The 72,089-nt window shown below is 43.1% G+C and overlaps 1 protein-coding gene across 4 annotated transcripts; it reads left to right on the top strand.

Annotated features, from left to right (window-relative positions):
- Window positions 1–25,563: 25,563 nt before the first annotated feature.
- LOC123370212 (chondroitin proteoglycan 3-like) lies at window positions 25,564–67,490 on the top strand. 4 transcript variants are annotated; one of them, XM_045016552.1, is made up of 7 exons: window positions 25,564–25,765; window positions 26,175–26,262; window positions 64,559–64,646; window positions 65,177–65,200; window positions 65,651–65,770; window positions 66,371–66,418; window positions 66,698–67,490. In XM_045016552.1, exons 3-7 carry the CDS (start codon window positions 64,580–64,582, stop codon window positions 66,712–66,714), a joined length of 276 nt encoding a protein of 91 aa, XP_044872487.1. In that variant the 5' UTR covers window positions 25,564–25,765; window positions 26,175–26,262; window positions 64,559–64,579; the 3' UTR covers window positions 66,715–67,490. The 4 variants fall into 4 exon arrangements, with proteins under 4 accessions (XP_044872487.1, XP_044872514.1, XP_044872507.1 ...); XM_045016579.1 differs by lacking the exon at window positions 26,175–26,262; XM_045016572.1 differs by lacking the exon at window positions 26,175–26,262 and having other exon boundaries at window positions 64,458–64,646.
- Window positions 67,491–72,089: the final 4,599 nt, after the last annotated feature.

The raw sequence follows: 72,089 nt of genomic DNA, 5'->3' as shown, positions 1-72,089 counted from the left end.
GGCACAGGCCAGCTGCAGGTTTTTCTTTGCAGTTGTGTAGACATACTCTTTGTCTGCTAGCTTTCTCTCGGCTTTCTCTCACTGAAACACACCACACACACACACAGCTGCAACCGATCAATATTTGCAGCCTATGTTTGCAATCAGTTCCTAGGGAAATCCCTTGGGTCACATGGATTTATCTTCTGCTCAGGTCTTGCCATGGTGGCCATTGCCTTGGACAGTAGCTTTTTTGTTTCCTCTATCGCTACACAAAGGCCTGTGGTTGTGCCTTTATTTAGAGTTTGTCTACACTTACATTCTATAGCTCTCTAACTTGCTGGCTCAGGGGGGTGAAAAATCACCCCCCTGAGCGCAACAAGTCTGAGCGCTTTAAAGCACTAGTGTAAACAGGCTCCAAGCGCTGGGAGCAGCACTCCCAGTGCTTGGAGCTAATCCCCTCACATTTCAAAGCGCTGCTGCGGGCTCCCGTGACAACGCTTTGAAGTTTCCAGTGTAGCCATGCCCTTAGTCTGAATATAGAGTGATTAGTACATGCATCATCTTTAGACAGATCTGTGATCAATGGTAGCCATTAACACCTTCATTGAGGGTTGTCTCCGAAGCCTAATTACAATTCCTCAACACTGCTGACTCTTTCACTGCTGATCAGTTCAGCAGAAATCTTCAGCAAATCGGCCTTTCCCACAATCCCAAACTGCCCCCCCCCCCCAGGATAATTTAATAACATAACAGAGAGCAGAGGGGACTGCTGTAGTGATTGTATTAGCCATGATTACACTGAATTCCTCAGCTTCTTTTTCCATTTAAATGCATTTCCCATCGACAGTATGAGCGGCTGGGGCTAATATCAGACTGTGGAGGTGGCACTATCCTCTTTCAAGAGATGGCACCACTGCCTTACACAGAATGCCAGTGCACCAAAGAGACTGTAGCGAGCATGTGTATGAAAGGCAGGGCCGGCTCCAGCTTTTTTGCCACCCCAAGCGGCGAAGTGGGGGGAAAAATTAATAAATAAAGCCGCGATCGGTGGCACTTCAGTGGCAGCTCTACCGTGCCGCTTCATTCTTCGGCAGCAATTCGTCGGCGGGTCCTTCGCTCCAAGAGGGACTGAGGGACCTGCCACCGAATTGCCACCGAATACGTGGATGTGCCGCCCCTTTCCGTTGGCCGCCCCAAGCACCTGCGTCCTGTGACGGTGCCTGGAGCTGAGCCGGCCCTGATGAAAGGGCCACCTCTTGCATTGCTAGCGCTCAGACTCTTCTATAGCAGAAGTGAGAGCAGCTTCCTGTTGCACACACTGCATGTGAAAATGCCCCTCACTGTCTCTAGAGGTAGAGAGAAGAAACAGGACACAGAAGGGCTAAGGGGTGAACTTGTTATTAATGACTCTGCACCCGTCAGGCACAGTGTGAAGTTGTGAGACACATCTGTTGACTTCAGCTCTTCTCCTTTCTATTACACATGCTAAATGTTTCTTAATGCTTTGCTGACAGTTAATCTAACTATACTTTTTACTTCTTGCTCAACACGTGGTAGCATGGTGCGGTGCAGTGCAGTGACAAGGTCAACAGAGGGCAGAGGGTTTAATCTGTAAATGGAAAATGTCACATAACAAATACCAACCATTCACACTCCCAGTTTAAATGATCACAGGAGGCAGTTAGTAGGGCTGTCGATTAATCCCAGTTAACTGACATGATTAACTCAAAAAAATTAATTGCAGTTTTAATCGCACTGTTAAACAATAGAATACCAATTGAAATGTATTAAATATTTTGGATGTCTTTCTACATTTTCATATATATTATATTCTGTGTTGTAATTGAAATCAAAGTGTATATTATTTTTATATTTATTTGCACTGTAAAATGATAAACAAATAAATAGTATTTTTCAATTCACCTCATACAAGTACTGTAGTGCAATCTCTTTGTCGTGAAAGTGCAATTTACAAATGTAGATTTTATTTTTTACATAACTCCACTCCAAAACAAAAAAATGTAAAACTTCAGAGCCTACAGGTCCTCTCAATCCTACTTCTTGTTCTGCCAATCGCTAAGACAAACAAGTTTGTTTACATTTACAGGAGATAATGCTGCCCTCTTCTTCTTGACAATATCACTGGGAAGTGAGAATAGGCATTGCAGGGCACTTTTGTAGCTGGCATTGCAAGGTATTTATCTGCCAGGTGTGCTAAACATTTGTATTCCGCTTCATGCTTCGGCCACCATTCCAGAGGACATGCTTCCATGCTGAAGATGCTCATTAAAAAAATAATGTGTTAATTAAATTTGTGGCTGAACTCCTTTGGGGGGGGGGGGAATTGTATGTCCCCTGCTCTGTTTTACCCAGGGTTATGGAGCTGTGCTCTGGCTCTGCTCCAGCTCCAGGCAAAAACCTGCAGCTCCACTGCTCCATAGCTTCTCCGCACTCCAGCTCCGGGCTCCGGGCTCCGGTCCAAAGCCCTGGACCTGAATCCTTGTGGGACCAACCTTCTGCACTCTGGCTGGGGGTGTGGGCTCTGGGGTGGGGCTGGGGATGATGGGTTTGGGGTTTGGGAGGGGACTCCAGCCTGGGGAATGGGTTGAGATGTGGGAAGGGGTGTGGGGTACCAGCGCTGCTTACTGCAGCTCCGAGGAAGCGGCTCCCAGGTCCTTCTGGCCTTTTGGTCAGGGACCAGCGGACCCTCCGCAGGCACGTCTGCATGAGGTCCACCGGAGCCGCGGGATCGGCAACCGCCAGAGCGCCCCCCGCTGCGTGCCACCGTGCTTGGGGCGGCGCAATTGCTAGAGCCGCCCCTGGTCGCGGTTCCCAGCCAATGGGAGCTGCGGAGCCAGCACTTGGGGCAGGGGCAGTGTGTGGAACCTCCCAGTCCCTGGCTGCTGATGTGCCTAGGGGCCACAGGGACCTGGCAGCCACTTCCGGGAGCCACACGGAGCTAGGGTAGGTAGGGAGCCTGCCTTAGCCCTGCCCCCTGCTGTGCCACCAGTTAGACTTTTAACGGCCTGGTCGGCGGTGCTGACCGGAGCTGCCAGGGTCCCTTTTCAACCAGGCATTCCAGTCGAAAACCAGACACCTGGCAAGCCTAGCCATAGCCCTCCCACTTTTCCCCATGGGCTCAGCCCCCTGCCTCTCTGCCTCACCCTGAGGCCCTGCCCCCTAGTCAAGCCAGAAGCTGGCACCTGCCTCGGGGAGCCTGGGGAGGCCAGGGGCAGTGGGAGGGATAGCTTGGTGGTTTGAGTATTGGCCTACTAAACCCAGGGTTGTGAGTTCAATCCTTGAGGGGACCATTTAGGGATCTGGGGCAAAAAAAAAAAAAGTTGGGGATTAGTCCTGCTTTGAGCAGGAGGTTGGACTAGATGATCTCCTAAGGTCCCTTCCAACCCTGATATTTTATGAGCCTATGACCCTCCACCTACCTGGCATCAGGGGCCTGTGAGTAGCCTCCAGCCCATGTCCTCATCCCCTGGGTCTCCCACATAGGGACTATGGAGGGCCCACAGCACCTCAAAGCTTCTCTGGCAGCTCTTACCCCAACCCAGCTGTGACACTTTGGCCTCCAAGGCCCTGCCCCCAGGCCAGAAGCAGGAGCTGGGTCAGGGTAAGAGCCACACAGACAGCTGTGGGGTGCCCCAGACCCACCATCTTCCCTGGCCAGGGGTGAGGCCTCAGGGAGGAAGAGAGGAGACAGGGGCAGGGCCTTGTCCCCCCCCCCCACACTTTTAGGAAGAATCTGTCACCCCTGCTAAGACTTCTGCATGGCAGCTTTGCCTGCAGTTCACCCCCATATCAGAATGACTCCCACCCAAAAGGGCAACATAGTTCACTGGCATATTGACTTTTGAGGCTTCTTCATGTATTCATTTCTTCACTTCTCCAATACCTAATTTGTGCCCAGTACAAGTGAAGGGGAACTTATAGGGCTGTATTCAGGTTGGTGCTGTTCACCCATCTCCTGTGCCCTGAGCGGCCCTCCTCTCCTGTGCAAGGCTGGCCTGAGTAGCTTGGTGTTGCTGCCCCCTCGAACATTCCTCCACATCCCACTAGGGGGCGCTCCCCACTTTTTTTGGCAAAACTGGGCATTTGTCCCGTTTGCTGTTTCCAACTGATTATCATAATTCAGGATGTTTGGTACAGGATTAAAAAGGGAGTTGTTCCGGCCAAAGCGGGACATATGGTCACCCTATTGAGAGCACTCAGTGCTTCTGCAAGTCTGGCTCTATGTCTCAGGTTGCCCAGGCAACCTTAATTTGGCCCCTTGAGTCTGCTTTATGTTACAGTTTTTAATTAGATGATCACAGACTATTTTTTCCACAGGACCCCTGCCTCATTCAGTGCAGAGGGTGGATGATGCTCACTGAATTGGTAGCTCTTCAATGTGTCTTTTTATTTTATTCATCCACTTTGTGGCCCCAGGACTTATTTACAGCACACCATCTTTCCTTCCTTGGGTTTTACCACTGACTCCAATGGGAACAGAGGCCAATGCACTTTTGAAAATCCTACCCAGAGATTTGCGGCCCCCAAGTTCTATTACCTCTCCATTAGAGGAAGGACGGTTTGTGATTAAAGGACTGAACAGTGACTCAGGAGATCTTGGTTCAAAGTCTGGCTCTGCCACTGACACACCAGCTGACTTTCAACAAGTCAATCTCTCTGTGTGCCTCAACTGCAAAATGGGGATAATAATATTCACCAACTGGACAGAGTAGTTGTGAGTATAAACCAATTAATGCTTGTGAGGCCGTCAGATACCAGTGATGGGGGCCTGTCACAGGCTAGCTGGAACTGTAAAGCAAGCCAGGCTCAGACTGGCCTGTGTCCTACCAGCTAGCCCCTGCTGATGGTGATACAGCAACTGACTGATAACTAGTGACCCCAGCTGCAGAGAATCTTTAAATGACTTTACTTTAAATGACTGCTTCATGGAGCAGCTGGTACGGGAACCCACAAGGGGAGAGGCAACTCTAGATTTAATCCTGAGTGGAGCGCAGGAGCTGGTCCAAGAGGTAACTGTAGCAGGACCGCTTGGAAATAGAGACCATAATACAATAGCATTCAACATCCCTGTGGTGGGAAGAACATCTCAACTGCACAACACTGTGGCCTTTAATTTCAAAAGGGGGAACTATACAAAAATGAGGGGGTTAGTTAGACAAAAGTTAAAAGGTACAGTGACTAAAGTGAAATCCCTGCAAGTTGCGTGGGCCCTTTTTAAAGACACCATAATAGAGGCCCAACTTCAATGTATACCCCAAATTAAGAAAAACAGTAAAAGAACTAAAAAAGAGCCACCGTGGCTTAACAACCATGTAAAAGAAGCAGTAAGAGATAAAAAGACTTCCTTTAAAAAGTGGAAGTCAAATCCTAGTGAGGCAAATAGAAAGGAGCACAAACACTGCCAACTTAAGTGCAAGAGTGTAATAAGAAAAGCCAAAGAGGAGTTTGAAGAACGGCTAGCCAAAAACTCCAAAGGTAATAACAAAATGTTTTTTAAGTACATCAGAAGCAGGAAGCCTGCTAAACAACCAGTGGGGCCCCTTGACGATCAAAATTCAAAAGGAGCGCTTAAAGATGATAAAGTCATTGCGGAGAAACTAAATGGATTCTTTGCTTCAGTCTTCACAGCTGAGGATGTTAGGGAGATTCCCAAACCTGAGCTGGCTTTTGTAGGTGAAAAATCTGAGGAACTGTCACAGATTGAAGTGTCACTAGAGGAGGTTTTGGAATTAATTGATAAACTCAACATTAACAAGTCACCGGGACCAGATGGCATTCACCCAAGAGTTCTGAAAGAACTCAAATGTGAAGTTGCGGAACTATTAACTACGGTTTGTAACCTGTCCTTTAAATCGGCTTCGGTACCCAATGACTGGAAGTTAGCTAATGTAATGCCAATATTTAAAAAGGGCTCTAGGGGTGATCCCGGCAATTACAGACCGGTAAGTCTAACGTCGGTACCGGGCAAATTAGTTGAAACAATAGTAAAGAATAAAATTGTCAGACACATAGAAAAACAAACTCTTGAGCAATAGTCAACATGGTTTCTGTAAAGGGAAATCGTGTCTTACTAATCTATTAGAGTTCTTTGAAGGGGTCAACAAACATGTGGACAAGGGGGATCCGGTGGACATAGTGTACTTAGATTTCCAGAAAGCCTTTGACAAGGTCCCTCACCAAAGGCTCTTACGTAAATTAAGCTGTCATGGGCTAAAAGGAAAGGTCCTTTCATGGATTGAGAACTGGTTAAAGGACAGGGAACAAAGGGGAGGAATTAATGGTAAATTCTCAGAATGGAGAGGGGTAACTAGTGGTGTTCCCCAAGGGTCAGTCCTAGGACCAATCCTATTCAATTTATTCATAAATGATCTGGAGAAAGGGGTAAACAGTGAGGTGGCAAAGTTTGCAGATGATACTAAACTACTCAAGATAGTTAAGACCAAAGCAGATTGTGAAGAACTTCAAAAAGATCTCACAAAACTAAGTGATTGGGCAACAAAATGGCAAATGAAATTTAATGTGGATAAATGTAAAGTAATGCACATTGGAAAAAATAACCCCAACTATACATACAACATGATGGGGGCTAATTTAGCTACAACGAGTCAGGAAAAAGATCTTGGAGTTATCGTGGATAGTTCTCTGAAGATGTCCACGCAGTGTGCAGAGGCGGTCAAAAAAGCAAACAGGATGTTAGGAATCATTAAAAAGGGGATAGAGAATAAGACTGAGAATATATTATTGCCCTTATATAAATCCATGGTACGCCCACATCTCGAATACTGTGTACAGATGTGGTCTCCTCACCTCAAAAAAGATATTCTAGCACTAGAAAAGGTTCAGAAAAGAGCAACTAAAATGATTAGGGGTTTAGAGAGGGTCCCATATGAGGAAAGATTAAAGAGGCTAGGACTCTTCAGTTTGGAAAAGAGAAGACTAAGAGGGGACATGATAGAGGTATATAAAATCATGAGTGATGTTGAGAAAGTGGATAAGGAAAAGTTATTTACTTATTCCCATAATACAAGAACTAGGGGTCACCAAATGAAATTAATAGGCAGCAGGTTTAAAACAAATAAAAGGAAGTTCTTCTTCACGCAGTGCACAGTCAACTTGTGGAACTCCTTACCTGAGGAGGTTGTGAAGGCTAGGACTATAACAATGTTTAAAAGGGGACTGGATAAATTCATGGTGGCTAAGTCCATAAATGGCTATTAGCCAGGATGGGTAAGAATGGTGTCCCTAGCCTCTGTTCGTCAGAGGATGGAGATGGATGGCAGGAGAGAGATCACTTGATCATTGCCTGTTAGGTTCACTCCCTCAGGGGCACCTGGCATTGGCCACTGTCGGTAGACAGATACTGGGATAGATGGACCTTTGGTCTGACCCGGTACGGCCTTTCTTATGTTCTTATGTTCTTATGTTCTTAATCAGGAAGGACTATTTAACTAGAGCTGGGCATTCAGTCTTGGGGAGAGATTGTAGGACCCTCCCATAGGCAGGTGAACTCACAGGAGGCAGGTCTGGCTTCTGTGGGGGAGTCTCTCAGGTAGGGTCAGTAAAGGCACTTCAGTGGCCCCTGTGGGGGTTGGCAGATTTAGTAGTTCAGCAGGTGCCTGAGAAACAAAGGGAGGTTGTGTTAAGCACAGGCTGTGGGGAAGCAGCATAAGGGAGCTTAGACGTAGGAAGTGGCCCAGGGAAACAGCAGTGTGTTTGAAGAAGCTGACTAGGCTGCTTAATACAGAGTCCCTGGGCTACAACCCGGAGTTGAGGGTGGGCCTGGGTTCCCCCACCAGTCCCTAAGGAAAGGGAATACAAGCCCAACTGTCTGAGCCAATTAGGCTCTTGGGAGGGAGGCTCTCAGGGAGGGCCAGTAAGAACAATTCAGTGGTGCCTGAGAGGTAGGGAAGAATTGTTATTTGGATGCTTAGCTTGGCCTTTCAGTTGGACCTTTTGTTATCCTGGAAGAGGACTGAACTTTATGTGATTTGGCTGGAGGACTGAACCATGGAAGACCTGGTGAGAAGCAGATGGCCTACAAAAGGTGCTGGAGACAAACCCTTGCAGCATTGCACCTGACACAGGGGGCTCTATGGGTGATGAGTACACTACCTTACAGGGCTATATAAGACCATAGGAAATGGGAGGAAGAACATAACTGGTGATTTTGTAGATTTTTACTGATTGTGGTGGCACTAGAGCAGTCTTACATCTAAACACTGAACAGCAATCCACTTATACCCCTTTTGGCCCCACTGGGCTGCAGTGTCCCCTATGCCACCTGCTGAGTCCTGCTTTCCCCCATTGAACCCCCTCTACAGCTTCACTCCTCCCTCATGGCTACTGTGGAGCCTGCATTCCTCCATGTCCTTTGAGCACTGCCTAGAGTGGTGTGCTACGCCCCCTATGCAGCCCTGCTCTCCCGGATGGCCCTCAGAGCTTCTCATCATGCTCTTCTCCTATTCCCACTGCTGACCGTGCCCACCTTTGACCTTAGCACTTCAGTATTGAAAAAATAAATGTAGTAGGGAAGTGGGGAGCAAGGGGAGGAGGGTGTCTCTTTAGATTGCAGAGTCTGGAAAAACAGGACTCGGAGGGGCGTGGGGGGAGGAATCAAACAGGGCTAATGTTTATCCATTTTCTCTGCCAAAGTTAGTAAATATATCAATAAACAATATGGAAAATGCAATTGGCCTATGAAGGATAAATGTGTTTAAATTTGAAAATCAAATATTAAGAGTGAAACAGTGGGATCTAATGTTGCTTTGAATGCAATGCTCAATGCAACCTGAACTATGGAGTTGCCAGGGTATAGCCATAAAAGTGTGTAACATGATCCAAGTGCCAGTGGCAGGGCAGGGTGCTAGTCAGAGAAGCTGTAGAGCCACTCTATAGACCACTGGTTTTTAAACTTTTTTTCTAGCAACTCAGTTGGAGAAAATTGTTGCTGCCCGTGATCCACCGGAGCTGGAGATGAGGGGTTTGGGAGGGGCTCAGGACTGGGGCAGAGGGTTGGGGTGTAGGGGTGAGGGCTGCAGGGTGGGGCCGGGAATGAGGGGTTCAGGATATGGAAGGGGGCTCTGGGCTGGGGCAAGGGGTTGTGGTGCAGGAGGGGGCCTGGGCTCTGGGTTGGGGGTACAGGCTCTGGAGTGGGGCCAGGGATGAGAGCTTTGGGGTGCAGAAGAGGGTTCCGGGTTTGAGTGGGGCTCCGGGCAGGGGATTGGGATGTGGGCTTACCTCTAGCGGCTCCCAGCCAGCAGTGCAGCTGGGGTGCAGAGGCAGGTTTCCTGTCTGTCCTGGCACGGTGGACCATGCTGTGCCCTGGACCTCGCTGTGCCCTAGCAGCAGGTCCGGCTCCTGGGCGGAGGTGTGCAAGCAGCTCTGCGTGGCTCTCGCCTGCAGGCACCACCCTCCCATTTCCCATTGGCCAGTTCCCCACCCAGGAGCCGGACCTTCTGCTGGCTGCATCCGGGGCGCAGCATCGTGTCGGAACGGGTAGGGACTAGCCTGCCTTAGTCAGGCAGCACCGCCAATGGGACTTTTAACAGCCTGGTCAGCAGTGCTGACCAGAGCCACCGTGACACAGTGCCTTACATTCCACGACCCACAGTTTGAAAAAAAGCTAAAAATAAATATTTTCCTTAGTGGTGCAATCCTGAATGGGCATCTACTGGAAAACCCTGACCAGTGTGACCTAGCACATCTGGTGCGTGTGAGGTTATGCTTTGTGGAGGACTCCATTTTGGGAACAAAATGACAGTTCTGCTGCTGATGCACAATGTGGAACAGAACCATCTCATTGTCCCATTGTGGTCTATCTCTGTAGTGCCACTAGGAGTAAAGCAACTAAAAAAACATTGTACTGTTGTCTCTGATGTGAGAGGATACCAATGTTAATACAAATAGGGGCCTGATTCTCCTGTCACTCACACAGGAGGGGGAAGAAAATTCTGTTTTATTTATTTCTATTTAATACACGGTGAGTATTGGTTTGTTCTCTATTTAACTCAAACTCCTATGAAACAGTTGAGAGGGAAGATATCTTTGTTAAACATTCAACACCTCCCCTGCCCCTTCAGCTGAGGGCTGAGCAATCACCCTCTCCAGTTTTCTGGTATTCCTAGAAAAACAACTGCAGCTGTATTTCATCCTCTATACTTCAGCAACAGCACCCCACTCTTAGACTTCGGGCTTCTCTGGCCATCACCTCTCTTGCATGGAGACATACATATCACTCCATGCTGACCAGGATAGTTCCAAGCTGCACTGCTCCCTGTTTATACTGTGAATTCACAAGCAAAGTCAGCCTGCCTCAGCAGGTCTGCTTTGCCTTTCTCCCCAGAGACAGTTAACAGTGCAGTTACCACAGTTATGAGTTACCACACAGCACTTCCTATGCACGCCTATTTTTCTTAGGGCCTAAGCATTACAGAGAAAACATATTAAAAACTATAATAGAACTTACACACACACTAAAGCTTACCACAAATCCCCCCAACTGTCACCAATATGGGATCTGGCAGGTGAGTCCTTCAAACTGCCAAAATGGTCTTTTTTTTATAGTCACAAGTTCATATCAGCTTCAGCTCATAAGTAACACACTCATGAAAAGTTTAGTCCCTCCTTTATACAGTTTGGCAATCTTTGAACTGGCATTTTGGAGGGCAGGCAATCTGTTTCTCTCCTCAGGGCAAGGAGGACTAGCTCAGTAGTTTGACCATTCACCTGCTAAACCCAGGGTTGTGAGCTCAATCCTTGAGGGATCTGGGGCAAAAATCTGTCTGGGGATTAGCCCTCCTTTGAGCAGGGGGTTGGACTAAATGACCTTCTGAGGTCCCTTCCAGCCTTAATATTCTCACTGTTCAGCTTCAAAAAGATGGATTCAAAGTGGGTTACTTGCATTCTACTCACCCCCAAGTATTTTCTAGGAAATCCACTTCACATGTAGTGTTCCCCAAAAGTCCTTTGACATTCCTAAAATTACATTAATCCTTCCTTCTCCTAAAGAAATTCCACACAATAGTACACAAACATTTGCATTTTCAATACAATGAACCCCAAAGCTGGTAAACATACTTCCATAAGGTTTGCCGAGGATATTGCAGAACACTGTCATATCTATCACAAACAGCAAAAACAGAAGACAAGTCTTGACATTTTTAAGGTTAAAGAAAAATCCTCTCAGGCATTATATATGGAGATATAGCTATCTCACAGAGCTGGAAGGGACCCTGAAAGGTCATAAAGTCCAGCCCCCTGCCTTCACTAGCAGGACCAAGTACTGATTTTGCCCCAGATCCCTAAGTGGCTCCCTCCAGGGATTGAACTCACAACCCTGGGTTTAGCAGGCCAATGCTTTTCTTTTCCTCATAGAATATCAGGGTTGGAAGGGACCTCAGAAGGTCATCTAGTCCAACCCCCTGCTCAGAGCAGGGCCAATCCCCAGACAGATTTGTACCCCAGTTCCCTAAATGGCCCCCTGAAGGATTGAGCTCACAATTCTGGGTTTAGCAGGCCAATGCTCAAACCACTGAGCTATCCCACAAGCCCAGTTTTGTTTTCTGTTGCAGGTGCCCCTTAAGTTAGTGCATTTCAGATTTCTCCTTCCCAGGTAATATTCCTCCCTGTTATTTTATCCCAAAAACTTCAGGTGCATCTGGTAGCACAGTTTCCCCCTCTTCCCATGTTTTTAAAGGTCCCCTTTCCCCTGGCTAAGATAGATTCCCCCCACCCTGGGACATGTTACAGTTTCTTGCTGCATATGCTATTTAAAAGGGCTTCAATCAGAATGTAGATATTTTGAATGTGCTATTTTGACAAGTTGACAGTGTCCCTTTGAGCAGAACAAATGTTAGAGCAAATGATTCTGGGAGAGGCTAGGTCTGCCCTCTCCAGCCCGGATCCATGTCCCTCATAGCTCATGAAATCAAGCAGGGTGGTCTTAGGCTCCTGTGTAGTTGACATATTGATTCTTTCCTTTGCAAGAAATGGGGATTATCTCTGGGATTTCCCTTCTGTTGTGACTCTGCAGCAATAATGCTGCTTATCTCTGCATAGGGAGTCTCCTGCTCTGATTTTCAGTCACACTCCAACTGCTACCAACTGCTGCCACCCTGATGGGATATTTAGCCCAGGTGTTCCTTTATGGGCTTTAGATTGTACACTTTGGCCCCATCTGTACTACAACTCATTGTAACCAGCTCATGAGACCTAGCTACTGCACACATGTCTATAATACAAAATCCAATTGTGCTCCTATAACCAGATTGGTTAGGACAGCCTACAGGTTTAGCCCATTAAGGGGACACAGTTAGAGTCCATCTTCTCTACAACTGTTAACATTGTGGTAATTGGATTGGGCTGGTTTGCACCGTGATTTTCCTGCTCATTTCTGGATTCCCCTGCCCTCCATGAACCCCCTTGTCTGGAATTTGCAGCCAGTAACAACTCATCCTGCTTCTTCTTTTTTCTATGTCTCTTGCATTTTCTCATTCATGGCTTTAGAAGCTAGTTTTGAACAGCTTCATTTGTTTTGAAAAGTATTTTTATGAGGGCACATAAAACTTCAGTCTGATTAAGGATATTTTCAGTTGTAGTTGGTGATGTAACAGGGACACCTGCTGGCTAACTTGGGCCATGACAAGGTAGCATATAAAATCTAAAGACAAATGCTCCAAAAATTGAATGTGCAGCTTTAGCTGTGTCTCTCGTCTCACCAATCTACACAAATAAAACAAAATTATTAAAACATATTGTAATTAACTATGACACTGAAGGAAATAAAATAAGCAGGCTGGAAAAATTATTGCTATGGATCTCCTGAGAAATTATTCAAATAAAGTGCACAATTTCTTTGCAGTCATTACTGATCCTTTAGGATAAGTTTTGTGTTGCAAAGGAATTTTCTATCTAGTGTAACTAGTAGTTTACAACTAGAGTCTTTTGCCTCTTTTTAGGATTGCAACTACTAAACTGAATTTTCTTCAGTGGAATCGCAGTAATTGACCATCCAAAAGACACAACTTCCTCTAGCTTTGCACAAGTAACCCATAGATCAGATATGCAAAAACCAATGTCCTTCAGTGGTAGACATGGACCAGTCACAGCTGCCTGCCTCCTACCAAAATCACTTATGCAGCCTGCTGGATGGAGAATGCTGCCAAGCAATTGCTTGACTAGGGACCGAATGGCTAGGCAGCAGTTCTGCAGAAAAGGACCTAGGGGTTACAGTGAACAAGAAGCTGGATATGAGTCAAGAGTGTGCTCTTGTTGCCAAGAAGGCTAACAGCATTTTGGGACGTATAAGTAGGGACTGCCAGCAGATCGCGGGACATGATCATTCCCCTCTATTCGACATTGATGAGGCCTCATCTGGAGTACTGTGTCCAGTTTTGGGCCCCATACTACAAGAAGGATGTGGAAAAATTGGAAAGAGTCCAGCAGAGAGCAACAAAAATGATTAAGGATCTGGAGCACATGATTTATGAGGAGAGGCGGAGGGAACTTGTATTGGTTATTCTGCAGAAGAGAAGAATGAGTGGGGAATTGATAGCTGCTTTCAACTATCTGAAAGGGGATTCCAAAGAGGATGGAACTAGACTGTTCTCAGTGGAGGCAGATGACAGAACAAGGAGTAATGGTCTCAAGTTGCAGTGGGAGAGGTTTAGGTTGGATATTAGGAAAAGCTTTTTCACTAGGAGGGTGGTGAAGCACTGGAATGGGTTATCTAGGGAGGTGGTAGAATCTCCTTCCTTAGAGGTTTTTAAGGTCAGGCTTGACAAAGCCCTGACTGGGATGATTTAGTTGGGAATTGGTCCTGCTTTGAGGACTAGATGACCTGCTGAGGTCCCTTCCAACCCTGATATTCTATGATTCTATGATTGTTGTCCCTTCTGCTGAGTGGTAAGTGGTCTTTGGGACCTTACAGTGGATACCTCATTGGGAGAGAAACTGGTGATACGAAGGCCTGGTCTACACCAGGAAATTAGTTCAGTATAACTACATTGCTCAGGGTGAGAACAGAGCTAGGTTGATGGGAGAATTCTCTCACTGACCTATCTACCGCCTCCCAGGGAGGTGGAGTACCTATGCCAATGGGATACTCTCTTCCATCGGCATAGGTAGTGTCTTCATTGAAGCGCTAGAGTGGCACAGCTGCAGTGTTTTACGTATAAACAAGCTCTCAGACTCACTGGATGTTTCCTCTTGGTCTATTTCCTCTTAGATTTTGTCTATATCAAGATCATTTGAACTAGTGTAACTACAATGATTTTAGTTACACCACGGCAAATTTTATTAATATAGACAATATAGGGTTGCCAACTTTCTAATTCCAGAAAAACAAATGCCCTTGCCCCCCACTACCCCTCCCCTCCCTGAGGCCACGCCTCTGCCCCACCCCTTCCTGAGGGTCCCCTGCTCACTCGATCACCCCTTCCCCCATTTCTTGCTCTCCCCGACCTTCTCTCACATGCTCATTTTCACTGCAAGGCCCAAACAGGCATATTTATAGTTTTGACAGATGTACTATGCTAAGTTCAGGTTTTATTTGTTACAAGACGCTAGAGCTGGCAAAAAAATAGTCAAAAAGGGTAATTTAAAAAAAAATTAAATTTCACAAAGGTTTTCATGATTCCCCTCTTCCCATTTTTCGTAACCACACATTATCACAGCTGCAATGGGTCCACTCCTGAAGCCCAAATACAAAGCCATAGAGCGCAACCACAGAAATGCACACCTGTCCAGATACCTATATATATATATGTATGTATATATCTGTAGAAACTGACTCCCATACCTACATGCAGATACACACGTATTCATGTGTACACATCTAGCATGCACTGAGAGAGAGTCTGACTGCAACAAACAGTTTATAATGTAGCTAGACAAAGGTGGGGAGAAATGTATGATACGTTGGCTCTTCTGCAATTACTAGTCAACAACATTCACTTTTTAAGATATAATACATTTCTTTTAGAGTTCCCTTCTCTTTTAAAAACTTACGAAATGAATACACATAGATTTTATGTCATCAAATTTTTTGTGTGCAAGACAGCAAAAGGAATAAAAATCAAAGAGTTAGGCTGCAATTTTTATTCACACAGGTATGCACACATGCGGCAATACACACACCTCCCTACACAAAGACACACATACAGTAAGATGGGTAGAAACCTGGCTAGATTATCAGGCTCAACGGGTAGTGATCAGCGGCTCAATATCAGCCGGTATCAAGGGGAGTACCCCAGGGCTCGGTCCTGGGGCCGGTTTATTCAACATCTTTATTAATGATCTGGATGATGGGATTAATTGCACCCTCAGGAAGTTCGCAGATGACACTAAGATGGAGGGTAGGGATAGGATCCAGATTGACCTAGACAAATTGGAGGATTGAGCCAAAAGAAATCTGATGAAGTTCAATAAGGACAAGTGCAGAGTCCTGCACTTAGGAAGGCAGAATCCCATGCACCGCTACAGGCTGGGGACCCACTGGCTAAACAGCAGTTCTGCAGAAAAGGATCTGGGGATTACAGTGGATGAGAAACTGGATATGAGTCAGCAGTGTGCCCTCGTTGCCAAGAAGGCCAATAGCATATTGGGCTGTATTAGTAGGAGCATTACCAGCAGATCGAAGGAAGTGATTATTCCCCTCTATTCGACACTGGTGAGGCCACATCTAGAGTATTGCATCCAGTTTTGGTCTCCCCACTACAGAAGGGATGTGAACAAATTGGAGAGAGTCCAGCAGAGGGCAATGAAAATGATTAGGGAGCTGGGGCACATGACTTATGAGGAGAGGCTGAGGGAACTGGGGTTATTTAGTCTGCAGAAGAGTGAGGATGGAGCTAGGCTGTTCTCAGTGGTAGCAGATGACAGAACAAGAAGCAATGGTCTCAAGTTGCAGTGGGAGAGGTCTAGGCTAGATATTAGGAAACATTATTTCACTAGGAGGGTGGTGAAGCACTGGAATAGGTTACCTGGGGAGGGGGTGGAATCTCCATCTTTAGAGGTTTTTAGGGCTCGGCTTGACAAAGCTTTGGCTGGGATGATTTAGTTGGTGTTGGTCCTGCTTTGAGCAGGGGATTGGACTAGATGACCTCCTGAGGTCTCTTCCAACCCTAATATTCTATGATTCTATGAATGCATGCATGCACACACTTACCTACACAGAGATACTTTTCATACTCTTTTCCAGGGGTTGCCTAAATCACCCAGCCAGGAATGGAGAAGGATGGGCTGGAGGGGAAAAGATGGGTGGGGGTAGAGGAGAAAGGATGAGGAGGGAAAGAAGCCAAGGACAAGAGTAGGGTGGGGATGAGAGGGGGAAGTGAAGGAGAGAGGAGGGGGCATGGGGGGTATGTGGGGTGGATGGGGATGCAGAGGGAAGCAGAAGGCTATGGGTGCATGAGGATTTGGGGGGCACAGGAGTGTATAGGGACAAAATGGGAGTGCACAATGTATGGAGGTGAATGGGATGCAGGGCTGTGGAGGGTGAGGGACATGGGGTGGCAGCTCTGGAAGGTGGAGAGGATGGGTGGGAGAGTGCTGTAAGGGGTACAGGACTGGGATGGGTAGATGTGCAGGGCAGGACAGGATGGGGAAAGGATGCGGGACGGGGGATGGGGTGCAGCCCCATTCCCAGCTCTCCAAGACGGGGATACACATACCTGGAATTCCTGGGTGCTGGCAATGGGGCGACAGACAGACTGCGGTTTGCCACAGGACACGTGTCACAGCTCGAACCCAGCCACATGAGGAGCATGAGGAGAAGAGGGCCAGGCAGCAGCGGGAGAGGTGTGCACCACTCAACCTCTCAACAGCTGCCTGCTGAGCACTCACGAGTCATGCTCACGCTAGTTACTCCCCTGCCCTGACCCAGCCAATGGGAGCTGCGCCTGCAGGAGGGGAGTGGGGCAACACATGGACCCCCCTGGCTGCCCCTAAGCCTAGGAGCCAGACATGCCAGCTGCTTCCAGACACCGCCAACTGGACAGTCAACAGCCTGGTCAGTGGTGCTGACCGGAGCCACCAGGATCCCTTTTTGACCGGGTGTTCTCGTCCAACCTGGAAACCTGGTCACCCTAAGAGAAGGTCTTACTCTGTTTTATGCACAGTGATCCTGATACTCCTTTTATGCCAGTCAACATCAAAAATCTAATTGTTGCTAAAGCTGGTTGACATTTTTTGAGCAAAAAAAAGTTTAAATAAATGCCAGTTTTTCATTTTTTTTAAAATTAAACTATGTTGGGCTTTTGTAAGTTTTTGATCAAACCTTTAGAGAACAAAAGTTAGCCTGTTGTTTGTTCTTCAGCATAGCTTTCATTATTTTCATTTGCAGGATTTTGTTTTTCAGGTTTTGGTGTGGCTTTTCTGTTTCAGTTTTGATTGCTAGTAAAGTCACATAGTGGTATTTTTTTTCAAAACTGAACATTTTTGTTTTCAACGATTATGATTCTCAACAATGGGGAGAAAGTAAAAAATAGTTCTATGGAAAAAAATTTAAAATGAAAAATTGGTTAGTTTTGCAAATCATTAGAACAAAAATATTTTCAAAATCTGTGCATATTTATTTTATTTTTCCAGTCACCTCTAATTGTTACTAACTTTACCATTCTCAGTACAGGAGATTCTAGCTACATATATTGTTCTCATATGGGCCATTCCCTGAAGTCCTTACTCAGGCAAAACTTCCAGTGTGTAACTGATCTGGCCCTTTTTGTCTGAATTATTACATTATCCTGTAATTTTTCCTTTGAAAAGTGGTTCTTACTTCTAAGATGATGGCTCTGATTTCTGCTCTGATGACTTTCAGGGATGAAACCCTGGCTCCATTGAAATCAATGATAGTACATGGGGCCAGGATTTATATCATCCTTTTTGCATACTTTTCCAAAGTTTAGAGTGTATTCATCCTGTCTAATCAGTGCTTGTACCGTGGAACATGGTAATGAACAGGACTGAAAACAGAGGTCAAATGCGCATGGTTCTTATGCCTCCGCAGGCTCTTTACTGCTTTTACCCAGAGCACCCCACAAAGCCTTGAATTTTGTTCTCAGTTGCACTAGTGTGAATCTGGAGCAACTCCATTGACATTAATGAAGTTACTCTAAATTTTGGTCACTGGAAATGAGAGCAGAATTTGGACCCAATTGCCTAATATAAACTCGTTTCTTGATGCAGTTGTGCAGAATGGGAATCTACTTGAACACCCCATGGATACAAAATAATGTCACTGTCCATTGGGATTACAGAGGGGTTTTCAATCAGATATTCTCATGTTCTGGAAATGGGAAGTCATCCCTTGGGTGTAAATTCTCTAATTCTGCCACTTTGTGTTCTTTAAAGGATAGATTATGGTATGTATTGGAGATAACTATAAAACCAGAGGCTTAAAATCTATACTGGTTAATTCCGCAGAGAGCAGATTCTGTGGGAATCATTACTTCTGCCCTGGCACAGGGAACCCTGCGTATTACCAGCAAGCACAGTACAGACATTCACTATATGCAACAATTTCCAGAGTCCAACAGTAAGAAAGATCCTGGGGTGGATTGCAGCAAAGACCATTTCCTGAGACAGTGACTGTGATAGCATCCCAGCAGACTGCCTGGTATAGAGTGAAATACACAGGAGCTCACTTTTAACACCTGTTTGGAAAACAACATGGTGCCCATTTCAGACACCTCTGAAGAGCAGGGGACTATATCTTCCATGTTAGGCATTGAGCTTTATGTTCCAGGAAGTCTATTGTAGGTTTTCCAAACACAGGGCCCAATTCTGTGAGATGCTGAGCACCCTCATCTCCCACTGAAGTATTAGGAGATGCATGCTCTCAGATCACCTTGCAGGATCTTTAGATTGCTAATCCATTGCCTCAGAAGAGGTTAAGTAAAATCATACTGGCCAATCATTAAATTAAATCCAAAGAGCTACAACATGTACAGCAATTTCCTAATAACCCATTAGCTTTTACCTGTCAGCTTTTTAGCTACCCACGCTGATAATGAATTCTGAAAAATTGGGTCAAACATCCAGCACACTTTGGAGCATCTTGTATTCATTGCTGTGTACTATTGCCCTTTCTGGGACCGCCATTCCACTGGTGCTAACCTGTAACTTCCCACTGCTCCCTTTCATCATGGTTCTCTCTCAGTACTGAGGCCAGGTAGACACTACACAATTTTACCAGCATAGTTATGTTTGTCAGGAGTGTGGAAAAACCACACCCACTAGCTCACATAGTTATGGCAGTAAAGTCCCCAGTGTAGATGCAGCTATGCCAACAGAAGAATGCTTCTAGCAGAATAATGTCATTTGGGGAGGTAGTACTCTTGTTCCAGCAGAAAAACTCCTTGTGACGAAGGGGGACTGTTCTTACTGTGGTCTGTGAATGCTGTGTTGGTGCCTCAGTGTCCCCTATGCAGTTCTTAAGTATCTAGCAAAGCAAAAGGCCAGTGCACCTAAATGCCTGACACTCTGTCTCCTAGCAACTGATGGCCTGGGCCCCTCCTCTGCAAAGGTGCCGGCTGAAGGTGTTGGAGACAAAGGGATCAGGTGACCTCCTGGCCCGGGAAAGGGGCTGAGCAGAGAGGAGGGACTGGAGGGTCTTGGGGAGTCTGGAGCTGGCTGGGGGAGGAAGGGAAGGACAGACAGGGCTCTGATCCCCCAATGGGGCTGTGGGGCTCCTGGGGCCCCAAGATGGTCCTAACAGGGGGGATCCTGTTGTCTGTGCCTGCAAGACCTGTGTTGGACTGTGTTCCTGGCATCTAAATAAACCTTCTGCTTTACTGGCTGGCTGAGAGTCCTGGTGAATCGCAGGAAGCCGGGGGTGCAGGACCCTGACTCCCCCACACTCCGTGACACTCCTTCTGTCAGAATATACTATGTCTACACTAGGGGGCTCTGCTGATATATCAGCAAAGCATTTATAATGTAGATGCCAACTAATCTCTTTTTCAGAAAGGTTTCAGAGGCAGAGCTGCAAATTAATTTTGAATTAAGAGCTGAACGAATAATTGATTGTTCCATTCAAAGGTCGAACCAAAATATCTGAGAAAAAAATGTTTCTGATCAAATAAAACATTTCATTTGATTAAAAAAAAATTAGATTTTCATTTCGTTAAATTTTTGGCTGTTTTTTTACCTTTTTTGTTTGTTTAAATAAATTTAGCACCATTCTAAATGAATCATTGTTTCCAGATCAAAAGTTGAAATGTTTCATTTTCAAATGAATCATTTTGACTTTTCAAAAATATTTTTTCATTTTTTTTGGCCAAAATTATTCATCAAAATTACAAATTGTTTTGGTGCCTTGAAAAATGTATGTTTTGATAAGTTTATTTATTTTTTAAAAGTTCACCCTTTTCTAGTTTAAATACAGTGTAAAGGATATATGGGAATGATATGCCTTGAAAAATTAATAACTCATGATTCCTTCTGGCCCTCAAAAATTAGAAAAGCTATCCCATCTCTGTTTATCCCAAGATAAGATCCACCTATGAAGACAACAAGAAAATGCTTCACATGATGTGAGACATTTTGTCTAAGGACTCACATCAGCCAAGGTCAGGAATTCCTTTCCCCAACTGCAGTAATTAAAATGGCTAAATGGAGAGTATTGTTAATCACCTAGGCAAGAATATCTCATTATTTGCACATATATACATCTTTCTCCCTCCCAATCTAGCAAAAAATTTCCAAGTTACCAAAAAGAGTTACACCCTGCTTTTCTTTGCAAAGTGGTTCATTGCATGTTGAGTGGATCAAGAAGAGATGGGTAGGGAAGCTGCAAGTATAAAAAAACAAGAAATGTGACTGTACGATTGAAGATCAAACTGGACAGACTTACTCCAAGAAATTCAAGCCACTTGTTTTCACCCCAAATTATAAAGTATACATTGTTTCCTTGTAAATCAAATATACCATGAATAATCTGTATATTACCCCAAATTAAAATCTACACATTCATTTGCCTTGTGAGCTAGATCTATATCCCTTCTATATGTCGAAAAGTGTCTTGTTCTAAGTCCTAAGTAATGTGAAATACTTAGTATAATCAAAGAATGTATGGCGAATGTCCTCCAAATTTAAACTATACGGATTTTGTCGGTTTTCATTGTAAATAATTGTTGCACTCTAAAAGCAATAGGAATTGTCCAGCACAAGGAAGGAGAAATGTTGAAAGATATATACTGTGATTGGGTATAACTTTGGGATATTAAGAGAAATTGGTTAAAAGAGGAATCCCAATTGACAGTAGGGCTAAATAATTAAATACAATCCTTCAAATGAATCAAACTTTAAAAGCTTCTGAGAAGAAAAAGTTTAAGGAAGTTTGTTATATGCCAAGGCTATTTACTGGATAGCAATGGAAGCAGCAGAGTAACTAAGAGAGCTGAAAGTTGAGGACCCACTTTACACACGTGTGTTCAATAGCCCTGAAACTCGCATACATAAACTATGCTCTCCATGCGCTCAGCAGAGTTGAGTGAACTCAACAAAAAAAGCTGTAGAATCCCAAATATGACCAACACCCAGACCAGCTATGTGGAAGGATTCTTCCCCGTCCCAGGGTTTAGAGGATAAGAAGTGATGAGATTTCATCTCAAAGATTGTATTTCCCCTTCTATTCTTTAATAGCTGTAGTTTATCTTCCAGAGTCTACACTCTCTAGTGAGAGTTCAAATAACCATATTTTAAATTTTAACTCTTTTATAAATCCAAGCAAATTGGCCAAGTAAGAGATTGAAAGGAATTGTTTTAAGCAATTGCTTTTAATATTCTAAACGTGTCCCTTTTGGACTAATCTAGTCAAAGAGAAATAACCACACTCTTCAAAGTGCCTAAAAGACAAGTGTACCCTTGGAAGTGCAATAAATGTGTTAGATACTAAAGAACTGAGAATTGGTGGTAAAAAGAAATCTTGGTAATTTGCATTGTTCTTTGACATAACTGATGACCCTCAACTGGCTGTGTTTACATTTGAGAGGTGAACTGTTGATTATATATTAATGTGGTTCTAGGTGAATTAACAAATTGTTGACTGGTTAAGAAAAAGCAAGTGTCCTCATCTGAGAAATACTGTTCGGGTTAAAAGTTGACCTGAAAAAAACCCAGCATTCAATTACTAAGCTAACATTTCCTGGACTCAATACAAAGGGGTTATCCCACTGAATTCTATTATATATGGCCAAGTCTAGTTTGTTAGATTTCAGCTTTAAAATCTCATTGGCACCTTGGCAAATTCAAAAAAATTGACTGCCTTTCATGCTTACAACAGCCACAGCTCCTCTCAGCTGGACCTTCCCTCTTTTCCCCTCCTGACACTTGGACTTCATACAACATGTTGGATATGCTGAAGAAGACACTGGTCTTCTCAGCCTTGCTGGCTCAGTTTGTGCCTGCTTCATTACAAGGCGATTCAACCTCATTGTGAACATGGTCCAATTTGTTTTTTTAGTACGATCTCTTTCTTGCTCTCGCTGAAGAGTCTCATTCTCTCATTACTGTTTCCTCAGAAACTTTGCACAATAGACCCAGCCACTGGTGAAGATCGGTCAAGTTTGCAGACAGAAACTGTGGGTTTTACAACAGCTTTTGTTGTTCTTTATTAAAGTGATATTTATTACTATTACTATTATTCAGAATTTGCACTTAGCAGCCTAGTTGTGCATGGCACTACACTGGATGGATTCAGAACTGCTCACCTATTTGTCAGAAGCCATGTACTGCTAATGGTGATTCTACTTCAGCTCTGCAATTGGGGCCTAGATTGTTGGAGCAGGAAGATGTGCAGCCTTGCTGTTGCTTTGAATTTCCAAGTGAGCATGGAGTGCAGCATGGTGACAACCATGACAGTCTAGGGGATCACATATTTATTACAGTATTTTATTTTTACTATAATTTCCCCCTTCTTTCTGGTTAGTTATAAAGCTATTTTTGTTTGTTAACAATTCCCATGGCCCATCTTCTCCTCCTGCAATGGAATGCAACATTTCTATTGCAACAGACAGCAATGTAAACAGGATCATAGCAACATCATAATTTTCCAGGATTGATCTGAAGAGAAAATGGGCTGGGAGGGTATAGTGTTACTAGACCTAGTATTGCATGCTGAGAGTTGTAGTCTTTGTGTTTAGAAAACTAAGAGGCAGAAGTGTGTATACTGTCAGCAGGTACTGAGATAGGCAGGACTAGGTCCACCCAACACTAAAGGCCTGCCCCTTCAACTAAGGGGAAGGATCCACAGGCCACAGGCCACAACTGAATACTTGGGACAACAAATGAAAACAGGAACAAGAGTGAGGGTCAAAGGTTGAAAGTTAGTGAACCAGAAGGGGACACCAAGCAGAGAACCCTGGCAGTGCCCACCACTCCCTAAAGATGTTTTAGGAGTCAATTAACACCACCCAGAGAAACACTGCTTGGAGATGTGATCGGACAAGAGACCAGAAATAGGCCCCACAGTCGCAAAGCATCTCTGTCCAGCTTCCTCCTCTTGAAGTGATGGATGGCCATCTTGAACAGTTGCAGGAGGAAGTTGATAAGGAGGTCCCATGGCTTTGTGGGGCCAAGAATGGGATGTGCATGAATAAAGTGTGTAGAAAAGTGAAACTGGAGCTTCAGTGAAAGGTTCAGGAGGATCTGGAAGAGGGGCTGCAACCTGAATCACTCTACATGGAGATGTGCCTGCCAGGGTCTCCCTCACACCCCAAAAGAGGAGTTTGTGAACCACACCAGAACATCCTTGTGCTTACTACTTCATGGAGAAACCACTAGCTAATATCCCCAGCAGGCCATCAGAAGCGTGTGCCACAGCTGGGGTCCAGGGCCACTGCTGCAGCAGCTGCTTCTGATGTTATTTGATTGTTGGATTTCACCCTTTCAGTTTTGGCCTCCAGTACTCAACGGAGGGATGGAGGGGGAAAGCTCTGAGTAAGACTGAAGCATCTTTAGCAAGTAGCATCTTAGAGACTGATGTGCAAAGTGAATAGGATTATATACAAATATTTCCTTCATTATCATCATCATCACTCCAGATAAATTGATCCCACAAAACTGGCATGGGATCTCAGTCGTAGTGCTGACCATGGAAATTGCATTATTGGGAAGTAAAATTATTTTTCTCATATTTTCTATTCTTTTCTTTCTCCAGGAGAAACCAATGTCCCTGAATCTGGGGAACTGAGAGTGGAAGCTTGTGGGGAATTAAGCACGGAAGCAAGATGAGAACACAGTAGAGAAGTTAGTGGAGAAGAAAGAGAGCAAACTGGTGGGGCTCAGAGTGGGGAAGTAGGTAGGGACTGGAAGATGGAAGGAGGTTGGGGACAGGGTGTGGAAGCTAGTGGGAAAGCTAGCAGGGATCTAAGTATAGAAGCCAGTGAGGAAACTATTGGGGAACAAAGTATGGAAAAATTTGGGGAAACAAATAGAGAAAGCAAATGGAAAAGCACAAGTGGAAAAAAATAGGGAAGCTAGTAAGGATCAAAGTGGGCAAAGAGGTGAAGTTAATGGGGATTGAAGTAGACAAAAGTGAAGCTAGTGGGGATCAAAGTGGGCAAGTTAAACTGGATCAGCCTGGGGAAGCTAGGGAAGAATATTGTTGGGAAACAAGTGAACCTAACCTGGGGCAAAAAGGGCAAGCACTTGGTGAACAAAGCCCTGGAGTTAATGGGGCACACACTGAGGAAGCCTGTGGAGAACAAAGAGGGGAACCAGCTGGTGCATTAAATCTGCATCTATCTCCCTTTTCCCCTCCTTCCAAACATTTCCCCTTAGCTCTTGGTAATTCACAGCCCCTGCTTTCTTGCACTGAGTTGGAACGACATGCAAAAAACACCTTTTTCCTCTCTCTTGCATCTTCTCTTCACCCCTTATCCCTCTCTTTCACATGTTCTCTCACGAGAAACGTGTGTGACACATCACCTCCACATTGGTGCACATAACAAAATTCACGTGGTGGGGGTGGGGTTGAGGGTTTTGGAGTCTGGGAGGGGGCTCAGGGCTCCGGCTGGGGGGGCAGGCTCTGGGATGGGGCGGAGGGTTGGGATGCAGGGGTGTGAGAGCTATGGGGTGCAGGCTCTGGGGTGGGACCGGGGATGAGGGGCTCCTGCTTCCTCACACCGCCGTGAGAGGCCCCGAGAGCGTGGAGCAGCAGCACCCTGGTTACCATGGCGCCCAGCCCAGTCCAGTCCCAGAAAACACCTACCCCCACTCCCCACAGGCTCGGCCAGCCCCTGGGGCGGGTAGACCGACAGCCACCGCAATCCCCAGGATATGATACACTGTACCATGGCCCTGATACATTGTATCCCCACCACCGCAATCGGAGACAAAAAACAATGCTCCAGACCAGCTCTCTCATCCTCTGCCCGCAGGGATCCAGCCTGGGAGCTGAGCCCCCAAGGTACCTTGGGAGCTGTAGTTCTTTGGACAGCTCCCTGCCTGGAAAACTGGCCCTGGAGCAGGAAAGGAACTACATCTCCCAGCATTCCTTTGGCTGCTATCAACTGGAAAGGGAAGGGGAGGGAGTGGGGAAGCTGCCAGGGCTGGCGAGACCCGATGCATGGAGCTTGCTGTGAATGGGGAGCTGGCTGCTTGAAGAGAGTAGTGCTGTGAATGGGGAACATGCACAAGGAGTAAAAGGCTTCCCCAGATTGGATTAAGGATGGTAGTGGCCTTGGCTGGCAGCCCCCAAAGAAGGAATTGCATGGAATGAATGGACATTGTGCCTCTATCTGAAGCCTAGCAAGGGTCAGAGGTATGTGGACTCCACTGGGAGAAGTTAAAATTATAAGTAAGGAAGGAAAGGCTCTAGTAGAAGACCTGGACAGCTTTAGATAACAGACATGCAGGAGGCTGTGATTCAATTTCCATTTCTGAGCCATGGAAGCACAAATTGGCTTTTCCTTTCCAGATTTATCTAATATTCAGAAAGGGAATCTAGCACCTGCCTTCCAGATTTGAACACCCTCAAAGTTCAGGAGTGCTCAAGTTCACTCTCTGTTACTTCATTTCTCCCAAGTCAAATACTGATCCACTGTAATTTTCTGTAGAAAAAGTAGGATAAAATTGAGCTACAAATGCTGGCATCTTCCCAATTCTAACTAGGACCTTAATTGCTATTTTCAACAACCCTTACCATTTTTTTTGTTTTGTTTTGTTTTTAGTTTTGTTTCCCATAAAAAGAAGATGACAGTAATATTGCATTGACAAGTTCTCCACAGAAACTAAGAGTGGAACAGAAGAATAGCAAAGGTACCTTAACTTTTCCTCATTATGTGGGACAGGCCTACAGTATGGATCCAGATATCCTCCAATCACACAAACTGAAAATTGTTCCACTTTATTGCAGTTCTGTAGCCATGCAGGAACCAGTCCTGTGTTATGTGCACATCCAAAATTCCTACTGAATTCAGAAGTGCCTTGCTTTTGTAAACATACCACCTGATATTTTCTGACCTTGTAAGCTAAGCAGGGTTACATTTAGTAATTGGGTGGGAGACCTCTCAGAAAAACTTGCATGTTGCAGGAGGTGTTGATTATTCGCTAGTAATGTGAGACCCTCCTATTTACAATAGTAAACCACTGCAGCATAGCTTTAGAATGCACGGTGACAATGCAAAGACTGCCACTGATTTCAACAGGCTTTGGGTGGAACTGGTTATACACTGAGGTAACTCCACTGTCTTTATAGGCCCTGAAGCTTTGGAGTTATTTGAATGCAGGGCTTTGGTTCAACAATACAGGTCCATCGCTACTCTTAATAACTGAGTTGAACTCTCTTCTCTTTCCCCTAGTCCATACTTGCCTTTCCTTTTAGAATGTGAAGCACAAGTAAATCCAGGTGGAAGGAAATGACCTGTTTCCAAGACTTCAGATTCAGTGATGGAAAATTAACCTTATAGAAAAGAGCATAAGTTCTCTCCCATCCCAGAACGGTTTGTAAAATGTCAGCAATAGCTGATGGTTGGATTCTATTATATTTCCAATAGTGTTATTTCCCTTTATAATGTATCAGACTGCAATGAGCTGGATGGATCTGTTCAGAGACAATGTGTATTAGTATTTATTATTTGTATTATCGGAGCACCTGGGTTCTCTAGTCATGAACCAGGACTCCACTGTTGTAGGTGCTGTATGAACACAGAACAAAAAGTCAATGATAACTGGGTCTTCAGCTCTCATATGAAAATAAACAGGTGATGCTATTCACTCTGTCACTGATGTTGCAATATTCTCAGTTCACAGGAGATTCAGATTCATTAGGGATTGAAATGCACTTCTCCCACTTAAAGCCTAAATAAAATACTCTTATTTCAACTAGCATGGCAACAGCTGAAAAGAAGTGGTTGAATTGCTCCACCATACTGGTCTAATAGGCTCATATCTTTCTCTCTTAAGGTCTTCTGGTTGCTCTTTTTTGACCCTGAACTCCCTCTTCCCACATCTCCAATGTTTGGAAAACTATCTAGCACCAACTCTGTACTATTGTATAACGAGATTACTGTTCCCCATAATTTACCTGGTTCCTGTTCTCAGTTTATCCCTATTGTATTAATGGACTTAGGTTACTGAGTGACCGAAAGCCAGGGGGAAACAAACTCGCTCTGAGCCATTGGGGACCTTTTCCCTGCCCAGCCCAACTGGTGCAGCTGTCCACCCATTGAGAGCAATTGTCAGCATTGGGGCCCTAGTTACAACTATTACTACACAAGCCAGTAATGGCCAGTGCAAAGGCAAGAAAGTCTTGAGGTGCTGTTGGGACTGTAATGCTGGTAGACCAGGTGCCAGCTTGTGCCAACAAATTCATACCTGGAAACCAGACCAGCTCACCTGTGTGTTAATATTGTTCCAGATAGGTGTTCTGCTTGTAAGGATATGTTTATAGTCTATAAAATGCTTGTAAGTTGCTGCATGCATTAACATTACTTGTAATATCTGTATCTCATACTAGAAGATAATTGTCAGGGTTCCCTCCCCACTCTGAACTCTAGGGTACAGATGTGAGGACCAGCATGAAAGATCCCTTAATCTTATATTCCACCAGCTTAGGTTAAAAACTTTCCCAAGGCACAAATCCCTTGCCCTGGGATGGTATTGCTGCCACCACCAAGTGAGTTAGACAAAGATTCAGGAAACGGACCACTTGGAGTTCCTGTTTCACCAAAATATCCCCCCAAGCCCCTTCACCCCCTTTCCTGGGGAGGCTTGAGAATAATATACCAACCAAATAGGTAACCAAGGTGAGCACAGACCAGACCCTTGGGTTTTTAGGACACTAAAACCCCAATCAGATTCTTAAAAACAGAACTTTATTATAAAGAAAAAAAGTAAAAGAAGCACCTCTGTAAAATCAGGATGGAAGGTAATTTTACAGGGTAATAAGATTTAAAACACAGAGGATTCCCCTCTAGGCAAAACTTTAAAATTACAAACAAACAAACAAACAAACAAACAAAAAACCCCACAGAAATAAACTGCCCTTCACAAGCTAAAACAAAAGATAATCTAACACATTTTCTTGCTATTACTTACTATTCTGTAATATTAGATGTATCATTTCAGTAGGAACTGGATTACTTGCTTTGTCTCTCTCTTTGTCTCAGCCCTGGTCTACACACACCCCCTAATTCGAACTAGGGTACGCGAATTCAGCTACGTGAATAACGTAGCTGAATTCGAACTACCCTAGTTCGAAAACTTACCCGTCCAGACGGCGGGGAAGCAAAGTCCGCGGCTCGCAGGTCGACTCCGGCAACTCCTCCTGATGCGGTGGAGTACCGGAGTTCGACCTAGCGCTTCCGGAGTTCGAACTATCGCGTCTAGATCAGACGCGATAGTTCGAACTCCGAGAAGTCGAACTCCCCGCGTCGGACTGCAAGGTAAGTGTAGACCAGTCTTCAGAGAGAACAACACACAGAGCACAAAACAAAAACCTTTCCCCACAGATTTGAAAGTATCTTCTCCCTTTATTGGTCCTTTTGGTCAGTGCCAACTGGTTATTTGAACTTCTTAACCCTTTACAGGTAAAGGAGGGATTTTATGCTACCCTTAGCTGTATGTTCATGACAGTAATATGTAAGTGTGATGTTCCCCTGGTGTTGTCTGGACCGGTGATTTGCTAGGTCACTCCAATTCTCGACTCTGGGAGCCAGCCTTACCCTGCTCTGCTGTGAGAACCCCCACTCTTGGGCTGTTCACGCACAGCCTACATGTAAGCTGCTCATTGGATTGTGCAGCCGACTGACACTAGCCAATATCTCCGGTCCCAGACACAATCCTACGAATCTCTGTCTTGCAGTGTCCAGTTATGCCCGCTGGACACTGCAAGCTTATATGAGTTCGTCAATTTAACAAAGAAATTGATATGTACCAGGCTTGTTATCCCAAGGGGAGTCTCTGACATGCTTCTAACCAAATGCACTGTTTCAGGTACAATAAACAAACAAATTTATTAACTATAAAGATAGATTTTAAGTGATTATAAGTCAAAGCATAACAAGTCAGATTTGGTCAAATTAAATAAAAGCAAAATGCTTTCTAAGCTGATCTTAACACTTTCAGTGCCCTTACAAATTTAGATGCTTCTCAGCACAGGCTGGCTGTTGACCTTCAGCCAGGCTTTCCTCTTTGATCAGCGCCTCAGTCTCGTGGTGGTGTCTGTAGATGGAGGTGGAAGAGAGAGGAAGAGCATGGCAAACGTCTCTCCCTTTTATCATGTTCTTTCTTCCCCTTTGGCTTTGCCCCCCCCCCGCCTTCAGAGTCAGCTGAGCATTACCTCATTGTAGTCCCAAGCTGACCAAAGGAAGGGGGGTGACTCACTCTAGAGTCCAACAGATCCTTTGTTGCTGCCTAGACCAGTGTCCTTTGTTCCTGTGAGGCTGGGCTGGGTTTGTCCCATACATGCCCTGATGAGGTGTGAACTGCCCCTCTGCTCTTGGAAAGTTTTGCCTGGGCCTGTTTTAAGTCATGAGGACACATTTGCAGCCTCATAACTATATGCATGAAATTACAACCTATAACATTACTGTAACAACAATTACTATAACATCACTATAACCATAGACGCTGACTCTGTGGGTGCTCTGGAGCTCAGGGAAGAGGAGGGGCCGGGGTGGGGATTTGGGGAAGGGGTCCAATAGGGGCAGTGAGGGGGCAGAGTTGGGGCGGGGACTTTGGGGAAGGGGTTGGAATGGGGGTGGGGTGGGGAAAGGGTGGGGGTGGGGTGGGGTGGGGGGGTGCGAGCACCCACCGGCGCCGAGGAAAGTTGGCACCTATGACTATAACAACAATGCTCAGTGCATCATGAGCCTTCCGAAGACACCTGACATGACAAACTTTGTATTGGATACCACACCAGCATTTTATAAAGATGAACATGGGGTGCTGGGTGTTCCCACGAGGTACAGGATGTCACAGTAAGTTTTGCTTTAACACTGTAAAAATGCCTGCTCTGAACTTGTAAACTAGGCAGGAGGAGTGATTCCCTCACCCATTAAGATGGACTGTCAAAAGTGGGTGGTTGTGAAGCATCATGACAGAAAGACTGGACTAAGGGCCCTCACACCCATAAAGGTTCTGTGTGCAAGGAAGCTGGAATTCTGGAAGAAGGAAATAAAGATAGCTGCCATGAAAATTCTTCATCTCTTTGCTGTTTGGACTGTCACAGGGCTGGCGGTAGAAACAAAAGCGAAGATCCCCAGGGTCAATGCAAAAGGCAGTCAGAGCTGACAGGTTACTACAACTCTGTCACCTTTTGGAACCATAGATTAACTCATCTGTGTATATGTTGCTTTATTGTGTAAATGACTCTCATTTCTTTTTCCTAGTTAATAAATCCTTAGTTAGTTGACTATAGGATTGGCTACGAGTTGTCCTTGGTGTGAGATCTGAGGTGCAAATTGATCTGGGGTAAGTGACTGGTGTCTTGAGACTGGGAGCAATCTGAATAGTTTATGATTTTTGGAATAAGTGACCATTTATAACTAAATCCAGTTTGCCTGGATGGCGAGAAAGACGAATGCCCAAGGGGACAGTCTGTGACTGCATGGTAAGATTGTTAATACTTCAGGAGTTCACTGTGTTACCAGGTTGGTGAAACCTAATCACAAAACATACCACCAGTTTGGGGTCTCTGCCCTGCTTTTTGACAGTCTGCCCTGTGTTTGGCACTCATAGTCATTAGCCATTCCAGACAGCATGACGGGGATTTTTTGTATTCTTGTTGCTGTTTGAAGGAGACCAGGAATGTACTCTGTTGAATCTTAGAAGGAAAAGCATTTCAGTGCTATGAGCAAAGAAGTTTCTGACTCCTATCCTTCTAAACTAGTGGACATTAGCTGATGCTAAACTAGGCCAACAGGTCATCCCCACATAATTCCAGCCTTTAAATACTTCTTGAACAAGAAACAAATACAAGTCATACAGCAGGCAATAGAACCCCTGGCTGTGATCAGTAAACCAGAGTACTTTGCATAAGGCTAAATCGTGCAGTCCTTTCTCAGACAAAACCCGTATTGGAATCAATGGGAATTTTAACTTAAGAAATACCTCACAGTTTGACCCCTAGCCACTGAAGAATGAACTATTAGGGTAGATCATTTTACCCATCATCTTATCTCCATTGCCAGTCCCAGAATTGTAGACTGTCCATGGAAGAGAAATGGGACTATTTGACTTTCTCAGAAATTTTTTTCCCAATCTTTTTCCTACAAAAATTCTCAGTGAAGTCAACACAATTTCATGAAGCATTTCTATTTTGACAGAATTGCATTTTCTGATTCATCAAAGATTTTCTGACCAGCTGTCAGGAACCAGGGCCTGCAGCAGAACTAGTGTACAGGCAGCCTCATCAGTAAGAACATACGAACATAAGAACAGCCGTACCGGGTCAGACCAAAGGTCCATCTAGCCCAGTATCTGTCTACCGACAGTGGCCAATGCCAGGTGCCCCAGAGGGAGTCAACCTAACAGGCAATGATCAAGTGATCTCTCTCCTGCCATCCATCTCCATCTTCTGACAAACAGAGGCTAGGGACACCATTCTTACCCATCCTGGCTAATAGCCATTTATGGACTTAACCACCATGAAATTATCCAGTTCTCTTTTAAACGCTGTTATAGTCCTAGCCTTCACAACCTCCTCAGGTAAGGAGTTCCACAAGTTGACTGTGTGCTGCGTGAAGAAGAACTTCCTTTTATTTGTTTTAAACCTGCTGCCTATTAATTTCATTTGGTGACCCCTAGTTCTTGTATTATGGGAATAAGTAAATAACTTTTCCTTATTCACTTTCTCCACATCACTCATGATTTTATATACCTCTATCATATCCCCCCTTAGTCTCCTCTTTTCCAAGCTGAAGAGTCCTAGCCTCTTTAATCTTTCCTCATATGGGACCCTCTCCAAACCCCTAATCATTTTAGTTGCCCTTTTCTGAACCTTTTCTAGTGCCAGTATATCTTTTTTGAGGTGAGGATATCACAGCTGTACACAGTATTCGAGATGTTGGCGTACCATGGATTTATATAAGAGCAATAATATATTCTCAGTCTTATTCTCTATCCCCTTTTTAATTATTACTAACATCCTGTTTGCTTTTTTGACTGCCGCTGCACACTGCGTGGACATCTTCAGAGAACTGTCCACGATGACTCCAAGATCTTTTTCCTGACTCTTTGTAGCTAAATTAGCCCCCATCATATTGTATGTATAGTTGGGGTTATTTTTTCCAATGTGCATTACTTTACATTTATCCACATTAAATTTCATTTGCCATTTTGTTGCCCAATCACTTAGTTTTGTGAGATCTTTTTGAAGTTCTTCTCAGTCTGCTTTGGTCTTAACTATCTTGAGCAGTTTAGTATCATCTGCAAACTTTGCCACCTCACTGTTTATACCTTTCTCCAGATCATTTATGAATAAATTGAATAGGATTGGTCCTAGGACTGACCCTTGGGGAACACCCCTCTCCATTCTGAGAATTTACTATTAATTCCTACCTTTTGTTCCCTGTCTTTTAACCAGTTCTAAATCCATGAAAGGACCTTCCCTTTTATCCCATGACAGCTTAATTTACATAAGAGCCTTTGGTGAGGGACCTTGTCAAAGGCTTTCTGGAAATCTAAGTACACTATGTCCACCGGATCCCCCTTGTCCACATGTTTGTTGACCCCTTCAAAGAACTCTAATAGATTAGTAAGACACGTTTTCCCTTTACAGAAACCATGTTGACTATTGCTCAACAGTTTATGTTTTTCTATGTGTCAGACAATTTTATTCTTAACTATTGTTTCGACTAATTTGCCCGGTACTGACGTTAGACTTACCGATCTGTAATTGCCGGGATCACCTCTAGAGCCCTTTTTAAATATTGGTGTTACATTAGCTAACTTCCAGTCATTGGGTACCGAAGCCGATTTAAAGGACAGGTTACAAATCTTAGTTAATAGTTCCGCAACTTCACATTTGAGTCCTTTCAGAACCCTTGGGTGAATGCCATCTGGTCCCGGTGACTTGTTAATGTTGAGTTTATCAATTAATTCCAAAACCTCCTCTAGTGACACTTCAATCTGTGACAGTTCCTCAGATTTGTCACCTACAAAAGCCAGCTCAGGTTTGGGAATCTCCCTAACATCCTCAGCCGTGAAGACTGAAGCAAGGAATCCATTTAGTTTCTCCGCAATGACTTTATCATCTTTAAGCGCTCCTTTTGTATCTCGATCATCAAGGGGCCCCACTGGTTGTTTAGCAGGCTTCCTGCTTCTGATGTACTTAAAAAACATTTTGTTATTACCTTTGGAGTTTTTGGCTAGCCGTTCTTCAAACTCCTCTTTGGCTTTTCTTATTATACTCTTGCACTTAATTTGGCAGTATTTATGCTCCTTTCTATTTGCCTCACTAGGATTTGACTTCCACTTTTTAAAGGAAGTCTTTTTATCTCTCACTGTTTCTTTTACATGGTTATTAAGCCACGGTGGCTCTTTTTTAGTTCTTTTACTGTGTTTCTTAATTTGGGGTATACATTGAAGTTGGGCCTCTATTATGGTGTCTTTAAAAAGTGCCCATGCAGCTTGCAGGGATTTCACTTTAGCCACTGTACCTTTTAACTTCTGTTTAACTAACCCCCACATTTTTGCATAGTTCCCCCTTTTGAAATTAAATGCCACAGTGTTGCGCTGTTGAGATGTTCTTCCCACCACAGGGATGTTGAATGCTATTGTACTATGGTCACTATTTCCAAGCGGTCCTGTTATAGTTACTTCTTGGACCAGCTCCTGCGCTCCACTCAGGATTAAATCTAGAGTTGCCTCTCCCCTTGTGGGTTCCCGTACCAGCTGCTCCATGAAGCAGTCATTTAAAGTATTGAGAAATTTTATCTCTGCATTTCGTCCTGAAGTGAAATGTTCCCAGTCAATATGGGGATAATTGAAATCTCTCACTATTATTGGGTTCTTAATTTTGATAGCATCTCTAATTTCTCTTAGCATTTCATCATCACTATTACTGTCCTGGTCAGGTGGTCGATAATAGATCCCTAATGTTATATTTTTATTAGAGCATGAAATTTCTATCCATAGAGACTCTATGGAACATGTGGATTCGCTTAAGATTTTTACTTCATTTGAATCTACATTTTCTTTCACATATAGTGCCACTCCCCCCCCCCCCCGCACGACCTGTTCTGTCCTTCCAATATATTTTGTACCCCGGAATGATTGTGTCCCATTGATTGCTCTCAGTCCACCAAGTTTCTGTGATGCCTATTATATCAATATCCTCCTTTATCACAAGGCACTCTAGTTCACCCATCTTATTATTTAGACTTCTAGCATTTGTGTACAAGCACTTTAAAAACTTGTCCCTGTTTATTTGTCTGACATTTTCTGATGTGTCAGATTCTTTTTTATGTGACTGTTTATCATCTGATCTGACCCTTACATTATCCTCTTCCACCCTCTGCTCCTGACTATAACCTGGAGATTCTCTATCATTAGACTCTCCCCTAAGAGAAGTCTGTGTCCGATCCACATGCTCCTCTGCAGCAGTTGACTTCCCCCCATCTCCTAGTTTAAAAACTGCTCTACAACCTTTTTAATGTTTAGTACATCTGGCCTGCAGCAGCAGACTACCTGATTGGCTGCAGGCCAGCTTGCTGGCTGCTCAGTGCTCATACCCGCCACTATACCTGCTCCTGTGTTACCTAATTCCTGTTGCTACTACCTTGCACCCAGCCTTGCCTGCTACCCTGCTTGCTCCAGTTCCTGCCCTCCGGTTTGACCCTTGCTCTGGATTCTAACTACTGACTACAGCTCTGACCCTAGACCTTGGTCCTGATTCCTGCTCCGACCACTAAGTTACACCATCCTCAACCCGGTCAGCTGACACCAGCTCTACTAAATTCCCATTGGCTTCAGTAGGAGGTGATAGTACTTAGAACTTTGCAAATCAGGCCCTAATAAATAAAGTAAGTTAAGCAGGATATGGGCCACAAGTTGTAAACAAGATAGTAAAAATAATAGTTGTATTGTGTATGTACAGTATACAGAGACAAAACACTGATAAAATACATTATCATTGGGAGACTGAAGAATAATTTTTAAGAGGGCTAAAAACTGTGAAATTGCATTTGAAAGAAATACAGTAGCTTGTTTCCTTCCTTTTTAAATGCCTCTAGTCCTTCTCTTGACCCAAAGCAGTAAGATGGGTGTGGTAAGGAGTGGAAAGGATGTAATGCAGAATGCGTATCTTCTATGTAACCAGTTTACTTTCAAATCTCAAGACACTTTGTCAAAATGGCGAGTGAAGTCTCTTATGCAGATATACAGATACTACCAGAAGAAAGAGTGTGTTTTACTCCACAAACTTTGGATCCAGGTAAAAAAAAGAAAGCTTATTTTATTAATTTTTTTTGCATTTTAAATTACAATCTTAAAACTTTCAAATAATAAATATTTAAATAAATATTTTAAATAAAAATTTGGTAGGAAGAAGTATTAAATTCTGACCAAAATCACTTTTAGAGCACTAGGACTAGAATGATAGCTAACTTATTAATATGAGGACACTGAATTATGAATTCTAGGAAAAGTAAACTATGGTCTTCTGATTCCCAATAGTGTATCTGAAACATGCTATGTTTGCAAATGGTTAAAATTTAACAGAAGTCACTAAAAAGAACTATTAGAAATCTGTGGTTACCTTCATTGTAAAGACAGCCCTAACTGGAAGCCCTTTACTTTTAGTTCTTTTACATTTTAAAGCAGTGAATTTCTGTAGTCACCATAAAATATTTTCAGGTCTGTCTACATTTCATTCGCCTTTTAAATTAAAGACAACATTCATTCTTTGGCAGAGAGTGACTGATGCTGATAAAACTTTTCTAAGAATAGTAATCACAGTACTTTTAAAAATACAAAATATACTTATAAATAACCCCATCTTTTGCAAAATGTATTAATTTTAATCTTTCCTTTTTCAACTAACAGTTATAGGGCTGACATGTTGAAAAGAGAAAAATAGCAGTCCAGAATCAATGGACATGTTTGTGATCATTCTAAAAATGTTTAACTGTATGATTTGTATATGATCTATTGATAAGACCTCAATATAAAGCTATTTCTTGAAAAACAGGTTTTTTATGTAAAGTGCATCAGATATAAATTAGAAGGTATAACTAGGAAATAGCTCATGTTTTTAATTAATTGCTTACAACAATGCCTCACATCTGTATTATATCAACAAAAGCATCGAGTAACCGTGCATGTTTTTTTCATTCATATCACAGAATAGTTTCTGCTGGTTATAGGACAATTGTGTGCGAGATATGTCGAAATAATACTATTTATCAAAGTAAAATATGTCCTTCTGAATGTGCCGTCAGAACAGTGTTTTCTCTATGAAAACAACTTCTACAAACCCCCACTGGGACACAGAGACTGAACAAGATGACTGTACAAAATGTTTTTGTTCTTTAATCCACTGTGTGTGGTTTGGTACTGATACTGAAATTGGATCAGCACAGAAGGACTTTTGTGTCTCCATGTAGCCCCACTAAAGTCAGTGGGGATGCCAGGATCAGCTGGGCAGATGCAATGCTCTCATGTGCACACAATGAGTGAATTAGTAGAACCTAGTGTTGTGATATCTGAATGCGTGAAACTCTGTTTTTATTTGAAATGCCTCTGTGTCCTGTTATGTCTGATAGACTATTCTTCAATGAATAACCCAACATTGTCATATTATAATGGTAATATTAGTTTTTAGAGTTTAATTGCTTTTAAGATTCTCTTTAATTTGAATGAACTGAACTCAGAATTGCCATTCTGGATTAGATCAATAGTCCATCTAATCCAGTGCCCTGACCCTGCCCATTGCCAGCACCAGATATTTTAGATGAAAGTGCAAGAAAACAGTCGTGGAATAACCAAACTCCAGGCAAAATTCCCACCTAAATCCCAATAGTTAGAGTTTGGCTTATACTCTGAAGCATGAGAGTTCATATTCCTTCCAAAACTCTTTAAAAAAATATATTACTATAACTGTGACTGTTCTGCCATCCATATAAATGTCTAATCCCTTTCTGAATTTTGCTAAACTCTCTTGTGGCAATTAATTCTACAGTCTACTAGAGCATTGTATGAACAAGTATTTCCTTTTTATCTTTATTTTGAATTTGCATTGAATGGACTCTAGTTTTAGAGTGAAAAGAAGTTCCTAATCTATGTGATCATCCCTCTAATTATTCTTGTCACCTGTTTCTTAACTTTAAACATGGGCATAGGTGCTTTGCTAAATTGGAACTCTGCTCCACCACCTGGTGACATAACAATGTTAATATTTTTGCTGGCATGAAAATTGACCCTTTATTCTGACTCCTTGTTTTCTGGGTGAGGATAACAGTACAAAATATAGATATTTGCAATAACATATGGATTTGATTAATATTGTTATGAGCTGGGTGAAATCTTGTTATGGGTTGGGTTAAACCTCATTGAGATTGATGGGTGTGACCTCACTGTAAGCACAAGACCCCAGCTAAGACAAAAGTGTATGTGAATCCTCCAAGTATCTTATGAATGAGTATTGTTTTGGTGGCAGGGGTGTGTTTTTGTGTGTTGAACGAGAGTTCACACAGAAACTGAACAGACAAGAACAGAGGCAGAGGCAAGAAAGCCAAGCAGGAGCCTATACGCATAGTGTGACTATGTAAGAAGCTAAAGCAGTGGTTTTCAAACTTTTTAGGCTGCATACCCCTTTCCAAATAATGTAGTTACTACATACCCCCACCTGAGATAGGGTCACAATATATCTTTGAAAACAGGGGTCTGTGGGGAGGTCTGGAAGGAATAACATGATATGTTGTCCACCATTACAGGATTTTTCTCACGTGTCCCCTGATCCCAGCTCAGGGTATGCCTACCCCATCTTGAAAACCACTGAGATAGAGGGAGACCTTTTGGGTCTGATTTTGGCTAGAGAGGCTTGGAGATGTAAGCTAAGAAACTGCTCCTTTTGTTTTTGGTTCCTCCTGCATTTGGAGAAGCAGGACTTTGTACATTCCTTGTAAATAAAGAAGATTACACCAAAGAAAATATCAGACTCCATCAATTTATACTTCCAATTGGAACATTCCCACAGTCCCAAACTTTATCTAGCCACTTAGATCAAAAAGGGACAACAGTACTGATACCTAAACTTATTAACTCCTGTTAATTTACTAATGTTGTTGTTTAGGCATAACTTTCTGCACAGGCCTGAGAAATCATACAGGATTTCTGTGGTAGTTAATACAAACTGTTTTTCTTTCAGCAAAAGCTGGTGACAGTTACACTACAATACATTTTAAGTTAAAAGTAAATACATTTCTTAACATACCTGCTCGACAAAGGTCAAATGAGGAAGTTACTGTTTTATGCTATGTATGTTTTAAATAGATCACTGATATAAAAAGACATAGACCAGCTTCATGTGATTAAACAGCCAAATGTCTCTTTGGATGAAATAAGAAGAATGGGTAATAAAATGGACAAATCGTTAGAGAGTAGAGATATTAAAATGAGTGAAACCTGACATATAACTGAGAAGTTGAAAAGCCAAGTGAAAGTCCTAAGACAGATGCTATTGATGCATGTAATAAGGACTAGCTGTTTGCCCACAAGGCTGCTAACTGCTTGAGTAGTCACGCAGATCTGTTACATTGTTGAAAATGTAACACAGAGCAGAGGAGCTCAAAAATGTAGCACCATTCATGATTTTAACTGAATTACAGAAGAGAAAAGTCAGAGATGTTAAAGATAAAGAGTAAAGGTAAAGAGTTATAGCGGGATTACGTTCTACCATTTCTTTAGCTGTCTCCTGCTGGTACTGTCCCCAATTAAGAAAAAATTATTACACTCAGTCCCTATAAACTATACCAATGACTTAAAGTCAGCAAGGAATATGGAAAGACTATAAAGTTCAGAGAGTGGAGACTGGCCATGTCTGTAAGGGGACAAGTAGCCGACAGAGCCTTTACCATGATAGTTGGCCAAAGACAGAGTGATGCGGGAGGGGGGGTAAGGGAATCCCTCAAGGGGCTTTTTACAAAAAACACATACAGAAAAACCGGATGCTTTTGGCAGGTGCTCATCCTGGCCTCAACTACTAAGTTCTGAAAATAATATCTCGGGAAAGTCATGTTTGCATGTAAAAGATGCATGGGCTCTCATGCTCTGAAAATTAGCCCAAAAGCAACAGATACCCGTAGATATGAACATGGAGACAGTGAGACGCACACAAGAGTGTGGTTAAATGTTGAGGCTACAACTTTGTTAACTGAAGTTAACAGCACTGCTCAGCTACCTGCCAGCTACCTGTGGTTTGAGAACTGCCCACAATAATTGGGATGTATCACACCAGAAGCTGTGGGGAGATCAATCATCTGCCTATCACTTACATTCAGCTAGCCTGGACACCTGAATGCCAGCCTTCTTCTCTCCACACAGAAGGGTGGAGAACTGAGATGAGGGAAGCCTCAAGTTGGGCCAGACATGGAAATTTTTCTCCTACATGCTGTGCCAATGCCTAGCTCTAGTTCCTAAGCAGTGCACCAACTGGGGATATAATAGCCTTTGACTGACCATTGCTAACCTGCATTCCACACTGGAAACCCATTCAAAGTTGTGACAATTTAGCTCTCTCATCAAGGAATCTCCAAACCAGACCTCCTGAATGCAAAAAGTAAAGTGAAAAATGCTAAAAGTGGTGCACCAATTCTCCTTTGGTTGGGAAATACCTTTCAGGCCTCATAGAAGATGATTGCCTGAGTCCCTGGCATACCTGAGGATCCCACATATATTAAAAAATGGGGGAGGAGTGACAAAATGAACCCCCTGAAAGGACCAGAAAAACGGGGAGGGGCTAGAGGAAAACCTCGGCTTCTTGCTGTATCACCACCCCGGGTAACAAGTAAAGATGATGCTTCAGTTATTCCCAGCTCTGTTCCCTGTGTTAATGGTAAACAATTATAAAACATAAAACTACAAGAAAGACACATTCCTTTGTTTCTTTGGAGTGTGGATAATGACTTCCAAGTCAAAGGAGACTCTGGTTGGACAATCACAATTTCTCATCAGAGATGAATGCTGCATCTTGAATGATCAGGCCAGTTTTGCAAATATGAAAAAATTCCATTAGAAATGCCTTCAAAGACTTGATAAAAGAAGCTGTAATCCTTCCTCTACAGCTGTGCTCATTATCAATTAACAAAAGGCATCTGCTATGCATATATTTCCCTTCTGTCCCAGGGTTGTGAGTTCAGTCCTTGAGGGGGCCATTTGGGGATTGGTCCTGCTTTGAGCAGGGGGTTGGACTAGATGATCTCTTGAGGTCCTTTCCAACCCTAATAATCAATCAATGATTCAATGACTGTATTAAATGAAATATTTGAAAAGTATGTACTTGAGTTATAAAGTCTGTTGATGACTTAAAATATACTACTGTGTTTGTATTTTGCTAGCAATGTTTTATCTTGAATGTCTAGAAAAGACCAAGTCAATAAGGCACCTAACTCCCATTGATTCAAGAGGAGGTAGGTCCTAAATACCTTTGAAGATCTGAGTCTAAGTGAACAAAGAATACTGAGATTGGATAGCATGTTACACAAGTCCTGCATAGCATTACATTATTCCAATAGGAATTGTGTTTACATTCTTTCAGTTACCTTTATATTGTAAGTATCTGTCATAAACAGATAATTAAGGGTTAATGCCTCTTTTACCTGTAAAGGGTTAAAAAGTTCACCTAGCCTAGCTGACACCTGACCAGAGGAACCAATGGGGAAACAAGATGTTTCAAAAGGAAGGAGGGAAGTTTCCTTTGTTTAGAGTCAGTTTCAGTTTTGGCCGGATTGGAAAAGATCAAGGAATCAGCCTCTTATCAGAGTAGTGAGTATTAAGGAAGGAAATAAATAGGTTTATGTTTATTTTCTTTTTGTAACTTGTCTTGGCATTAGAGGAATAATCAGATTGGGAATTCTTTTGTGTACTAAGTTTTGCCCAGGAGAACATCCTCTGTGTTTTGATCTGTTGTCCGTGAGATCAGCTTGTATGCTATCTTGCAGAGGGTTTTTCTTTCTTTTACCTTTCTTTTCTTTAATTAAAAGCCTTCTTTTTAAAGAACCTGATTGATTTTTCCTTGTTTTTAGATCCAAGGGGATTGGATCTGGACTCACCAGGGATTGGTGGGGGGAAAAAGAGGGGGGGAGGAGTAATTCTTTCTTGTGTTAAGATCCAAGGAGTTTGGATCGGTGTTCACCAGGGAACTGGTGGAGGAGTCTCTCAAGGCTACCCAGGGAGAGGAAGGTTTTTTGGGGAAGACAGAGTTTTCCAAATGACTCAAATATTTGGATGGTGGCAGCATATTGATCTAAGCTGGTAATTAAGCTTAGGGCTTCTCATGCAGGTCCTCACATCTATACTCTAAGGTTCAGAGTGGGGGTGAAACCTATGACAGTGTCCATGTCTGTCCTGGAGCAATCAGAGCCTAGACACAATAAGTCACCAGAAACAGACAAGTTTCTTAAACAAAATACAGAGATCTTATGTGATTTTTAAAGCAACAGAGTTACTATTGCTTAACCTTTACTTAGAGTAATGTAAGAAAATTGAGGTAATAAACATTAAGATTGCAGGATGTCCTTACACTTTTCTATCTAAATGTGGAATGTAGGCCTTGCTGGACCATAGGCATAACTAACAGTGTGAACCAAAGGCTGTGACCCAGATTAGGCCTGGCCTTCGCAGAACAGTAACACACTCGGTAAGTAAGCACATTCCCAATGAGAGAAGATGGTACAAAACCATACAGATCTCTCAAGTACTTATGTAAAAGCATTCCTAAGAGATGGTACAGGAACATACTGAGCCCTTGTAAAGATAGAGGGAATGACAGGATAATAGATGAGGATGTTTTGTTTGAACTAGCAAGTACAAGGATAAGGGTGGTAACTAACAACATGTGTAGTACAAGAGTTCAGATTTCTTTGGAATGTATAAGGTTTATTGATCAAAATAGAGTTTAAATGGGAAATTATATAAAAAAATCAAACATGGCTATAATATAGTTACAAAGTTTGAAAGAATGAATTTAACATAGACTGTTGAAACTTATCAAGAAGTAAAGATCCAAGATATAATCACATAGTGGTAAACTTATCACAAAGCATAATGATATTGTTAGTAACTTATCCTAAGTATATATCCTCTTGGTATGTGATTTTGGTACCAACAGGACATTATGGATCTTTGATATAGATCTTTTAAATTGACAGTCAAGTAAACACAGGTTCAGTTAAAAACCAATAAATATATGCATACACCAGTCAAGGATTGTTCATGCTAGTACAATCAACAGTAATTCTAAAATTACAATTTGGAAATTTAGACAATTAATTACAGAAAAATGACAATTTAATTCAAATTGCCTTCCTAGGTCATATGAGTCATAGCCAGAATCTTCATCCTAAATATACTAATATCACACTCTCATATCACACATTTAACTTACTCTATGCAGGTAATAGTTTAAAATTATTTCTAATTTCTCTTGATATTCCCCGTTGTTAGTGCTACAGAGTTGTTAATGCTGCTAATGCTACTGCTCTGGGAGCTCTCGCAAAGGTTTGACTCTGCAAGGTGTTGGAGTAAAAAGGAAATGCAGGAGTTCAGCACTGTCATAAACAGATAGTTAAGGGTTAAGGTCTCTTTTACCTGTAAAGGGTTAACATGCAGTACCTGATGACCACCTGACCAGAGGACCAATCAGAGACAAGATAATTTCAAATCTCTGTGGAGGGAAGCCTTTGTCTGTGTTCTTTGTTAGAGCGTTCTCTTTTTGGATCTAAGAGAGGCCAGTCAAGTCTCCAAGTTCTCCTAGAGTAGTTTCTACTATTCAATAGTGAGTATTAATTAGAAAGGCGGATTAGTCTTATAATTTGATTTCTACATTTGCAATTGTGTGTTGCTGAAGGAATTTCTTTAATTCTGTACTGTTATTGCTTTTACTGAAAAAGAAAGGAGGGGGGATTCTCTCCAGAGATTGATAAGTTTAGACCTGTATATTGTTCCATCTTGGTTACAGAGACAGTGACTTTCTTTTTTATTCTTTAATAAATTCTTTTCTATTAAGGACTTGGTTGGTCTTTCCTTGGGTGGATTCTCAGGGAAAGAGGAGGTGGGAGGTATCCCTCTGTAGTTAGATCCCGGTGTCTCTCCTAGGAAAAGGGAGGGGGAAGGAAACAGGGGGGAATGGTTTATTTCTCCTGGGTGTAAGAACTCCATGGATTTGGGGCTCTTGGGATCCCCAAGGATTTTGGGGAAGGACTGTGTCCCAATCCACGTTCCTGATTGGGTGGTGGCAGCTTTTACTAGATCTAAACTAGGATTTTAGTTTAGAAGAAGGATTCATGCAGGTCCCCATATTGGAACCCAACAGCTCTAAGTGGGGGTGAGACCTATGACATGGTGGGCAGCGGTGACGGATTTTTCTGAACCAGACAGCCATTGCTATTCTCTTCTCCTAAAGCAGGACTGCAGGTTAGGAGGGAGAGATACCCCGAAGGCAAACAGATAAGGTTTTCTAACTGGCTTTGTTAGAAGGAGTTTTTTTTCAGCTGGGCTAAGCTGAAGGGAGCTATTCTCTTCTTCTAGAGCAGGAAAGCAACCTGAGAGAAGGGCGGGGGGTTACAAGTATTCAGTTTCTAACTGGTATTGTTAGAAGGAAACTTCAGCAAGGTTGGCTGGAGGGAATTAAGTTTTCCAGCAGGCTTTGTTGGAAGCAGTTTTTCTTTCTGGTTGCTTGGACAGGCAGCTTGAGGAAAAGGGAGTTTTAAAGCAGTTTTTCAGGGTTAGAAGAAATCTTCAGCAAGGTTGGCTGGAGGGAATTAGGTTTTCTAACAAGGCTTTTGTTAGAAGGGACACCTACTGAGAGGGTACTTAGCAATTTGCAAGACACAGTTGCAAAACCGGTTTGTTTAGTGCTGAAAGGAGGAGGGGGACATTTTTTTTTCTCTTTCTCAGTCTAAAGCACAGTTGGTATCTGTGAACCAGCTACATCAGCATAACACCAAATGCAAATACAAAGTTTTTGTTTCTTTTCTATTCAGTCTCTCCGGGAATAGAAAGGGGTAGGAATTGGGGTAAACAGTTCACTGACTGCAGAGGGGTGTGGCCAGCACCAGAAAGCACAAAGACATGAGTACCAGTCAAACAGCTGACCACAAGAAAGACATGGAGAAGCAACAAGTCAGAGAGGCTGACCACAGGAGGGCGTTGGAGCTCCAGAGGGAGGCCCACCAGCAGGCCCTGGGATCAGCAAGAGCTAACCCAAATGTTCCAGCCAACCCTAACAATCCTTCTCCAGGCACTGTTCCCCATCCCAAGAAATTTCCCACCTACATGGCAGGTGAGGACACTGAGGCCTTCTTAAAAATTTTTAAAAGGACCTGCCATGAGTACAGTATCCCTGAAGACCAGTACAAGGACTGGTCAGGAAAGTGGACTTTTGCTGTCTATGACAATTATTCCATCCCCATGCTACTAGGGGAAAACTTGGCCAACCCTGTGCAGCTGGCCAAGAGGGGGGGAGTGGTTACCCGCAGCCAGGCCAAACAAGCAGGCACTCCCATCCCTGTTCCTGAGCCATCCACCAGGACCCCGTCTGTGTTACCAGAGACCCAGACCAAGGTGGTGGAACCGGATCCCATGCCAACAACTACAGCAGCCATAGTACATCCAGTCCCAGGACCAGAACTGGAAGAGCAACCAGCGGCAGAACCAGCGCCAGCACTGACGCCAGCACTTGCAACTCCACCGCCAGGGGGCGCCAACGGGCCTGAACTGGAAGAAGCAGCAAACAACTCTACCCAAGAGGCTCAGCCAGAGCCTGAAATATCACCTTGTGCACCAGCGGAGAGCGGTCCACAGTCACCGGAAACAACCTCATCACCTACATTGCTTCCAGAGGGATCAAGCCCAAGTCCACAGTCTACGAAGGAACTGGTGTCTCCAACCTCAAGGGAACAGTTCCAGACTGAGCAGGAAGCCGATGACAGCCTTAAAAAAGCTTGGGCGGCGGCACGGAGAAACCCTCCGCCTCTCAGCTCTTCTAATCGATCCCAGTTTGTTGTAAAACAAGGACTTTTATATAACAAGACTCTTTCTGGTGGACACCAGAAAGGCCAAAATCCTCAAAAACAGTTGGTAGTTCCAACTAAGTACCGGGACAAGCTCTTAAGCTTGGGCCATGACATCCCAGTGGTCATTCTGGGGTAAACAGAACCAAGGACAGGTTGGGAAAGGCCTTCCACTGGGAGGGGATGGGCAAGGACGTTGCCAAGTACGTCCGGTCAAATGCATAAAAAGTGTTCTTCAATGTCAAATACCTTGTTGTTTACATACTTAGTAGTATATGTAATAGTGCATGTGTTTTGTTAATCTGTTTATTTTAAAGTTCTAGAAGGAACTCACCGCCAGTGTGGGTCCCCCACTGTCTGCGATTTGGGGGGCGTGTCATAAACAGATAGTTAAGGGTTAAGGTCTCTTTTACCTGTAAAGGGTTAACATGCAGTACCTGATGACCACCTGACCAGAGGACCAATCAGAGACAAGATAATTTCAAATCTCTGTGGAGGGAAGCCTTTGTCTGTGTTCTTTGTTAGAGCGTTCTCTTTTTGGATCTAAGAGAGGCCAGTCATGTCTCCAAGTTCTCCTGGAGTAGTTTCTACTATTCAATAGTGAGTATTAATTAGAAAGGCGGATTAGTCTTATAATTTGATTTCTACATTTGCAATTGTGTGTTGCTGAAGGAATTTCTTTAATTCTGTACTATTATTGCTTTTACTGAAAAAGAAAGGAGGGGGGATTCTCTCCAGAGATTGATAAGTTTAGACCTGTATATTGTTCCATCTTGGTTACAGAGACAGTGACTTTCTTTTTTATTCTTTAATAAATTCTTTTCTATTAAGGACTTGGTTGGTCTTTCCTTGGGTGGATTCTCAGGGAAAGAGGAGGAGGGAGGTATCCCTCTGTAGTTAGATCCCGGTGTCTCTCCTAGGAAAAGGGAGGGGGGAGGAAACAGGGGGGAATGGTTTATTTCTCCTGGGTGTAAGAACTCCATGGATTTGGGGCTCTTGGGATCCCCAAGGATTTTGGGGAAGGACTGTGTCCCAATCCACGTTCCTGATTGGGTGGTGGCAGCTTTTACTAGATCTAAACTAGGATTTTAGTTTAGAAGAAGGATTCATGCAGGTCCCCATATTGGAACCCAACTGCTCTAAGTGGGGGTGAGACCTATGACAAGAACCATGCAGGACTGGGCCTTGATAATCCAAAGGTCTACTGTTGACAGCATTTTGTGTCTCCTTAAAGGAGAGAGGAGTACCTATGCTGAGGTGAAAGTACATTGGAAATCTGACAGCACATCAGAGGCTACCCGTTCAGGTATTACAGTATCTTGGGAAATATGAAAATCCATCTTCTTTTGTGTTTTATCATGTTTGTACTCCATTAAAATAATCATATTGCATGTAGTCTAGGATTCATTTAATAGCTGCAGTACTGTGTCCAATTCTGGGCACCACATTTTAAGAAAGATGTGGACAAATTGGAGAGAGAGTCCAGAGGAGAGCAACAAAAATGATAAAAGGTTTAGAAAACCTGAACCATTAGGAAAGGTTCAAACTAAACTAGACATGTTTAATTTTGAGACAAGAAGACTGAGGGAGGACTTCAAAACAGTCTTCACATATGCTTTTATAAAGAGGATGGGGATCAATTATTCTCCAGGTCCACTGACGGTAGGACGAGCAGTAATGGGTTTAATCTGCAGTAAGGGAGATATAGGTTAGATATTAGGAAAACCTTGTAACTATGAGGGTAGTTAAGCTCTGGAATAGGCTTCCAAGAAAGGTTGTGGAAAGATTTTGATTGTTTTCTGTGGTAAATGTCTTCTACACAAAGGGAGGAAAATAGTTGTAACTGTTTTTTTTAACCAGGGTTATTTATTAGATTGGCATTCAAAATTCCTTGGGGAAGGGATATTGAACACTTTTTATTTGCCAGTTGCAGTATCTGCAGTATCTGAAACTAATTGTAAAAACAATGAATCAGACACAGGGACTGCTGTGCTCCTGCAAGGAAACACAGTGGCGATATTGTGTTTCTCAATGGCTTACATATAGTGACAGCTATTAGCTGTTTTGGTGCCCAATCCTGTGAGGTTCTGAGCACCTCAAACTCCCATTGACTCCAATCAGAACTTGTAGGATCGAGTCTTTATTGAGGGAACCTTACATCAAAACTAGGGCTGGTCAAAAATTCTCTTCTGTGTTTTTGACAAACTGAAATATTTTGAAGGAAGTGTCTAGGTTTTTTTTGATAATTTTTTTTGGGGGGTGGGGGCAGGTTGGCTCTTCTCAGCCCAAATTTTCAGTTTTCAGGTTTTTGAGGTTTTGATGAACATTTAAAAAAATCAAATTAAGGTTAAGTAAAAAAAATGTTTTCATATAGCTTTTCCATCGGGGGAGGGGGGGGGGAAATCCTCATTTTCTGGCCAGCTCCAATCAAAACCTTTTTGTCTTTTCCTGATTTATGTCCAACCCTATTTGTCCATAAGTGTGTCAGGTGTAACAGAGTATTTATGTAAATAGTTACCTTCATTTCATTACCTTCACCCTCACTTTATTTTATGGAATTGGTAATAAACCTAAATGTGGCTGGAAGACTAGAAGACGCTAGGTATAAAGCAAAAAAAAAAAAAGAGAGGTCACATGAAGACCCAATAGACTGAAGGTAAAATTTTCAAAAGCATCTAAGGTTATGTCTACACTACGAAATTAGATTGATTTTATAGAAGTTGATTTTTAGAAATTGATTTTATACAGTCTATTGCGTATGTCCCCACTAAGCACATTAAATTGGTGACTAGCATTGACTTATGGAGCAGAGTTAAGCTCCCAATGCCTGATGGGGCAAAAACATTGTCGCAGGTGGTTTTGGGTACATGTCGTCAGTTGCTCCTCCCTCCATGAAAGTAATGGCAGACAATCATTTCGCACCTTTTTTCCTGGGTTACCCATGCAGATGCCATACCACAGCAAGCATGGAGCCCGCTCAACTCACTGTCACTGCTGCTGTTGTGGGCAAGTCGACTGTGGGGCCTGCTGTGATCCAAGTTGCCAATGCAATCACTGACGTTCTGTTATCAAGGGTAGTGACTCTGGGAAATGTGCAGGCCTTTTTAGATTTTAGGTGCATCATATTCCTGTCCTTTGTCACTGGTGAAGAAGTCTTGCAGCCATACATTCCAGTCCAGTCGGCACTGTAACACCCCATAGCACTTCTATGTGGGGGAGGGATAGCTCAGTGGTTTGAGCATTGGCCTGCTAAACCCAGGGTTGTGAGTTCAGTCTTTGAGGGGTCCATTTGGGGATTGGTCCTGCTTTGAGCAGGGGGTTGGACTAGATGATCTCTTGAGGTCCCTTCCAACCCTAATAATCTATGATTCTAACAGCTCCAGGGCTCTTGCTCTTTTGCCTTGGCTGAGGTACTTTGTCCTACCAGGACCTCCAAGCATTTGACACAGAAGCACCTGCAGCAGATGGCATTGCTACACAGCAGCAGCTCCTTGCCTTCTCAGCAGACAGAGAAGTAGGACTGCTAACCATCCTCGTTGGATATGTAGCTTGGCCAGGGGTTCTGGGAACGTCTTCCCTTCCTGGCTCCTAGCAACCTGCAGGGCATGGTGTGTGGCTCCACCACTTCCCCTGCAACTCTGCTCCCCAGCGATGAGCTCAGGTCCTCTTGGGTGCTGCTGGCAGATGTGGTACTGCTGCTCATGGAGATTCAGTCCTGCCTGGAATAGACTGGAGGACAAGTGCTAGTAGTAATAATAGGGCTCAGATTTTCCTAGATGCGATAGCTGATGGATTCCTTCACCAAGTAGTTGCTGAGCCAACAAGAGGGGATGCCATTTTAGATTTGGTTTTGGTGAGTAGTGAGGACCTCATAGAAGAAATGGTTGAAGGGGACAACCTTGGTTCGAGCGATCATAAGCTAATTCAGTTTAAACTAAATGGAAGGATAAACAAAAATAGATTTGGGATTAGGGTTTTTTATTTCAAAAGGGCTAACTTTAAAGAATTAAGGAAATTAGTTAGGGAAGTGGATTGGACTGAAGAACTTGGGGATCTAAAGGTGGATGAAGCCTGGAATTGCTTCAAGTCAAAGTTGCAGAAACTATCAGAAGTCTGCATCCCAAGAAAGGGGAAAAAATTCATAGGCAGGAGTTGTAGACCAAGCTGGATTAGCAAGCATCTCAGAGAGGTGATTAAGAAAAAGTAGAAAGCCTACAAGGAATGGAAGATGGGAGTGATCAGCAAGGAAAGCTACCTTATTGATGTCAGAACATGTAGGGATAAAGTTAGAAAGGCCAAAAGCCATGTAGAGTTGGACCTTGCAAATGGAATTAAAACCAATAGTAAAAGGTTCTATAGCCATATAAATAAGAAGAAAACAAAGAAAGAAGAAGTGGGACCACTAAACACTGAGGATGGAGTGGAGGTTAAGGATAATCTAGGCATGGCCCAATATCTAAATAAATACTTTGCCTCAGTCTTTAATGAGTCTAATGAGGAGCTTAGGGATCATGGAAGGATGACAAATAGGAATGAGGATATGGAGGTAGATATTACCACATCCGAGGTAGAAGCCAAACTCGAACAGCTTAATGGGATGAAATCAGGGGGCCCAGATAATCTTCATCCAAGAATATTAAAGGAATTGGCACATGAAATTGCAAGCTCATTAGCAAGAATTTTTAATGAATCTGTAAACTCTGGGGTTGTACTGTATGACTGGAGAATTGCTAACATAGTTCCTATCTTTAAGAAAGGGGGGAAAAGTGATCTGGGCAACTACATGCCTGTTATAGAATCATAGATTATTAGGGTTGGAAGGGACCTCAGGAGGTCATCTAGTCCAACCCCCTGCTCAAAGCAGGACCAATCCCCAAATCACCCCCTCAAGAATTGAACTCATAACCTTGGGTTTAACAAGCCAATGCTCAAACCACTGAACTATCCCTCCTCCTGAGTGTGACAGCTGTAGTATGCAAGGTCTTGGGAAAAAAATTTGAAGGAAAAAGTAGTCAAGAACATTGAGGTCAATGGTAATTGGGACAAAATACAACATGGTTTTGAAAAAGGTAGATCATGCCAAACCAACCTGATCTCCTTCTTTGAGAAGGTAACAGATTTTTTAGACAAAGGAAATGCAGTGGATCTAATTTACCTCGATTTCAGTAAGGCATTTCAGTAAGGCACATGGGGAATTATTAGTTAAATTGGAAAAGATGGGGATCAATATGAAAAATTGAAAGGCGGATAAGGAACTGGTTAAAGGGGAGACTACAACGGGTCGTACTGAAAGGTGAATTGTCAGGCTGGAGGGAAGTTACTAGTGGAGTTCCTCAGGGATCGATTTTGGGACCAATCTTATTTAATCTTTTTATTACTGACCTTGGCACAAAAAGTGGGAATGTGCTAATAAAGTTTGCGGATGACACAAAGCTGGGAGGTATTGCCAATACAGAGAAGGACCACAATATCATACAGGAAGATCTGGATGACCTTGTAAACTGGAGTAATAGTAATAGGATGAAATTTAATAGTGAAAAGTGCAAGGTCATGCATTTAGGGATTAATAACAAGAACTATTGTTATAAGAAGGGGATGCATCAGTTGGAAGTAACAGAGGAGAAGGACCTCGGAGTATTGGTTGATCACAGGATGACTATGAGCCGCCAATGTATTATGGCCATGAAAAAAGCTAATGCGGTCTTGGGATGCATCAGGCGAGGTATTTCCAGCAAAGATAAGGAGGTGTTAGTACCGTTATACAAGGCACTGGTGAGACCTCATCTGGAATACTGTGTGCAGTTCTGATCTCCAATGTTTAAGAAGGATGAATTCAAACTGGTACAGGTTCAGAGACGGGCTACTAGGATGATCCGAGGAATGGAAAACCTGTCTTATGAAAGGAGACTGAAAGAGCTTGGCTTGTTTAGCCTAGCCAAAAGAAGGTTGAGGGGCGATATGATTGCTCTCTATAAATATATCAGAGGAATAAATACCAGGGAGGGAGAGGAATTATTTCAGCTCAGTACCAATGTGGACACAGAACAAATGGATATAAACTGGCTATCAGAAAGTTTAGACTTGAAATTAGATGAAGGTTTCTAACCATCAGAGGAGTGAAGTTCTGGAACAGCCTTCCAAGGGGAGTAGTGGGGGCAAAAGACATATCTGGCTTCAAGACTAAGCTTGATAAGTTTATGGAGGGGATGGTATAGTGGGATAGCCTAATTTTGGCAATTAATTCGTCTTTGACTACTAGTGGTAAATATGCCCACTGGTCTGTGATGGGATGTTAGATACGATGGGATCTGAGTTACTACAGAGAATTCTTTCCTGAGTGTCTGGCTGGTGAGTCTTGTCCACATGCTTAGGGTTTAGCTGATCACCATATTTAGGGTCGCGAAGAAATTTTCCTCCAGAGCAGATTGGCAGAAGCCCTGGGGGTTTTTCACCTTCCTCTGCAGCGTGGGGTACGGGTCACTTGCAGGAAGATTTTCTGCACTTTGAAGTCTTTAAACCATGATTTGAGGACTTCAATGGCTCAGACACAGGTTTGATACAGGGTGAGATTCTGTGGCCTGCATTGTGCAGGAGGTCAGACTAGATGATCATAATAGTCCCTTCTGACCTTAAAGTCTATGATTCCGTGATTCTATGATTCTATCATGTGAGCTGAAGATTTCTGCCTCAGGCTGCTCTCCCAGCTGGCAGCACTGTGTGGTCGCACCTACTCCAGCCTACCCCTTGCTTCCATGGCTCATGAAGCCTGGACAGTAGTAAGGAGCAGTTCAACTATAGGCCGAGCAAGTGCAGAATGGTGGTAGAATGTGCCTTTGGATGTTTAAAAGCTTGCTGGCGCTGTTGGTCAGACCTCACTGCAACCAAAATTCCCATCCTGCTTGCTGTGTGCTGCATAATATCTGTGAGAGTAAGGGGGAGACGTTTATGGCGGGGTGGGAGGTTGAGGCAAATAGACAGGCATCCAGTTTTGAGCAACCAGACACCAGAGTGATTAGAAGAGCACAGCAAGGCGCACTGCGCATCAGAGAGGCTTTGAAAACCAGCTTCATGACTGGTCAGGCTTCGATGTGACATTTGTGTGTGTTTCTCCTTAATGCAAACCCACCCCCTTTGTTGATTTTAATTCCCTGTAATCCAACCACCCTCTGAACCTTTGAAATAATGTAACTATTGTTTTGAAACCATCCATTCTTTCTTTATTAATTAAAAAAAAAGAGATAATGGTAGCCCGAGTGGGATGGAGGAGGAGGGAAGGACAAGGCCACATTGCTTATTGTAGCCACAATAAAAATCTAACTGTTTGAATTACAGCTTTCTGTTGCTTGGGCCATCCTCTGGAGTGGAGTGGCTGGTTGCCCGGAGCCTTCCCCCTTCCCCCCTCCACATTCTTGGGAGTCTGGGTGAGGAGGCTATGGAATATGGGGAGGAGGGTAGGCAGTTATACAGTGGATGCAGCGGGGGTCTGTACACTCGTTGGCTTTCCTGCAGCTCCAACAGGCACTTAATCATGTCTGTTTGCTCCCCCATTAGCCTCTGCTCTTCGTGCTTACTTAATTCTTTCCTGGCCTCTGCCATTGAATGCTTCCATGCATTAAGCTGGGCCCTATCAGTGTGGGAGGACTGCATGAGCTCGGAAAACATGTCATCGTGAGTGAGTTTTTTTCGCCTTCTAATCTGCGATAACCTCAGGGACGGAGATGATGGGGGAGCATAGAAACATTCTACCGTCTACGATTCTGGGGGGACTGCATGGTCACCTGTGCTGCTGAGTGCTGCTGAGTTCGCCATGCTGACCAAACAGGAAATGAAATTTAAAAGTTCCAGGGGCTTTTCCTGTGCATTGGACTTCAAAGTGCTGTCCAGAGTGGTCACAATGGAGCACTCTGGGATAGCTCCTGGAGGCCAATACCATCGATTTGTGTCTGCACTACCCCAAATTCAACTCAGCAAGGTCAATTTTAGCGCTACTCCCCTCATCAGGGAGGAGTACAGAAGTCAATTTTAAGAGCCCTTTAGGTCGACGGAACACAGTCATTTTTAAATTGACCTAACACAGCTAAATTCGACCCAACCCTGTAGTGTAGACCAGGCTAAGTGATTTAGGCCATATTTTCAAAGGTATTTAGATAACTAAAGATGCAGATAGATGCCTAACCTGCTTAGAAGCCTAACTCTCATTTGGTTTAAATGGGAGTCAGCTGTCTGATAGTAAGGTTCCCAATAATAAAGTTAAGCATGTGTGTATTTGCAGGATTGGAGTATAGAAATGTAATTGTAGAATACTGAAAACTTACCAGTTTTGTAGCTACATCCATCACAACTATCACCACATTCTCTTTATGCATCTGTACACAGATATATTTACATATATTCACATTACTGTTGAAAAAGTTGTATGTAGTTTATCATAAATATAACAACATACAATAACATACATCTTTTCAGAAAGTGCAAATTAGAAAAGGCTAAAGAAACTTCACTCTATGACCAAACAGTAAATAAAAAACTCTAAGAAAAAAACATTTTGACTGGAATTTTCAAGAGTGCTCAGCACTGGCTTAACCCTATTTGCACTGAACTCAATGACTTCAGTTGGAGCAGTTAGGACAACAATGAACGTATTTTAAAATCCCACCATTACAGTTGTAGATTGTTTTTGTTATTTAGGGGAAAACAGAAAGTAAGCATAGCTAGTCTAACAATTTAAAAATGCAAAGAATTTTACAAATAAATTATATTTCATTGGGGGTTATAGGTCTTTAAATATAATTGATATTTTTATCAAAATCCTTCATTTTGGGGATTTTCTAAATGCTTTTAAAATATCTTGGTCAGCTTACTCACACGGTGAGATTTTTAAAACTTTCAAAATTTAGAAACATTTTAGAAAATTTTCTATTGTGGAAATGATAAATGATAAACAAAAAAGGGTAATAAAATTTGATTACATTTTTAGTAAATTCTAATAAATTTTAAAAAAGTTATTTTGAGGGGAAATTATCTTAAAATATATTATGTTTTTTTCCATTTTTGAAACCAGCTCTGAAAGTAAACACAATTTTTAAAAGTGAATATGATTGTAGTGAAGATGTTCATTTTAAATCTTACTTATCTATGTTAAATGAAAACCGAGGAAGAAGAAGAATAAGAGTAATAAAGATGAGATTGAGACACTGAAAGAAAAGTTATTATAGAGTAGTTAAGCCAGAGAGCAAATTAATCCCTTGTGATACTCCACTGAAGTCAGAGGAAGTGTACCAGGGATGAATCTGAGCTATTTATTCACCCTATAAATACTCTGTTTGTGCCTTTTAATTTTCAGCATTACTGATAATATAAAGCATGTTCTAAATAACACCAGTAAACACTTCATGAATGAACGGAAAACAACAGGAGCCTTTAAGATATTTTTAGAGGCAATGCTAACCACAGAAAAATGCTAAACGAGCACACAGGATGTTTTTCCATTAATCTGCATTTCTTACCACAAATAAAAGACAGACCAAATGTCTCAGTATGTGTTTCTTGGTAAAGCGTGGTGGACAATCTGAAGACAGAGTGGGTCAGAATCTGATCTCAATTACAACGGTGTAAATATAGAAAAACTTGGTTGATTTCAGTGAAGTTCCTCCTAATTTTACACCAGTGTAACTGGGATTAGCCTCTGGCCTAACAAATCTTGTTTGTGACTCTGGTGTGTTGACATATTACTAGGGCTGTGTCCTTCTTAGCCCTGCTAAGTGTTTATTGCCTTTTCCATTGTAAATACCTAGCTGTTTCAGGTTTTTAACGTTTTGTTCTAATACCCTCCAGGCTGAAATGCCTCATAAAGGATCTCAACCACTTCCCTCTCCTTATTTAAATACCTTTAAAAAACCACAGGGGGCAGCAGCCTAGCTCCAGCAACAGACAGGGAATTTCACTTAGAGAAAACAAGGTAAGTGTAGAGGAATGGAGATGGGAAGAAGAAATGAATGGATGTTAAGACAAACATTATGAGTGGGAGCAGAAATGATGGAGGTGGGGATTAATGGATTAAACTTTTTTCCCCTACATCATAAATGTAAATACAATAGATGGTCTATCCAGAAGAATAGATTAGAGAAACTGCCTTTTACCTCTGAAAGCTTGTGTTAAAATCCCGATTACTTCAAAACTTAAGAGGAGTTTGGTGGTCCTCTTGTAAATCTTGGTACGGTCCCCCCAGAATAGCATAGGTTGGCATGAATGGCAGGTTTCTCCTCAAGGGAGACTACAGCACAGGAATAGCAGGAGGGTTGCAGGGCAGGACTAAGGGGCATTGGCAGAGCTGTGTGGGGAGCCCAGGGCAGGAATAGCCGCGGGGGCTGCAGGGCAGGACTGAGGGGCATTGGCAGAGCTGTGTGGGGAGCCCAGGGCTGGAATGGCAGGGGGGCTGCAGGGCAGGACTGAGGGGCATTGGCAGAGCTGTGTGGGGAGCCCAGGGCAGGAATAGCTGCAGGGGCTGCAGGGCAGGACTGTGGGGGCATTGGCAGAGCTGTGTGGGGAGCCCAGCACTGGAATAGCCGCGGGGGCTGCAGGGCAGGACTGAGGGGCATTGGCAGAGCTGTGTGGGGAGCCCAGGACTGGAATAGCAGGGGGCTGCAGGGCAGGACTGAGGGGCATTGGTAGAGCTGTGTGGGGAGCCCAGGGCAGGAATAGCAGGGGGCTGCAGGGCAGGACTGAGGGGCATTGGTAGAGCTATGCATAAGCATTAAGGAATGGCAATAAGCAGCTCTTTGTCTTCTTTGTATCAAACCATTTCCTTGTCCTCCCCTTTGCTTCTCTCCCACTGTGTTCACTCTCAAGCCCCACCTGCTTTCCATCTCTTCATAAGGCTCAGGTTATTTACCACTTCTATAAAGTAGAACCACAAGCATTCAACGTTATGGGTCAGGCCTCCAAAATCTAGAGATTGGCTTAACAATTTGGAGACCTTAAAGATAGTACATTTGGGGTTCTTTTTATTTGCTGTCTGGGTTTTCAGCCTTTGAAGTTCACATTTTCAGGCTAGAAATTAGAGCAGGTCAGATTATGGGTATGAGTTTTCTCCAGTGATGGAAAAGGTATTTCTCTGGGAGGCAAAACAGGCAACACAGTGCTAAACGTCAGCAGCTTCATTCCATTGCAAACCACCTCTTCCTTTTCTTATGGGCAGGTCCCACCTCTCAGTGCTCAGGCTGGTTGTATATTATTGCAGTCCTTGGGATTATTACACTGATTCTGCTAGTTACTGTGATCCTCTTAGCTCTGCGCTGTGTAAACGTGTGATGGTAAGTGCTGCAGACCAATTGACACAGAGTAAGTCACTTTTATCCAATAATTTGTTTTAATGAAAATATGCTCAGGCATCAGACCAGGATGTGGAAGGACCCCCTTCAGCTACATCCCCATTACAATTCTCTTGTCCAGCCACTTCACAGCTGCACTCAGATAATATCTAGCTCCCCCTGCTGGTTTTGTGTATAATGGGCCATTTTATACTTTACTAAGCAAATTCTGACACAATCCACATTTTGGTGGAATTACCAATCAGGTTAACTACGAGGATTCTGCTCCTTTTATTTGAGGCCACTTTTTAGAAGTGGTAACTTAATTTTAGATTTTTCAAGTTGGATGGGAGATAACCCCACAAATACACCATATACCTTAACCATCATACTGTTAGTGTAGCCTGTAGTTGCTTCCATAACTGCTGAGTCAAGGCCAGGACTAAGGGATACCCTGTGTGCTGCCACCCAGCACAAGGTGTGTTAGTCTTGGACCTAGTGTACCCCAAAGAACAATAGACTCTGCCAGGAGCTTCAAATAAAAAATCCTCATAGTAATGACAGCAGGGCCCCAGTGGATTGCAGGGTGCAATTTCAGAAAAGTACTGCAGCTGTCAATATCAGGCATATGGGGACATTTATCCAGCTGTGGAGATAGGAAAAAAGTCTTGTGGGGATCAGTGTCTGTCCAGACAGAGGGCACATCATGCTGGGGATGGGAGTGACATTGGAACATTGGGCTTTTGCAAAGAACGGAGCGTAGAAAGCAGCCCTACTACTGACAGGAGCTGAATAATTTCCCACAGACCCGCAGAATGTGTTTATTCTCTCTCATGACTGTTCTCCCAGGAAATTGTTAGAGTGAAGACAAAACAGCAGCTCCTGTGGCAGTTGTGGTGTGGGTATCATGGGAATGGGGAAAGGTGGAGGAACCTGGTACAAGCAATAGGCCTAAAGAGGGCATGTTGTGGCAATGGCTCCCCCTTCATATTCACGATCACTAGTTCTTGGTGCTTAAATTTATGACAAAGCCCAAAATGACACAACTCCTCTCCTTCTCCCCAAGAGAGGGTACTCTAGTCTGGTTATGCATTCAAAAGAAAAGTCTGTAATTAATACCTTTTGTCTCAATCTTTTCCAGATAACTCAACTCAGCAAGTCTCTCTTCAATGAAAGATCATCAAATGCTGGTTGAAAGTGCTCATAAATTGCTCTTTCTTTTAAATGACTTTGATAAAAGATAGGCTTTCAGTTTGATCACTGTGACACTCTGTACCTCGGGGGAACACCTTGCACCCTCATGTTCATCCTTATAATATGATTGTGTGGTATCCAATGCAACGTTTGTCATGTTGGGTGTCTTTGGAAGGCTCATGATGCACTGAGTATTGTTGTTATAGTAATATTATAGGTTGTAATTTCATGTATATAGTTGTGAGGCTGAAAATATGTCCTCATGGCTTAAAACAAGCCCAGGCAAAACTCTTCAAGAACAGAGGGGCAGTTCACACCTCATCAGGGCATGTATGGGACAAACCCAGCCCAGACTCACAGGAACAAAGTACACCAGCCTAGGCAGCAACAAAGGATCTGTTGGACTCTTGAGTGAGTCACCCCCCTTTCCTTGGTCAGTTTGGGACTACAATGAGGTAATGCTCAGCTGACTCTGAAGGGGTGGGGCACAAAGCCAAGAGGAAAGAACATAATAAAAAGGAGAGACGTTTGCAATGCGCTCTCTCTTCTAACTCCAACTACAGAAACCACCACCAAGCGACTGAAGCACTGATCAAAGGAGAGAGCCTTGATGAAGGGCAACCAGCCAGCCTGTGGTGAGAAGCATCTAAGTTTGTAAGGGCATTGAAAGTGTTAAGATCAGCTCAGAATGTGTTTTGCTTTTATTTAATTTGACCAACTCTGACTTCTTGTGTTTTGACTTATAATCACTTAAAATCTATCTTTTGTAGTGAATAAATTCGTTTGTTTATTCTACCTGAAGCAGAGCATTTGGTTTGAAGTGTGTCAGAGATTCTGTCACGGACTTGGGGGAGACAAAGCCCTGCACCCCCGGCTTCCTGTGATTCACGATGACTCTCAGCCAGCCAGTAAAACAGAAGGTTTATTTAGACGACGGGAACACAGTCCAAGGCAGGTCTTGCAGGTACAGACAACAGGACCCCCTCAGTTAGGTCCATCTTGTGGGGGGGAGATGGGGGCAGGGAGGCCAGAGCCCTGTCTGGGCTCCTCTCCCTCTTCCCAGCCAGCTCTAAACTGAAAACACTCTCACCTTTGTCTCTTTCCCAGGCCAGGAGGTCACCTGATCTCTTTGTCCCCTTCACAGAGGAGGGGTCCAGGCCATCAGTTGCCAGGAGACAGGGTGTTGGCCATTCTCACTGCCTCCCTATGGCTCTGCAACAATCACACACCCCTAGACACTCGAGAAATGCATAGGGGAAACTGAGGCACCCACACAGCACTCTGAGAAAACAGTAAGAATATTCCCACTTCGTCACATCCTCCCCTTGGGATAACAAGCCTGGTGCATATCAATTTCTTTGTTAAATTGACAAATTCATATAAGCTTGCAGCGTCCAGAGGGCATAACTGGACACTGCAAGATGGAGGTTCCCAGGGTTGTGTCTGGGACTGGAGATATTGGCCAGTGTCCCCTTTGGTTTGCACAATCCAAGCAGTGGCTGGCCAAAAATGCTCACCCAAGTAGCTGGGAGCAGCTTACATGCTAGAGGCTGTGCGTGAACAGCCCGGGAGTGTGGGGTCTCACAGCAGAGCAGGGTAAGGCTGGCTCCCAGAGTCAAGGATTGGAGTGACCTAGCAGATCAACGGTCCAGATAACACCAGGGGAACATCACAATCACACTGCAGTTGCGTCTCATCCATGTAGTTTCTTTGAAAACTGAACCATTTGAATTTATTGCTTATTTCCATAATGCCAGCAATTATCAAATGATAAGATGCAAAATTCAAACCTGGAGTTAGAGCTTGTCTACACAGAGAACTGGCTTGACATAGTGCAGAAAGGCATCTCCTCCCTCTCACATGGCTTAGTGCTTCCCCTTCTGGCAGTGGTGGGATTTGGGGTAAATAAGCCTCACACTGGGCAGTGTTTGTCTTCCCACTCTGTTTATTTAGTACTATTTTCAAGGTAGGCCTCCGGGCAGGCCCAAGGAGTGCTCCTTCACTAAACAAAAGAAACAAATTCACTAACACAAAATAAAGGGGGATACCTATTCATGACCCCTGTCTGTGGGGTATTGTCCTGTTACTGGCCTTGCAGTGCCAGTCCTTCCCCTAAACAGGCAGTGAGTTTGGTTGTTTCCCCTGTAGGGAGGAGATCAGCCTGGAGAAGCCTCTCTTGCTCTGCTGCCACTAGCTCGGCAGCAGCTTCTCTCTTCTCCTCCTCCTCCCTCACCAGAGGAGGGATTTTTAAATGTCTCAGGCATCCCCTAACTGGACTCACATGTCTCTAGTTGACCCTTCTCAGCTTATACGGAAAAGGGCCTTTATTATTCCAAGGCTATACCACCTTCCACCACTCTCTGACAGCTATCCAGCCTGATTTTGTCACAAAAGCTATTGTGGAATAAGCTATTCCAGTTGCCACAATTATAGATGAAAGCCAGCTGCCAACTTCTGATCTGGTCCTGAGTTTCTAACCCGTCTCCAAACTTTGGAAAGGGTTAGGGTGGGGTGGGGACTTATTCAGGTTCATCTCATTGTTTAGGCTACCCGTAGTTCAACCTGAATTGGTCCAGGTAAGTATCTCATCCTGGTCCGTCTAACTTACTGCAACGCTTTACTTTGTGTTAATCGTCCAACTTCTGCAGCTTCAGTGAAATCACTATCCTCAGCATGAACTGAGCTCCATCAGGCTCAAATTCTGATGTATTTAATTTTACTTAGTGTTTGTTCTTAAATTACATCCTAATTAAATTACAAGAAAGCTTGTCTCGCTTACAAACAGAAGTTGGTCCAATAAAAGATTTCCTATGTTCTACCAGTTCTGAAGTGTGGAGCTTCTACCTTCTCTGTGTAGGCTAAAATTTACAGGCCCCACTCCTAGAGTGCAAGTCCGGCAAGAAAAGCACATGCAGGATTGGGCCCCTGTATTTGGGCATTTAGCTCTATTTGCATTTATGTTATTGTTTTCAATGTACTGTATTGATTTCTGATGAGCCTATTGTAAAAAATAAAGAGTTTTATTAAAAAACAGCTTGAGCTTGTCATGCTGGTAGCTGCCCTTAAGGGAAATGGAAGTGAGATTGGAAAAAAATAGTACTGATAAGGCAAAGATATTAATTTTTTGTACTGAGCATAGCATGCTCACGACTTCATTTTGCACACCGCAGATACATGCACTGGGCCAAAATTATGCCTGGTATAACCTGACACAGCAACAGAGGAGAGAAACATTTTTTTTTTAATTAGAGAAATGTAGTTGTACAACCATAAGAATTGGCAGGAGGCCTCGTAGACAGCTAAAGAACCTGAAATGATTACTGGCAATATATATAATAAATTGACTAGATTTCAAATTGAGGTTGTCTCTTTAGTAATAGCTGTCTTTAACCTATGGACCTCAAATAACCTTACACTAACAAATTAAATCTCCAATCTGAATTAATTAGTCCCTTCATTAAAAGTAAGAGAAGGCCATGAATCTATTGATTCTAAAACTATATGGGGTTTTATGTCATTTGTCCAATAAAACAGCAGAAACCAGAAGTAAAAATCAGTAGGAGAACTATGTACTGGGAAATCTCATTGCTAGCTCCTGCAATACCAGCCACATAAACTCCTAGCCCTTACAGTAAGTCACCAGTTCAGAAATGGGCAGCTCCAGAGTAAATTGCATATATGCAAATATGGAAATGAGAAACAATTTTCAAACCAATTAGAAATCATCGCTGACTGTAAGCCAGACAGACATGTAAGCAGATAACCAGGTGTCAGGTTGCTGCAGAAGGATCTTCAGTGGAGAGGTCAATCTTCCGAAAGGTAACTATGAATGATGCTGCAGAGAGCTGTGTGTGTGTGTGTGTGTGTGTGTGTGTGTGTGTAGCTCACTAAAACTGAAGGGGGGATAATCTTTTGACTAAAAAAAGGAATTGTGAATTAAAAAGATTTAAGGTGTCATCTTGGTTGGTTACTGCAAAACTGGCATACAGAGCTCCCATATCCTGTCTGCTGCCATGTGGCTTTGGCACACAGCCCATTACAATGTTTTAGACCTCTTCAGTTGAGAGGTTTAATCTCTCTCTCATTCTCAGCAGAGGGAAGATATTACTGTATGTGTGGGACTGTTAGCTGAGTTTGTGGTTTTCAGTTGTCAGTGTTTGGTTTCTACTTAGTGTTTCTTAGGTTCTATCCAAAAATATCTGGATGTTGATGGTTGCTGGCTGACAAAAATCAATGGATGACAGATGGGCAGGTGTTTAGCGGGTTCTTTCGGTTACCTGCTCAGCTCTGGTTTCATTTTGGATGTTGTGGCAAGATCAGCTGATCAGGTCTTTAATTCATCAGTCTGGTGATTCTCAGGTACAGCTTGCTTCACGGACCATGGCTTCTTAGGCTCCACATCAGGATAATGGAATCTCTGGCCCTTCAGCAGTTGGCAAACAAAATCTCTCTCTCTCACCCATACATGCACGCACGGACACATACACACAAACATATAAAGCCTTTGACTCAGGACTTTTTCCTCTCTGATGAGATATATGGCAATCTCTTTTTCTGAAGTGTTAAAGCTAGGCTGTCCAGGCTTTCTTAATTATAAAACTTTAGAGAAGACTTGGAAGTCACCTTTCTGAAGAAGATTGAATAATAAGGGTTGAAATGCCAAGGAGGGGAGGAACTGTGTAAGTGATCAATGAGGGTATAAATAGAAGAAAATAGGAAAAAAACTTAGCAAAGGAAAAATAGGTTGCCTATCTGAGAAACATTTGAGAAGAGGAAATGGCCATATGGTTAAATCACAGACCTCGGCATCAGGAAACTTGGGCTCTGTTCTTGGCTTTGCCATAGACTTCCTAGTTGAATGTGGCAAGTCACTTCACCTCTGTTGTTTGTCTCAGTTTTCCCATCTGTAAAATGCAAATAATAATGCTCAACTGGGTGTTAAGATTAATTCATGAATGTTTGTAAAATCTGCAGAACTTTGGATGGAAGATGCTTTAGAAATTCAAAGTATTGAGTCAAATCTTTTGAGACAGTGGAATTGTCTCCAAAGAGGAGAGAGATTCTCTAAAAAAACTTTGTATATTAGAAATCAAAATAAATAGTTATTAAAATTAATTAGGCTGGTCAAAGCTGGTGTTACAGCATTCTAGTAACTTCTCTCTCTTTTGCTTCTTTTATCTGGAATCCTCTGACTGCTTAGATTGTCCTTGCTTTTTCCTTGGTCTCAGTTCAGTGGCTTTGATTCCTGATGGTTCTGTCTCAGGGTTTCTCTCTGCCCTTTTACCCACTCCCTTAGCCTTTCCTGATAAGTGCTGCCTCCCTTGACATAGTATCCACATAGTATTAGCTCTGTGAGGGTTGAACAAGATAATTAAAAGAATGCAAGCAGGATGTAGTGACCTTGTTCAGCAGACACAGCCTAAAACAGACATTTTAATGACTTGAGAAAGGTAACTAGTAAAGTGTTAGACAAGTATCTGAAATCTCTTAATATGGAAAATTTTAAACCCTTTTTGGGGGGAATTGGGTGCATTGTTCCTACAGGCTGCTTTACAGACAGTTTATCAGGGAATGGGGTAAAGTTGTCTAATATAGGTCAGGGTTAATTCTGCAGAGATGGGAGTTTGTGACATTTCACACCTTGTCCTATGAGAATGAATTCTGTCAATTAGCAGAAAACTCAGTATTCAAGATCCCTAGCAATCTTCAGCATTTCCTGGGAAGGCAATTCCTGGGATAAAGTGTAACAAAGTCTGCTTATTGGGAAAGAAACAGAACAGTGTTCCTGATAATATGCCTGGAACCAGATCACAGAAGTTAGATGTGGGAAATGCCTATTACTATTTTGTCAAGTATCAGAGGGGTAGCCGTGTTAGTCTGGTTCTGTAGAAGCAGCAAAGAATCCTGTGGCACCTTATAGACTAACAGATGTTTTTGCAGCATACATCTTCTTGCATCCGAAGAAGTGGGTATTCACCCACGAAAGCTCATGCTGCAAAAACATCTGTTAGTCTATAAGGTGCCACAGGATTCTTTGCTGCTATTACTATTTTGATTGCAGGGGACTGGACTAGATGACCTATTGAGGTCCCTTCTAGTCCTACACTTCTATGATTCTATGATATTTGCATGTCTGGAAATCTCTACTTCATTCCTTTTGACATTATAACTCATTATTTTCAAGGCCTTTATTTATAACACATATATATATTTCCTTAACTAAACTTATTTTTATTATCCTACATGTGTGTAACTTGAACCTCTTGTTCTCAGGTAGATTGTGGAGAGGGCAGGACTGGGGATTTGCTTTACATACACCCCTAGCTCCTTTCAGCTGGACACTGAAACCTTCATTTTATTTCTTCACCTGCCACTCAGGCTTCACACAAGATACCAACTATGCCGAAGATCTTGATCCTCCCAGCGCTGCTTGTTTTGCTTATGCCTCCTCTCATACAAGCACAAGGTAACCTGAACACATTATGAACGTCCCTGGCGTCACACAGGGATGGATTTGATCCATTCTCTTTCTTTCTCCAGCTTAAGGCTCTCACAATCCTCTCTTCTGTGCTTCTTACCCAATAAATCCAGTTATTTCAATATTGTTATTATTTGTTACCCCTCTGACAACGTGCTCACTGCTGTACAAGAATTGGAGAAAAAGGCACAGTTAGTCGCTATTCCCCTAAATATGGGCTGTCTGCAGATCAAGATTTTGGTGTAGGACAATTTTTGTTTTGATTTCTTTTGGAATGAGCTGCTGGTTTAAATTACTGACATTGAAACCTCCTCTTTGGCAAGTCTCCAAACATGTCTAGGTCTGTTCTGTTTCCTGCACATTCTGGTTAACCTCAGTAACCTTCTCCTTGTGTTTGACCTGTACACACATTCAGATGCATGTGATCAGGATGGGAAATGAGCCCTGAATATGTGGGAATGTTTCTGAGCTGGACAAGTTCTTGTCTATTCTGATGAACTTCTCTTTTATTTTTACAGAGGATCTAAGTGGGGACAAATCTGGTAAGTGTATCCATCCTTTACTATATTCTGGTCCATTTGCTTTACCTCCTAAGCAATCAGCCTAATTACACCTCTACCCCGATATAACGCGACCCAATATAACACGAATTCTGATATAACGTGGTAAAGCAGTGCTCTGTGGGGCCGGGGCTGAGCACTCTGGTGGATCAAAGCAAGTTCGATATAACACGGTTTCACCTATAACGCGGTAAGATTTTTTGGCTCTCAAGGACAGTGTTATATCGAGGTAAAGGTGTATAATAAAGCACCCCAGGCCCTATTGGAAGGGAGGCAAAAAATAGAAGCAAATGAGAGCATCATACACTGTGTATATTTTGTTCCCTGATCCCATGGGACTAGAGCCCAAAGCATAAGGATAACATTACTGAGGGAGAGTTGTTATCTAATTGTGATACATATTTATATATTATTCTCTTTTGTTTCTCCAAGAGGAATCTGATGCCTTTGAATCTGGGCAAGCAAGTGAGGAGCTTAGCGGAGAAGCAAGTGGTGAACCTAGTAGACAAGTCAGTGGAGAGCTAGGCTGGGAGCCCAGTGGGCAATCTATGGGTAAGTTAATTCTGTTTCTTTCTGTTACTTTGTTACTGCTTTTACATTTCTCTACTTATCTGCCAAGAGAGACTGACAAGGTGAAAGAAGCCCCTAGTCCACTCCTTGCACCTGAATCCTCCACAATGCACTGAATTTTAGCCTCCTACGCACCCACAACCTAAGCAGCTCCCTGATTTGGCCCTCAGGAAAGGACAAGCTGGGTCCAGTGCCATATAAATGCTCTCCTCAGGTGTATATGATCTATCCTAATATCCATGGATTAAAGGGACTTCCCACTGTAATGAGTGTCATCTGGGCCAACACCAGGGATTGAACCAGGGACCTCCACAGCTAAACATGAGTCATTACAGATTGAACTAAAAAGACAGGCTCAGAGTGCAAGCAGACTCCCATTCTCTGTGGGTCGGGCTGAGAAAGAGACATATAACACACTTATTGACCAGTGGGTTACACCACTGCAGGTTTAGTTCTGACTAACATAATAATGATAATGCCTAGCTCTGATGTAGCACTTTTCATCAGTAGCTCTCAAAGCACTTAATTATTCTAACTATGTAGAGTTTCCAGAAATAAGCCTCTGATTTTTGTTCATTGTAGGTCAATCCAGCCTCCCCGAGGAAAGCAGTGGAAGTGGATTTGACCCCTGTAAGTGGATTTTGCTCTGTCTATTCTGTTGTCATTCCCCTTCTCCAAAAAGATCACAGTCCTGCCATTTCTGCATGCACCATTTGACTCCTCTCTTCCACGTTAATCAGTGGTGGCCTTGAAGGCTAAAGAATCCAGAATGAATTGTCACTGAGGTGTTCCATATTGTAGGTCTCTATCCAATCGATCTCTGTTTTGGATGGTGAAGGCATCCTGGCTCCAGACCAAAGAATTCAATTCAATTTTTACCCATGCATCATACCCTTTCTCTCCTTTTAGCATATGAAATACATTGAGGTGGATGAAACGTCCCCCCCACTCCCTTCACATCATCAGCTGCATTGAAGGAAAATTCAAGCCTCAAAATGAGAAGCACAACATCACCCTTGAGAAATGAGTGTGTAGAGCATTAGCAAGAGTGCTGTTGAGTCTGTTAAATTTCTAATATTTGTGATTATTCTCTTAATAAAGTATTTAGGGTGCATTATATTCTGAAAAGTGACTGTAAAAATGGTGACTTTTCATTCAGTAGCTCTTCTGTGTGCATGTATCAAACTCAGAGTGACTGACTTTAGTGACTAAAATATGTTTTTTATGTGTGTTCATCCTGAAGAGCCATCACAGTTCAGAAGCTGGAGTCTAAGCCTTCTTCTGCATCATCCACAGACTTATTTACTAAAGTCTGGTTACACCTGTGCAAAGCCATTGATGGGAATGGGACTGCACAAGTGTTACCGAGGGCAGAATTTGTCCTGGAGTGCTTTTATTATTGGTGGAGATGTATGGGGAAAAAAGAACCCTGCTTGATTCTTGGAGCTCAGGCTGAGTTTGCAGAGTCAGCAGCTAGAAAAAAACAACATTTTTATTTTTATTAATTTGATCTGGAGTCCCAGAAAGATTATATGCATGGAGCCCCACAATGCCATTTATACAGTCACTTTTCAAAATATGACCATCCTCCAAGCTGTGATGAATTGGAGGGATCTATTGAGAGGTGATGTGCAATAATTAAACTGTGACCTCTGAGAATTCTTCAAGCAGGTAAACATTCTGCCATTCTCTCAACTAAGATCTATCCCTTGCTAATATAACAATCACTGTGAATAAAAAATGATATTAAAATGCTGATAGTGTGGCTCTCTATTGCAGCAGCAGATCACATCCTCTCCTTGCCTGCATAATGTTTTTTAAACTCTTTCACTTCATGATCTTACACACTAGCAACAGTACTGCATATTACAATCTAACAACAAATAAAGCCCATAGTTGGGACACACGTAATGTACATGTGATGCTAGTCAACCCTATTAATGATTGGTGAACAATTTTCTTGATCCACTTGCCTTGGGAGTCCATACCACAGCCTAATACATCTCACCATCAGGAAGCTTTTCCAGACGGCCAACCTAAAATGGCTTTTTATCCTTATTTCATAAGACAGTTTCTCCAGCCCATTAACTTCTGCTGCTGGGAACTTGTCCTGCCTTCCTTCTACATCCTGAGCTCCCAAAACCCTCTGCAACTGCGGGGTCACACAGTTCTCTGGCATCCCACCCACTGTCCATACTTCAGGGCGAGGCTTCCTGCAGGGCTGAAGTCATCTGTCTGTCCCCTCTAACATATGGCCCCAGCCCTATCTTGCTTATAGGTTTGATCCATCAGCACTGGAGACCATGGAAATCATGTCATTGACTTCAATGAGAGCTAGACCAGGCCTTAGATTTAGGCATATATGTGTTCATATGTAATACACGTTATACCAATATCACCGTTGGAGCTGATCCAGAGTCAGCGCTAAAGATGTTTGTGGAATTTTGAGTCCACATTTCCTGCCTTTCAAATGGTTTTTATTTATATACTTCAATGAAAATTGATCACTAGGTAAAATGTAATGGCCTGTGTTATACAGGAAGTCAGACTTGATCATCTAAGGACCCCTTCTGGCCTTAAATTCTATGAATCTACAGATCTATGAATCTATTTTTAAAAATTAAACACGGTCCTGAAACATTTTAATGTCCTTTTTTTACTGGGTCTTACACCAATCTTACACCAATCACCCTAATCAAACACATCTCCATGATACATTCAACTGGGGAATTAGTTCTGGATTCCCAATTCTTATTTTATCATAGCAATGGACAAGCTGCTTCACAGCCTGGATCCTGTTCCCATTAGTAAACGATTATTGGCTTTAATGGTGCAGGATCAGGCCCAGTGTTTGTCAAGTGGAGTTTAAATGGTAAATCATAATTTCAAATAACAAAGCACAGACACTGAGAAATTAAATGATACCATAAGAAATCATGGCCTAATACCTAGCACTCAGATTGTACTTTTTAAACATTCACACAGCTTAAGAAGAATTCTCCATTAATCTTTCAATAATACTTGGCATTCAAGTTCTTTACCCTTTTCAAAATACTAAATTCAAATTAGTCCAATTTCAGTTTAAATTGTCTATTTCTTTTTCTTTTCTTCCACAAGGTTTGGTAATGGCAACTTTCCAATAATACTGATTTAAATTAATTGAGATGTATTTACAACTGTGGTTCATTTGGCTACGTGACTGTTATACCTTTGTTTTCTGTGTAATGTGCCTTTAAATCCCTAAGAACTCTGCTGTCTGTAGAGAGAGGCAGCAATTCGCTCTTTCTCACACACACTCACACTCACACACACACACACACACACACACAGGGCTCGCTCAGGAAGGCTTTACTTTTGTTCGTTCATTTTTCATTTTCAAGTCATGGTGATGGACAATATCTGTTTATATCTGTGCGATCTTAACAAAATTATGTATATATGAATATTCAAAACTCAGTGTCCCTTATAAATGTACTGCACGATTGTTAGGGAACAAATAATAATAATAATAATTGGAGATATACCAATCTCCTAGAACTGGAAGGGACCTTGAAAGGTCATCAAGTCCAGCCCCCTGCCTTCACTAGCAGGACCAATTTTTGCCCCAGATCCCTAAGTGGCCCCCTCAAGGACTGAACTCACTGCTCTGGTGAGCCTTTGCTGTAGGTCAGACAAACCCTGAATAACTGGTAGATTTCAGCTCCAGACTCAGAAGATCATAGTATTAGAAGGGATTGCAGGGGTCATCTAATCTAACCCCCAGATATCTAGCTCCACAGTCTCTCCTTTGAACTTCCTCTTATTTGCCACCATTTCACTCTTCAGCAAATGCATTTGCCTCAGTAAATAACACTGGAAAAATGTCCAAAGGATAACACAAGGAAAAGCCTTGTGCTGGGCACCACATGTGCACCGGGACTCAAGCATTGAAGCTATTTGCTGTCAGTAAGATCCCTTTCTAAACTCCTCTCACCATCGCCTTGCCTGTTTTAATTCATGGTTATTGGGGGATAAGACATTTAAACAGCAACACAGGAGGTGAACAAATATTGTGAAGCTGCATGAAATGTGATGCAGGTAAGGCCCACAGAGTGGCACCAGCAGCTAACAAAAGTACCTTTTAGTTCTTTCACTCTTAGAGATGGCACTTCTTTCTACCCCAGAAACCTTATGATCTGCAGGGCAAGAACTTGTGACTCGGGGAGAAATGAGGCAATGGGGTGCTTTTCTCTCCAGACCTGCAGACAGACAGGGGATAAGAATAGGATGGGGTGAGGAATCCATCCATAAGTTACAATTACCAAGTCTATATAAATAGAAGTAATAGTTTGTGGGGCTAAGAGAAGCAACCTCAGTCTGCCTGATCTTTCTGGTTTGTGGAGAAGGAAGTCCGTCACAAGGCTCATGGATTCTGGTATTTACCCTCCTTTTATTTCAGCCTTATAGCATTCCTGCTCTCTTCAAGAAATGGGATTTACCCAATGAGAAAATGTGACACCGTGAGAGAAGCACACAACACCAGGCAGTCAGCAAATGGGAGAGGGCAACTGGAGTGTAACACCGCCAGTCAGCAGGGGGACATGGCAACATGGGATAATATGGAACCATTAGCAGGGAGACAGAACAATACAAAGAGGGTGACCCCAGGGCACCAGCAAGGGCAATGGGAGGATTGAAGTGAGGCATTCAGCAGGCAGAGAGGGCAGCTGAGTGCAAGTTCAGGAAAGTGATTAGGACATATCTACACTGCAAAAGCTGTGCATGAGATAGCCTACCTGAGCCTGCTTGAATCCAGCTAGTGCAGGTACCAATAGCTGTGAAGACAGTGCATTGCAGGCTTCAGCACAGGTAGTATAAGCATGCGACACCCTGGGTACATACTCAGCTCGCTAGCCCACTCTGAAGCCTACACTGCACTATCTTCACTGCTATTTGTACCTGCACTAGCTGGATTCAAGCTATCTCAGGTAGCCCAGCCATAGCCACGCTGGGCAGACATACACTAGTTTAGTGAGAATCTACCCTGTAGTGCTTGCACAATTCTCCATTCCCATCCCTTTTCACTGCAAGAGGAACAAAATTTCCTCTCCTTTCTCCCATTGTCTTATCCCTGGGGCCATTAACAGCTATGTAACAGAACCAGTCAAGCAGGATGAGGTCAGCTTGTCAGTTTCTCATCACAGCTGGAAACTCTGGTTTGCTCACTTTTTAATTCATGGTTCCAAGGTCCCACACTGACTGAAACAACAAATGTCCCTCACCAATGCCACAGGGTTACAATGCCATTCAATTTTTTATTTTTTATTTTTTTAGTGGGGGGAATCGGAATGGGGTCCCTGCTGGGGGCAAGGACTATAATTTGCCCTACCTCTCAAGAAATATCTGAATTGGAACCACTGCCCCTCATCCCCATAACTACTTATCCCTAGGCCTAGTGTTTAAGATCTGGGCTGCATGAGTAAGAGAACTTTGGGCCAAATTCTGTACTCCTTTACACTAAGGTAAATCTAGAATAACTTCACACCGGTGCTTATGTCGGTGTAATTTATGTCACTCAAGGGGGTGGAATAATCATACCCTTGAGCGATATAAGTTATATCTCCATACATGGTAGTGCAGACATAGCCTCAGCCTACAGCAACAAGAGGACTTTTTCCATCACTGGCTATGTCTACACCTCCACTTATGTCGGCAAAACTTATGTCGCTCAGGGGTGTGAATATTCCACCCCCCTGAGCAACATAAGTTATACCACACGTGCTGTAGTGGTGCATCTGTATTGGTATAGCAGTGCTACTGCAGCGCTGTATATGTAGACATGGTCACTGTAGAAACACCACCTCCTTGAGTGACAGTAGCACTTGTCCATTGACCTAGCTGCATCTATGCTAGGATTTAGGTCAGCATAACTACGGTGCTCAGGTGTGTGGATTTTTCACTTCCCTCAGCACTATATCAATGATGACCTAAATGTTTAGTAGACCGGGCCTCAGTCTCAGAAAGGATTCAGGAGGAAGTTGAGACAGAACAGCCTCAGGGTAACTTTTTGACCATCATTAACATCATGGATCAGGCACAGCAGTTATTCCCTAGTGTCAGGTGTATCCCCTTATGCAAAACTTCAAAGTGCCACAATACTTCTCCCTCTGCTGAGCATCTGAGCTGTATGGGAGTTTATTTAACTATGTAAAAGCAGCAAAGAGTCCAGTGGCACCTTATAGACTAACAGATGTATTGGAGCATGAGCTTTCGTGGGTGAATACCCACTTTGTCGGATGCATGTATTATGTAACTATGGTTC

This window comes from Mauremys mutica, chromosome 1 (assembly GCF_020497125.1).
Source record: "Mauremys mutica isolate MM-2020 ecotype Southern chromosome 1, ASM2049712v1, whole genome shotgun sequence".
NCBI classification, from domain to species: domain Eukaryota; kingdom Metazoa; phylum Chordata; order Testudines; family Geoemydidae; genus Mauremys; species Mauremys mutica.
The sequence above is the reverse complement of the archived record's forward strand: the minus strand, read 5'-3'. Positions and strand labels throughout refer to the sequence as shown.

Excerpts from the sequence above, each read along its gene's own strand:
- LOC123370212 (XM_045016579.1), top strand. The coding sequence starts at position 64,580 with ATGCCGAAGATCTTGATCCTCCCAGCGCTGCTTGTTTTGCTTATGCCT. Across the intron at positions 65,201-65,650 it reads TCTAAGTGGGGACAAATCTG|AGGAATCTGATGCCTTTGAA; the intron begins GTAAGTGTATCC and ends TGTTTCTCCAAG. Across the intron at positions 65,771-66,370 it reads GCCCAGTGGGCAATCTATGG|GTCAATCCAGCCTCCCCGAG; the intron begins GTAAGTTAATTC and ends TGTTCATTGTAG.